Source organism: Girardinichthys multiradiatus, chromosome 1, assembly GCF_021462225.1.
Source record: "Girardinichthys multiradiatus isolate DD_20200921_A chromosome 1, DD_fGirMul_XY1, whole genome shotgun sequence".
In the NCBI taxonomy this organism is placed as follows: domain Eukaryota; kingdom Metazoa; phylum Chordata; class Actinopteri; order Cyprinodontiformes; family Goodeidae; genus Girardinichthys; species Girardinichthys multiradiatus.
In genome coordinates this window covers 26,651,312-26,707,454 of record NC_061794.1, presented here as the reverse complement: position 1 = coordinate 26,707,454, position 56,143 = coordinate 26,651,312, and the positions used below count along the sequence as shown (strand labels likewise).

The 56,143-nt window shown below is 37.7% G+C and overlaps 6 protein-coding genes and 2 non-coding genes across 12 annotated transcripts; 3 read left to right on the top strand and 5 right to left on the bottom strand.

Annotated features, from left to right (window-relative positions):
* Window positions 1-5,722: 5,722 nt before the first annotated feature.
* On the top strand, window positions 5,723-22,807 carry LOC124865483 (hemicentin-1-like). 2 transcript variants are annotated; one of them, XM_047360610.1, is made up of 19 exons: window positions 5,723-5,835; window positions 5,964-5,996; window positions 6,692-6,748; window positions 7,247-7,537; window positions 7,651-7,914; window positions 9,463-9,729; window positions 9,877-10,137; window positions 13,806-14,066; window positions 14,223-14,507; window positions 14,761-15,027; window positions 16,554-16,841; window positions 18,305-18,577; window positions 18,658-18,769; window positions 18,859-19,010; window positions 19,108-19,209; window positions 21,578-21,646; window positions 21,856-21,915; window positions 22,054-22,122; window positions 22,210-22,807. In XM_047360610.1, the coding sequence occupies exons 1-19, from the start codon at window positions 5,757-5,759 to the stop codon at window positions 22,272-22,274; spliced, it is 3,255 nt and encodes a 1,084-aa protein (XP_047216566.1). In that variant the 5' UTR covers window positions 5,723-5,756; the 3' UTR covers window positions 22,275-22,807. The 2 variants fall into 2 exon arrangements, with proteins under 2 accessions (XP_047216566.1, XP_047216558.1); XM_047360602.1 differs by having other exon boundaries at window positions 5,724-5,835; window positions 22,054-22,807.
* Window positions 22,541-27,016, bottom strand: apobec2b (apolipoprotein B mRNA editing enzyme, catalytic polypeptide-like 2b). Its single transcript, XM_047361125.1, has 4 exons — window positions 26,645-27,016; window positions 25,962-26,145; window positions 23,036-23,379; window positions 22,541-22,932 (listed from the first exon to the last, which is right to left on the bottom strand). The coding sequence occupies exons 1-3, from the start codon at window positions 26,914-26,916 to the stop codon at window positions 23,038-23,040; spliced, it is 798 nt and encodes a 265-aa protein (XP_047217081.1). The 5' UTR covers window positions 26,917-27,016; the 3' UTR covers window positions 22,541-22,932; window positions 23,036-23,037.
* Window positions 27,017-28,519: 1,503 nt separating this feature from the next.
* Window positions 28,520-33,686, bottom strand: si:dkey-109j17.5 (zinc finger BED domain-containing protein 4). Its single transcript, XM_047360727.1, has 5 exons — window positions 32,721-33,686; window positions 32,249-32,491; window positions 31,845-32,104; window positions 31,157-31,754; window positions 28,520-30,435 (listed from the first exon to the last, which is right to left on the bottom strand). The coding sequence occupies exons 1-5, from the start codon at window positions 32,868-32,870 to the stop codon at window positions 29,593-29,595; spliced, it is 2,094 nt and encodes a 697-aa protein (XP_047216683.1). The 5' UTR covers window positions 32,871-33,686; the 3' UTR covers window positions 28,520-29,592.
* A 791-nt stretch (window positions 33,687-34,477) lies between these two features.
* ccdc115 (coiled-coil domain containing 115) lies at window positions 34,478-43,312 on the bottom strand. 3 transcript variants are annotated; one of them, XM_047361171.1, is made up of 6 exons: window positions 43,226-43,254; window positions 37,710-37,816; window positions 35,671-35,774; window positions 35,469-35,581; window positions 35,192-35,383; window positions 34,478-34,899 (listed from the first exon to the last, which is right to left on the bottom strand). In XM_047361171.1, the coding sequence occupies exons 2-6, from the start codon at window positions 37,767-37,769 to the stop codon at window positions 34,730-34,732; spliced, it is 639 nt and encodes a 212-aa protein (XP_047217127.1). In that variant the 5' UTR covers window positions 37,770-37,816; window positions 43,226-43,254; the 3' UTR covers window positions 34,478-34,729. The 3 variants fall into 3 exon arrangements, with proteins under 3 accessions (XP_047217127.1, XP_047217136.1, XP_047217119.1); XM_047361180.1 differs by lacking the exon at window positions 37,710-37,816 and having other exon boundaries at window positions 43,226-43,312; XM_047361163.1 differs by lacking the exon at window positions 43,226-43,254 and having other exon boundaries at window positions 37,710-37,957.
* On the bottom strand, window positions 38,541-38,612 carry trnae-uuc. The gene has a single exon. It is a non-coding gene; the product is annotated as a tRNA-Glu (tRNA).
* trnah-gug lies at window positions 38,980-39,051 on the top strand. Its single transcript has one exon. It is a non-coding gene; the product is annotated as a tRNA-His (tRNA).
* Window positions 39,277-41,847, top strand: LOC124865778 (EBP cholestenol delta-isomerase). Of its 2 annotated transcripts, none has more exons than XM_047361200.1 (5): window positions 39,277-39,810; window positions 39,978-40,301; window positions 40,379-40,415; window positions 40,518-40,648; window positions 40,745-41,847. In XM_047361200.1, the coding sequence occupies exons 2-5, from the start codon at window positions 40,001-40,003 to the stop codon at window positions 40,963-40,965; spliced, it is 690 nt and encodes a 229-aa protein (XP_047217156.1). In that variant the 5' UTR covers window positions 39,277-39,810; window positions 39,978-40,000; the 3' UTR covers window positions 40,966-41,847. The 2 variants fall into 2 exon arrangements, with proteins under 2 accessions (XP_047217156.1, XP_047217147.1); XM_047361191.1 differs by having other exon boundaries at window positions 39,288-39,810; window positions 39,998-40,301.
* Window positions 43,313-43,445: 133 nt separating the features above from the next.
* fkbpl (FKBP prolyl isomerase like) lies at window positions 43,446-48,350 on the bottom strand. The gene is made up of 4 exons (XM_047361029.1): window positions 48,193-48,350; window positions 45,529-45,690; window positions 44,400-44,662; window positions 43,446-44,188 (listed from the first exon to the last, which is right to left on the bottom strand). Exons 2-4 carry the CDS (start codon window positions 45,686-45,688, stop codon window positions 43,559-43,561), a joined length of 1,053 nt encoding a protein of 350 aa, XP_047216985.1. The 5' UTR covers window positions 45,689-45,690; window positions 48,193-48,350; the 3' UTR covers window positions 43,446-43,558.
* Window positions 48,351-56,143: the final 7,793 nt, after the last annotated feature.

Below are 56,143 nucleotides of genomic sequence, written 5' to 3'. Positions count from 1 at the left end.
CAGACCTTGGGGGACCTGCGGAAGCAGTGGACTGAGTCTGGAGTAGAAACATCCAGAGCCACCGTGCACAGGCGTGTGCAGGAAATGGGCTACAGGTGCCGCATTCCCCAGACCTGGGCTACAGAGAAGCAGCACTGGACTGTTGCTCAGTGGTCCAAAGTACTTTTTTCGGATGAAAGCAAATTCTGCATGTCATTCGGAAATCAAGGTGCCAGAGTCTGGAGGAAGACTGGGGAGAAGGAAATGCCAAAATGCCAGAAGTCCAGTGTCAAGTACCCACAGTCAGTGATGGTCTGGGGTGCCGTGTCAGCTGCTGGTGTTGGTCCATTGTGTTTTATCAAGGGCAGGGTCAATGCAGCCAGCTATCAGGAGATTTTGGAGCACTTCATGCTTCCATCTGCTGAAAAGCTTTATGGAGATGAAGATTTCATTTTTCAGCACGACCTGGCACCTGCTCACAGTGCCAAAACCACTGGTAAATGGTTTACTGACCATGGTATCACTGTGCTCAATTGGCCTGCCAACTCTCCTGACCTGAACCCCATAGAGAATCTGTGGGATATTGTGAAGAGAACGTTGAGAGACTCAAGACCCAACACTCTGGATGAGCTAAAGGCCGCTATCGAAGCATCCTGGGCCTCCATAAGACCTCAGCAGTGCCACAGGCTGATTGCCTCCATGCCACGCCGCATTGAAGCAGTCATTTCTGCAAAAGGATTCCCGACCAAGTATTGAGTGCATAACTGTACATGATTATTTGAAGGTTGACGTTTTTTGTATTAAAAACACTTTTTCTTTATTGGTCGGATGAAATATGCTAATTTTGTGAGATAGGAATTTTGGGTTTTCATGAGCTGTATGCCACAATCATCTGTATTAAGACAATAAAAGACCTGAAATATTTCAGTTAGTGTGCAATGAATCTAAAATATATGAATGTAAAATTTTCATCATTACATTATAGAAAATAATGAACTTTATCACAATATGCTAATTTTTTGAGAAGGACCTGTATATCAGTGAGTTAATTCAAAACCTGAAACTCATGTAGATTCATTAAACACAGGATGACTTTTTCCAGATTTAATTTTAGTTTATTTATCTGATTCTGGGTTCAAGGTAATGAAAACCCCACTATTCTGTTTTCATAAAATTTGAATGTATATAGGACCAATTAAAATGACTTTTTTTTTTTATGAAGAAATGTTTTGTCATGGCCATGTTATGGTCTAAACAATCGTGGAAAAGACTACTGACTTGATAGTTGTCCAGCAGACAGTCTCTCCACAATAACGATAAGTCACAGACCGCGGTGAAGTTAGTTTGAAGTTGGATATTGGATATTCAAGCTCCGCGGAGTTAGCGGCATCTAGCTCATGGTTGATCCGATTCAGGCACTCAGATTTCGGCCAGCTGCTCTCTGTTGCTCCCTCTTCTGACGCGCGGTGGTTAATTTAGGGACCGTCAATAAGTTTCCAAACCAAACAATCGTGGAAAATAAAAATAAATAAATTCCTTGTCATGTGACCAGTGGAAACAAAAACAATGGTAAATCATGCTACTAGATTACATCAATAAGGCACACTCATTTCTATTCCATTTTAAGTCTTTTTACATTTTTTAAAAAGGCTTAAAATGGAATAAAAAACGGTGTGCCTCATCTATCCAGTGTAGCAGAAATATTTCAGACAGATTTTGTGTCAGTGGGTCACATGACCTGGAAGCTATTGAAGAAAAATGCTAATTTTGGACAAAGAAAAAATCCCAAAAATATAAAAATGCTTAAAATGGAATTAAAAAGGGTGTTCCTCATCTATCCAGTGTAGCAGAAATATTTCAGACAGATTTTGTGTGAATTGATCACATGACCTGGAAGCTATTGAAGAAAAATGCTAATTTTGAACAAAAAATAATCCTAAAAAAATATAAAAATGCTTAAAATGGAATAAAAAACGGTGTTCCTCATCTATCCAGTCTAGTAGAACAATTTCAGACAGATTTTGTGTCCGTGGGTCACATGACCTGGAAGCTATTGAAGAAAAATGCTAATTTTGAAATAAAAATATTACATAAAAAATGCAAAAAGGCTTAAAATGGAATAAAAAAGGGTGTTCCTCATCTATCCAGTGTAGCAGAAATATTTCAGACAGATTTTGTGTGAATTGATCACATGACCTGGAAGCTATTGAAGAAAATTGCTAATTTTGAACAAAAAATAATCCTAAGAAAATATAAAAATGCTTAAAATGGAATAAAAAAAGGGTGTTCCTCATCTATCCAGTCTAGTAGAACAATTTCAGACAGATTTTGTGTCAGTGGGTCACATGACCTGAAAGTTATTGAAGAAAAACCGTGAATTTTAATGTAAATAATTCATTAAAAATATGAAAGCGTTTAAATTAGAAAATAATGGGTGTGCCTCATCTATCCAGTGTAGTACAACAATTTCATACATATTTTGTGTGAATTGGTCACATGACCTGGAAGGTATTGAAGAAAAACGGTGAATTTTAATGTACAAAATTCATAAAAAATAGAAAATCCATCTAAATGAGAAAATAATGGGTGTGCCTCCTTCTCCCAGTCTAGTAGGATGATTTAAGAGTAATTTTGTGTGAATTGGTCACATAATCTCAAAACTATTGAAGAAAAATGGCGAATTGTAATATTAAAAATTCATAAAAAAATAGAAAATGCACTTAAATTCAAAATAAATTAGTGTGCCACATCTTTCTCGTCTAATATGATGATTTGACATGAATTTTGTGTCACTGGGTTTCAAGACATGAAAGTTGTTCATTTTCGTTTCTCCCAAGTGTTTGGTTCGGACATTTATCGACGGCCCCTAAGCGAACCACCGTGCGTAGGAGAAGCGAGACAACAGAGAACAGTTGCCCGGAATCAGCCTGCTTTTGCTGGCCGAAACGGGAGGCTTGAATATCCAATATCCAACTTCATACTAACTTCACCGCGGTAAGTCACCCGAAGGTCATTATTAAAGAAGCTGGCCGCTCACCTAGTGCTGTATCTAAACATACAATGGAAAGTAAAGTGGTAAGAAACTTTGTGGTAAAAATATGTGCCATGACAACAGAAATAATCTCACCCTTAAAATGGCTGTAAAGCGAAGCATGTTCAAGAATTTGAGGGATTCACAAAGGCGTGGACTGCAGCTGGAGTCAATGTTTCAACCACACCCAGACTTGGATACAGGTTACAAGATAGCATTCCTTGTGTTAAACCACTACTGCACCAGAGACAATGTAAGACAAATCTTACTTGGAGGGGAAATTAATGCATTACTGCATTGTGGTTGAAACTTCTCTTTTCATGTGGAAATAAATTTTGCATTGGATGCGTAAAATCAAGCTCCCAGGGTCTGTAAGAACAATGATGAGGCACATAATCCTACCTGGTCTGTTTCCACACTAGTGATGATTTGGGGAGCCGTGTCATCTGCTCATATTGGCTCAGTGTGTTTTATTAAATCCAAAGTCAGCTGAACAATTTACCACGACATTTTAGAGCACCTTATGCTTCCTTCTGCTGACAAGCTTTATGGAGATGCTGATTTCCTTTTCCAGCAGGGCTTGGCACCTGTTTACACTTCCAAAATATACTAATACCTGGTTTAAAGAACATGGTATCACTGTGCTTGAATATCCAGAAAAGACCCCGATATCTAAACTCCATTTATAATCAATGAAGAAGATTAGAGACCCACAAAGGGCAACAAGCTGAAGGCCGCTATCAAAGCAACCTGGGCTTCCTTAAAACTCCTCAGCAACCACAGGTTGACTTCCTTCATGCCAAGTATTGACTGCAATAACAGTACAGTACAAGGGCATACTTTTCAATAGGCTGACATTTCTGTAATAAAAATCTTGTTTTTATTGGTCTTATTTATTATTCAATTGTTCATTGGCTGTAAGCTATAATTATCAAAATGAACAGAAATGAATGCTTGAAGTATATCATTCTGTTTATAATGATTATATCAAATATATGAAATTTACTTTTTGAAAAAAATAACTATAAAAATTACATTATTACTAAAACAGTCTAATTGACTGAGATGCAACAGTACATCGTTTAATCTGTTGGCTTTAGAGACCGGTCTAAAAACTCCAAAATGCATTATTGAGAAAATGGAGCAGACAGATTTGGACATTTGTGCTGAGGCCTAAACTGAAGCATCTGCTGCCGTTAATTGTTCTGCACAGACAAAACACACGTGAATTGATAAAATGCTTTTTCAGAAACTGTTCATCAAATAAGTTGTTTTTTTTTTTTTTTCAAAATTGCCTCTTCCATATATTAAAAAAAAAGATGACTAGAAAAATAAAAGAAAGGAAGAAGAAACAGATGTGAACTTCAAGATTAAGCTTTCAACTGATATGTTTAGTCATTTTGTTTGAAGGAATTCTGTCCCATTAAAATCATTTTGTGGCAATAAAACAAAGCCAAACTATACTGTACAAAGTCGGCGTGCCATGCACCAATGTGTCACAACTGAGTGGATGCGCTGTTTACTGAAACTCTTTAAATAAAACGTGTTCCGCTATTTTTTAAAACGTTTCTCTATAATCATTGGACTTCTAGGAATAGCTTTTGATTAAACAGAAGTTGAGGTTTTGTCAGTTCATGTCAAGTTTTAAAATGCAGGACTTAAAATATAACTGTGATGCTTTTAAAATTATGCAAAAACTTTTTATAAAACAAATCAGGCAAAGATTATCCCGGTATGTGTGATGATGCAAGTAATGTCAACAGACTATGACATTATTCACCATCATTGTATTTGCACCACAATGTTTAAGGTGTGAAGTATGATTGTGAATTAATTCATTTATGAAGCCAAAACCTCCACATCACCAGCTGTTTTAGACTGAAAGATCTAATTTGAAAGAGTAACATGCTGTATAATTTTCTGTGCGATAGTGACACCTAGTGGTTGATTTGATAAAAATGACGGGAGTAGAAACCTGCGCATCTCAGACAGGAAGGAAGTTGTTCTTGGTGACAAAGGTCAACAACCTCGCCAGCAATCAAACCCTCACAACCCAGCAGTATTACAGCTTATTGCAGTATATAGGTACATTACAAATTATTGAAATGTATTTAAAATAAGAAGTAAACAGATGTTTTCTTTCCAATTGAACTTATGGGTACTACTTTCTGGTGAAGACAAAAAGAAGAGTAGTTTGTGGTTTTCAGAAGAGTCTTAAAAAAGCATTAGTTTTCACTCGTACACCTACTGTAAATCAGTTTGCAGGTACCATTATTAAAAGATCTTTAAAACTGTACTCAGTTTGGTTTTTGAAAATATTATGTTTTGCTCATCTTATATTTGTAACCACTATGGATGCTACCCGTTTTCTTCAACAGGAATGAATAATGCAGCTCATATTTTAGATCTGACTTCAGCAAACCCTTTAGAGCCTGCTTCTCTAACAGCGAAAAAAGGTGAATTCAGCATCAAAATCACCCATTATCAATTCTTTCAATTCCTCACACTCTCTGTCAGTTTTCGGCACAAATCAGCATGCAAAACACTCAACCTTCTGAGTGTGGTTCACCAACAGGAAACGTTGCGAAAGCAACAGGAAACGGACCAAAAAAAAAAAAAAAGCAGATGCCAAAGTGACATGAAAGCTGCTTTACTAAGGTGAGATCAGAAGTTTTTCTTTTTTTTGCCACACCCTTCTTGGCTGCAGGCTTATTTCCTCTTCTGCACTTCATTGCATGAGAGTTAAATGACTCAGCTCAGCAACACAACCTCCTCATGTGAGGCTCAATGGAAAATGTGGCTTCTACAGGTCTTCGTGCTTATATGTAAGTTTTTCAACGTTTAAATCACAATCATTTATATTTATAAAGACTTTTATTATATTTATAAAGACTTAAACTATGATTGCATATTTTATTTCTTACTGATTGTTTATTCTTGTGTGATTTAATAGATTTGACCACTGTCTGTGCAGCTCAGGAAAGCGGTAGGAATACACATCTTAAACAATCTTACACTCTGTCTAACAAGATAGCTAGTTCGAAGTTAGTTTAGCATTTTTTTACTTAAAACCACTTCCTTATTTGTTTTTGTTTCTGTTTATCTAAAATGTACACAAAATATGTTTGCATGTTCCTGTGAACAACTTTATTGAATGTGCATTGTACATGTGTTATATTTAGGTTAGAATCTGACCAAAGTTATGCTTAGGAACTAAACATGAGGAACATGAAGTACTTTTTTGTCATGGGTTTGGTGACAATATAGTGTCCGTACACCCAGTGCCCTCTCCTGAAAATCCCAATAGTTATGCTGTAGAAGATTTTGGCTCAGTTTGTTAACCCTTGTCTAACTTTATATCTTACTGTATTACAATCAAAAATGTTTATTTAACTGGATTCAAATTTTCCTGGGGTGTGCAACATTGGATCTCATCGAGAACTCCGAGAAAGAAAGGAACACTTCTTTCTCAGCATGGTTCATTCACATGGCATATAAAACTATAACATTCAGATAAAACTGATTAAATAATTGCTACTAACCCTCAGTCCATTAGTTGTCGATTAAAGTCTGAATTTCCACCATTTACAGGATTTCTTTTGTAAATCCACCATCGACATGTAGATAGAACCAGAATCCTGTTCTAACCTAAACTTTGATGTATCCTCTCTTTTCTACCAGTTAGCCCAACTCCTCCAGTTGAAACGGATGCAACTTTTATGGCCACAACTGCCTATGGTGGGATTTGTTTTTACCTATTCTTGTAATCTTGCAACTTGTATGAAAGAGGTGGTGATCTTTCTAGTTTTAAATAATTACATTTTAAAAAAGAAAATAGATTACTGCCTTAAATATGTTCGTCAAAGGGGCAGTTGGAGTCTGGGATAAGAAAATGTGCCATTATGGTGTTATTGTTTGACTGTTTTAGAGACATATGAAAAAATGAGAAATGACACACAGGAATTTACATATTATAATAGGGCATCAAACCTGTGTATCAGTCCCCATGTTTTTTATTAACATTTTATATAATTTATGTTACTGTCTGGTTGCTATACCAAAGTCAATGTAGTTTGATTGTCTGTAAATTATTAATTATTAACAAATATGATTTGACTCAGGAAGGGGCAAAAAATTATTGTAAGGACACATTCTGGATCAGTTGAATACATTTAAGGGTACTTTTTGTTTTTTACCATCATTGAACTTATTTTAATACTTTTCATTCATTTTCAGATCCTCCTGTGCCTAGCCTGCACCTAGCGTCCGGTTCCTCAGATGTCTTCACGTCAGAGAAAGTGATATTAAGTTGTAATGTCAGCGGCAGCTCTGGCTGGACCTTCACCTGGCAGAAAGATGGTCAACCGCTGAATCAAAATGCAGATTTTTCTTTTCCAGGTGATGGTTCAGTGCTTACAATAACTGCAAATAAAAAAGATCTTACTGGTAAATATGCCTGCAAAGGACATGACCAGAGAAAGGGCGATGATACTAAAACTAGTCAACTGGTTGAGGTCAAAGTTGCTGGTGAGTTTTATTAAGTCTATTTACCACTATTTGTGTTCAGGATATCATTTTTGATGTTCGTTCTTTCCTTTCAGTGTCTTAAAGCTCATTATGACTCTGATGTATTTTTTTAGAGCTACCCACACTCACTCTGAAACGGGATACTCCCTGGGCAGATGTGTTCGAAGGTGAAGCAGTGAGTTTTAGATGTGAACCGCCCAGCTCTCACTGGAATATCATCTGGCACAAAGACCAAAAACCTATGAATGAAAAAGGATCATCATTCATCATCAAGACAGTTACTAAAAGTGATGAAGGAAAATATACATGCCAAGCCCAGTTTAAATCAAGATCAGTCATCTCCGGATTCAGCAACACAGAAAGTCTAAATGTTAATCGTGAGTTTTTAACCATCTATCTTTTTATATATTAAATATGCATTAGTACAAGAAAATGTGTCCACTTTTTAAAAAAGTTTCTTCACCTAAACTGTGGACACACGATGTATAAAGCCGTTTTTTTATGGAGAACCCCAAAGCTCAGTTTTAGGCTTTTGATCACTTTTACTTCATACAGCTACCATCATGTGGTGTCATCAAGAGAGGCAACATCAATATTCATAGCTATGCTGGTCACACTATGTTGCCCACTAATGACCCATGGTACTAAATTATAGTTAGCAGATCATTTTCTTCAGCTCTATAAATACAAAATTTAAGTTTGACCATATAGTTATTGGCACTGACAGTGAGAGAGAAAAACTCACAGCACAACTATGGAGATTGGCAATTAAGACAGATCGGGTAAAAAAAACATTGCTACCATGTTGTTTGAAATATATAATTTCTGAATCATGTTAAAAATGTCACAAATTTCATTTTATCTTAGGGGAATTTCCAGGGTTAGATAATTTCTTTCTCTGTCCAGTGCAGAGACCTTAGTACATGCCAACATGTGGTATTGTTTTTTTTGCTGTTAGCTGTTTTCTGGTCTGCCAAAACAAAACAATAGCTCCATTAGAGCTACTTCAGAATTAAGTTACAAGTATGCTGAGAAACAAGAACACATCGGGCCAATTTTAAGATCTTTGCATTGCCTACTAGTGCATTTTAGAATAGATTTCAAAGTGCTCTTATTAGTATTTAAATCACTTAAATGTTCTTGGTCCACCCAACATGTCTGATTTGATTTTATCGTTCAGGGTCTCCAAGCCCTTTAGGTATTCTTGTAAGGGTCTACTGTTGCTACCTATAGTGAGAATTAAATTCACATTGAGGCATTATTTTCCTAATATGTCTCTTAGTTGTGGAAAAGCCTTCCTGAAGATCTCAGGGAAGATGAAAGTGTTTTTTTGTTTTTTTTTTAAAGCAAGCTAAAAACCTTTTAGTTTAATTTAATAGTCATGTATTATGTACTTGTGAAAAATTATTTTATTCCCTTTTAAGTGAATAGCAATTTTAGCAAGTATTAAAATGTCTATTTAATTGTATTTAGATGTGTTTAGATTTTACTACGCATTTCGATCACTGTATTTCTGTTTACTATTTATGTTACATTAGTAGAATTTTAGCGTTTTCATATTTTTTTATATTTATCTCCCATGTTTACTCAGGTCCTCATTCTCTAAAATTGTTTTGTTTATTTAGCTATTTTTGTGTGTGCTTGTTTACTTGTTTTGATCATTTGTGGGCCTTTAAGATGTTGGTCTGTCTGTAGCCTCTGCGATGCACATTACGTTACACTTGACTAAATGAAAAGAGCTCTACAACAAAGTTTGTTTTTAATGACTGATTGATGACCTTTAAAATTGGTTTGCATTACTTACAGGATTGATTATATTCCCTTACCCCCGATTTAAAAAGCTACATTTTTGTCCATCTCTTTGAGCACTCTTATATTTAGAGCCTATTCTAAAATGCTTCCTTTTCTTTCTTCTTTTCAAATAGCAAACAACCCAAAGGTCTCTCTAATCCGAAAACTAGACTATGACAAATTGTACCCTGAAGAATCGATCGAATTCACATGCAATGTCAACTTAATCTCTGAATGGAAATATGAGTGGTATCACAATGGGACGAAAATCGAAGGCTCCAGCAATAAGAACTATATCATAGTCTCTGTGACTTATGACAACAACGGAGAGTACGAATGCAAAGTCAAGAGAGGCGAAGGACCAGTATACATTAGTAATAACATATCAGTACAAGTCGCTGGTAAGTTCTGGTGCATGAATCTGTTGCGGGTTTAGACTTCATTACAAGCAGTATGAAGATTTCACAAGTATTCTTCTAAATGCTGGTGATTTCATGAGTTTGTTTAGTTTTTAATTTGAAAACATTTTTGTGGATGCATACTTTCAGACAGACCTACCCCAACTCTAAAGCTGGAGACCCCCTGGTCAGATGTGTTTGAAACTGAAGTGTTGAAATTTAGCTGTGAAGTACCCAGCACCGAATGGACAGTTACCTGGTACAGGGACCAACATAATCTGAAAGAAGGACCATCTCTCGAGATCACTTCTGTCAGAGACGAAGATGGAGGAAAATATACCTGCAAAGCTCAGCTGACATCCAGAAAAGTCTGGTCTGGTCCGAGTAATCCAGTAGTTATCAATGTGCGGGGTGAGTTTTCATGTTTTTGTCTAGCATTAGTTTTACGGTATTCCAAAAAATCATGAACACACTACAATTTGTAAGTTTTAAAAGAATCCTAAAACTACTTAGAGTCCAGTTAAGAACACAACAATGTGAATTTCACTAATAGAGAGTATCTAGGAGATGCCTAAATAAGTCCCACTGAGGTTTAGAGTCTTCTTAAAGAATCAAACAAAATGACAATAATGATCATTTTGAAAACATATATGAAATAAATCCTACAAGGGAAAGAACCAATGTCTTAAAATGGAAGAAAACTACATACTGGTAACCTGAAAGGTTTAAAAACAGCTGTCTAAAATATAGTATTACGACAGCCCCTAGGAATACTTATCCGAAAAGGTCACGATTTAATGTGCTTTTCTACCTTAACTAGTACACACAGCTAAATCATTGTTTTGGAGTACCTGTAAAAAAGCCCCGATGTCAGGTCCAATGAAAACTAGAAAAGGTGTGTTGGAGCAAGGTGGCCTATAAACCTGACTAAGTTACACTAGATCTGTCAAGAGGAATGGGCCAACATTTCAGCCAACTATTGTGAGAAGCTTATGGAAGAAAACCAAAAACGTGATCCTAGTCATATAGTTTAATGGCAATTCCACCAAAAATAAAGCAAAGTATGTAAACCTCTAAATTTAAAGAGAGTTAATGAAAATTCTCAAAACAAAATTATCTCTCTCATTATTCTGACATTATTCTGCTAGCATATTGACATATTTTTGGTAATCCTAGTTGACCATAAACAGAGTTGAGTCTGATTTAATGTCAGTAAACAAATATGAGCATTTTTAAATCATCAGGTTTCAATTACCTATTTATGAGTACTAAGTAAGGGAAAGCTGTATAATATGTGCACGCATAACATACTATGGTCTGACACAATGCTCCCTGAGCTGATGACAAGATCCCAGAGTTAAATTGTACCCATATAAAATGAGATCATGCACAGTAAAGACCCCCAAAAAAAACAAAGAACACGACAGTTGAACCATGCTACTACCAGATTACATTGTGCTCTGTGACTGTTTCTAAAAATACTTCTGGCAGTAGTGTTTATTGTTGCTGTGACAGGATCCAAACAGTTACAGCTAGCTGAGAATGTTTTTTGCAGCTAGGTAGAACCCACAACGTCACTTCCTTAATCAAATGTGTGAAATAGATTCTTAATGTCTATCAGCAGTCCAATTTTAGCACAACTTTATGTTATAAGCATATGTCCAAAACAAAGCACACACAATATACACGTCCAAACAGCAATGATATAAAGAAGTGCGTGTTTAAGACTTTGTAGCTTTGTAGACATGTAAATGATCCGAAAAAGGTTATGGACACTACATTGCCAAAAGTATTCGGTCACACCACCCAATACTGGAGTAAATTCACTGGCCCGCACAGAGTCCTAACCTCAACCTTCTTGAACACCTTTAGGATGGATTATAACGGAGGCTGCAATTCTGGTTTTCTCATCTATCTATGCACACACTCCTAAACATTGTGGGAGATGTTTACAGAATAGTTAAAGTTGTTATTGCTGGCAATGGAAGGTACAACAGCAAATTGGACCTTATAGATTAAGAACAGGATGTCATCAAAGTTCATGGACATGTTAAAGTAGACAAATATACTTTTGGCTAAACAGTGTTTGTACACAATGCAGAAAAGGGACATATTTCAAGCCTTAATATGACCTCTATTGAAATCTTGCACAATTAATTAATGCAATTAATGCATTTAATGTCCCCCGGCATTGTTTGGTCCAAACAGTAGTCCGGCACACATAATATAATGCAAAATGTGGTAAAACACTAAACAAAAACTTATTATCCACACTTTAAAGTAGAATTGTAAAAAGAGATATACATTAGACATGAGAAAGAGTCCATATAAATGCTGCTTATAGTGAAAAAACGGACTCGGTGAAGAAGAATAAATCAATTGCAAAAAGTAAATTGTCCTTACTCAAAGAATGTGTATTTGCAAGAGTATTTTTTAAGACTTTAATAAAGAAGTGGTAATTATTTTTCCAAAGTTAAGTTGTGGAGTGAAAACCTGTCGCATATCCACTCTACAATCTATATTACTGAAAGCTCTAGAAACATCTCTAAAATGTGAATATAACTGAAACTTAGTTTTTCAATTTTAAAAATGAAAGTCATATACAACATAGATCAAATATATACAGAGGGCAAGATATTACAAGCATTTATTTCAGCTTTTGATGATTATGTGCTTACGGCTGATGACATTTTTATTTCCCTGACAATTGGAATATTATATAAGACCTCTTTTAATACAAGTGTTGTGTTATGCCCATGTTATACCTGTACCAGTGGTGTCCAAACATTTTACCCTGCTGGCCAAATTCACTGAGTTGAAGATACACCACATATGTATCTTTAAAAGTGCAAAAAACAATTTGGGACTCAACAATAAATATCTGAACAGAACTAACAAAGTAGTCTGTTTTGATTTAAAATATCCCAGTTGTAAGAATAGATTAGTACTTTCTGTTATATTTAACTTTTTCAATTTAATAAGACTTGAATCTGGAGCCTCAAATGGCCTGTGGGCCGCACTTTGCACACTGTTAGCCTACACAGTCATGGGGAAGACAGCTGACTCAACAGCTGTGCAGCACGGGGAGGGGAAGTCACAAAATGTAATTTTCAAAGAAGGTGACTCGTCACAGAGTGCTGAATCCAAGCATATGAATGGGCAGTTGAATGCAAAGAGGGCAAGCACTGGGAGTAACTCCAGTCTTGCAATGATTATAAAGCAAAGCCTATTCAAAAACTTAGAGGAGATTTACAATGAGTTTATTGCAGAAGAGTCAGAGATTGAAGGACCACCACACACCGACATATCCAGGAAGGGCTACAATAGCTGCATTCCTTGTGTTACGCCACTCTTAAACCAGACACAATGTTGGAAGGGCTAAGGAAAATACTTTTGCTTAGTGGTTCAAAGGTCATGTTTAACTTGAAAGTGAATTTAGCCTTTTTTTGGAAGTCAGTGTATGAGATTCTAAAGGAAGAGTGGTGAGGCACAAAATCCAAGATGCTTTACCTCCAGCTGTGTTTTGTCAAGTTCAAAGTCTGTGCAACAGTCTACATTTTAGAGCATGCATGCCTCTGCTGACAAGCTTTATGGAGATGCTAATTTGATTTTCCAACGGGACTTGTCACCTGCCCACCCTGCCAAAAAGTACCAGTGCCTACTTTAATTACCAAAGTATCACAGTGCTTGACTGGCCAGCAAACTAGTCTGATCTAAACTGTCAAGAAGAGGATGAGACGCATAAGACCCAAAAATTTAGATGACCTAAAGGCCACTATTAAAGCAACCTGGGCCACGGGTTGATTACCTCCATGCCACACTACATTGGTGCAGTAATTCATGCAGAAGAATTCCCGACCAAGTATTGAGTGCGTAAACTGTACAGCACATGAACATGATATCTTTGTTTACTATTTACTATCTAAACCTCCATTCAAGCAACTTAAACAGTGAATGCTGTATTTTATAGCAAAATAATAAGTCACCATATTGGCAAATGGGTGTTTGTTGTGTTTGCTGAGAGTGTGAGGTACATTGTGTTGATTAAATTTTGCTTTTTCTTTCTTCCTTCTGAATAGAAAAGCCCATGCCCGTGTTGACCAAAAGCCCAAGCTTCCCTATGATGTACCCTGGAGAATCTATCAATTTCACATGTACTGTTGGTGTGTTCTCTGGATGGGAATATGAGTGGTATCATAATGGGAACAAAGTCCTATTTCCCAGCAGTAGTACCAATAGTATAGGAAATCTGTCTCATGACAACAGTGGAGAGTATCGATGCGTGGCTAAGAGAGGCGCGCTGAGAACAAACAGTCGCTCTGTTTCCCTGCAAGTTTCTAGTAAGCACATATTTATATATATACTCTGTGTTAACAAATATACTGTGTACACCTCATAAATGTTTGGTACCTAGGGAAGTTATCAGGTAAAAACGTTATAATAAAACCATAAAAATTAATCTAAGTTAGAGATGTTTGTGCAACACATTCTTACAGATCCACCTAAGCCGATTCTGAAGCTGCTAAGTCCCTGGCAGAATGTTTTTGAAAATGAGACCTTGAAGTTCAGCTGTGACGTGAGCAGTTCTGAGTGGATCTTTACCTGGTACAGAGGTCAAGCTAAACTCCAAAATAACTCACGTCTGATACAAAATGAAAAAGGGTCAATGCTCAACATCTCAGCTGTCAGATCAAGTGATCAAGGGCAGTACACCTGCAAAGCTCACCTTAAACAAAGAGTAGTCATCTCTGAATCCAGCTACATATCTGTGTCAGTTTATGGTAAGTTTTCATGCATTTATGAAATCACACAGATCTAACTTTACATTAAAAAGATAAATTGTAAGTATTTGACTGCATTGGATCTGTTTTAAGCTCTTCTTTCATTTTTCAAAAAATGAAAGTAGAAAAAAGAAAGGTACTCGATTGAATCAAATTGCTTAGGTGCACCAAATAAAAGGCCACCGATTCTGCCTCACTGCCCTTTTTGTGCAAACTGTCAGTAACACATTCTGAATTGTCTTTCTTTTTTCAGACAGAATACCAACACCCACATTAAACATAAAACCATTGTTTACCCCAATGTATATTGGAGAAACTGTGAAATTAAATTGCGCAGTAAGTGTTTCCTCTGACTGGAGTTATGAATGGTACAAAGATGGAACCCCCGATCCCCACAAAACTGGCAAAGAGATCAGCATAAAAGTGAATCTTTCTGATAAAGGAGGATATTCTTGCAAAGCCAAAAGAGGTGAAAAAACATTAACAGGACATAGTAATACAGTACAACTAGACGTTCAAGGTAGGTCAAAAGAGGTGAAGATTTTGCTGTTACTTTTTAACCAAATGTGGAATGGTTGTCAAGTTAAACAAGCTGTCATTTTAAGTTTTCTTTTACTATCATTAAGGACAATAAACGATGTTTCAGCTTCAGTGAACTGCAGAGCTTCCGCTTTTCATGCGTTGTTAATATGTTGAAACAGGATGTTGTGGTGTGAGCATAATTCTTGGCGGAACGCCTCTCTACGGGCAGTGCACAGATGTAGGTGGAGTTCTTTAGGAAAGATGAGGTGATGTGTCTTCAGCCCGGAAGTGACAGAAGTTGAATCATAGAAACTGAAATAGTGAAAATGCATGCTAGTTAAGATAACAGGAGTGAAAATGGTTGAGGAATTAACAATAAGGTTTCTACAGGTTTCAGTGAGTTAGATTTAATAGTTTTTTAAGTCCCCAATTATTTGTGAATTAGGACCTCCAGCTGAAATCAAATTTTAGCAGTATAAAAAGACACAACCTTTTCTTTGTACTGTCTGAGATTAATTCAGACTATACTTTTAGGTGAGTTAGAATTGCCAAAATGATTTATTTTTGCTAAATGCCAGAATAATTGAGAAGCTTACATACATTTCCTGAATTGCCTTTTAAATCCAAAACCACAAAACATTGACTTTGTTGTCCTTAAGTCACTCCAACTAATTTGGAGGTATGTTTACGGTCATTAGGGTCAAATGGAAGATCCACTTGTGTCCAAGTTTTAATTTCCTGGCTGATGTATTGAGATGCTGCTTTAATATATCCTTTCCTCATAAGGCCATAAATTCAGTGAAATGCACAAGTACAACACATTTTGGTTTTGTCCAACTTGTTTAAAGGAATAATAGTGTATGTGAATGGCTGATGTTAAAGAAAGTTGATCCTAACTGAAGTAAAATAGGAAATGTTGATTCTGATTTAATGTCAAACAGTGAGAAAACAGGGTATTAGCCTTTTGTAGTAACTATAAATAAATTACTTATCTCAGCCACTTTATAAATCATATTTACCTGACTTAAACCACCTAAATATATGTTTTTTCAGCTCTGGCATGTAAGTCCAGTCCTTTTACACATATATGACCAAGCTTAAACTTAAATTATACTATAAGGTTCAAAAGATTTATTGAACAGGTTTTAGCAAAGTATTGGAATACTTGTATTTAAGCAAAAGCTCATTAAACATTCACAGATTGTTTGAGCAAGTAGAGTATAACATTAGAGTGTTTCATCGTAATTTCCTAAGCATGCAATCAATAAACCCAGTAAATCAGACAATAGCTTTTTCTTAAAAAAAAGGATATAAGAACCCACAAATGAACAAATGTACAAATTTACTTACAACTAAATATAATTTAAAACCTTAGAGAGAGAGAATTGAGACATTTCTGCCCAAGTCAGGAGCCTGTATTATTATTTACATTAGGTTACTGAAACAGAATAGTTACACTATTTTTTGAGCTGGACCACCACAAACAGGATGTCAAAAATGGTTACTCTATCTCTTTCTCTCTAGAAATTCCTGTTCCCTTACTGAAGCCAAAAACCCAGTGGCTGGATGTGTTCCCCTCTGAGGGAGTGGAGCTGAGCTGTAGTATGCCAGGAAGCTCTGGCTGGACATTCACGTGGTACAAAAATCCAGCAGATGATGCTAAAGACACTACCACTATGAGTAATGAGGGAGAAAGTCTTTCCATCACTAATGCTAAAGCCATGCACAGAGGAAAGTACACGTGCTCGGGAAAACTGAAGGAGAGGTTTGTTAGCAGCAAGAACAGCTCTGAAGTCACACTTCATGTCTATGGTGAGATGTTTGCTCTTGTATCCACTTGTAATGTCATTATATGATAAGTTAGTAAAAGGGACTTTGGCAAGCAAAAACAGCAATTTTATAGAAATAGATTAACAATTTTTTTAAATATCTATTTTTGTCATAAAGCAGTACAATTATCAGCATCTAACCTCGTAAAAACGGTGTCAGATGAATGTTTTCCACTAATAAAAGACAGTCCTTTGTATTAATATTAACATCCCATGAACTTGTTTACATTTTGGCTCATTACACAACAAACCTCTGTGTATTTTATTTGGTTTCATTGTAACAGATCTACTCCAATATTACAATGTCCATATTTACAAATGTAAGCAAAAACAATTCTGAAATTTTTGGCATATGTATTGTATAGAGCCCTCTTTTCTCTGATACCCCTAAATAAAATCACATGCAACCATTAACATTCAGAAGGCACCTCATTAGTAAACAGAATTAACAGTGATTTAATCTCAGAATAAATGCTGATTTTCTGTGTAGCTCTCATAAACTTGTCAGAGAACCTTGGTGAACATCAACATGAAAGCCAAAGAACACAGCAGACAGGTCTGGATTACATTTGTGGAAAAATTTAAAGCAGTGCGGGGTTATAAACGTACATCCAATACTTATTAATGTCTCATGGTGCACTGTTCAATCTTTCATCTGCAAATGGAAAGGCATAAGAATATGCTCTGGTCAGATGACACCGAAAGCTGAAATAGTTGACATAGATGTAAAACACTTTGTGTGGTGGAAAACTAACAATAAACCTACCATGGTGAAGTATGGTGGAAGCAGTATGATAGTGTGGGAATGCCTTTCTTTAGCAAAGGGAGGAAAAGTGTTTAGAGTTAATGGGAAGATGGATGGAGCTACATACAGGGACATAATGACAGAAAATCTGTTAGATGCTGTAAAAGAGTTGAACCTGGGCCAGAGGACATACAGCCAAAGCGACAAAGTGATGAATGATTTATATCCATTTACCTTAATGCACCAGAAAGACTCAAAGTCTTCAATTTCAACTGAGAATCTCTGGCAAGATTTGAAAGTTGATGTTCATAGATGCTTCAATCCACTCTGACTGAGCTTGAATTATTTTGCCAAGAAGAACTGGCAGAAATGTAATTCTCTAGATGTGCAAAGTTGATGGATATGAGCAGACATACCTCAAAAGCCTTGCAACTGTATTGCACTGATTGTAGATTCTAGAAATTCTGATTCTGGAAAACATTTACTCAGATGTAATGAATACAATTACGTGCCATGTTTTTCAAAGCTTTACTTTTAAATGTTTTTAAAACCATTTATCATTTTGCTTCCACTTACCAATTGTATACTACTTTGTTTTGTAAACTACTACAAATTTAGCACTGTAAAGTACTAAAACTTCTATCCAGGTTATTCTTCCTGATATTTTACATCTTTTTTTTGCTATTATTGTCCACTTTCAGATGAAAAACCAACAGTCACACTGCAGCAGAATCCCGAGGATAATTTGATGCACACCAGCGATTATATCTCCTTCACCTGTCATGTCAATGTCTCCTCTGGATGGAATTATGTATGGTACAAAGATAAAAACCCTATTGACACATCTGGAATTGTTCACAACATCAGTTCTGCTAAGACATCACAGAGTGGATCATATCAATGCCAAGTTAAAAGAGGAGCAAAAACAATGTTTTGGTCAGAAAACAGTCAAGCTGTAAAACTTACAATTGCAGGTTTGTTTTATACTGAATTTTTTTTAGCTTACTGAGTTTTTAAGTATGTTAGGTCACAGTTATGACTGTATTTATTGCAGAGCGCCCAAAGGCAGGAATAACCCTGTTAACTGGCTGGTCTGAGGTCTTTTCCACTGACAGCTTAGTTCTACAATGTGATGTGGATGAATCGAACAAATGGAACTACACATGGTAATGAAACAAAAAAAAAAAAAAACAATTTTGTATTTATTGTTACTATTTAGAAATGTATTTCCTTTGTAATAAATTCTCTAAAACAGGTTTAAAGAGGACAAAGAACTCTATTCCTCATTGAAATATACAGTCACACCTCAGGATGACCCTGAGCAGAGCCTATACACCTGCCAGGGCTTTAGCGACAAGAGACCACTGTATTCAAAACCCAGTGACTCCTACAGAACCAAGAACCTCCGTGAGTAAAGCTGAGTCATCAGTTTTTACCTTGTAAATACTTGATCCCTTATTCTCTCATTAACTGTTTGTGTGTTTTTTATGCTTATAATTTGTAGTTTTAAAGAGGAGGATCCTTCTTTCTATCTCTGGCTGTCTTTTCTTTGGTATCATAGCAGTTTTCATTGGATGCATTGCCCTAAGAATCTTCCGCAAACCAGGTTTGAGATTTTTAAGTGTACAATTTCTTAATGTCCTGTATATCAGCCTAGAATGTCTAGTTATCAATAGTTCCCTTAAGCTTAAAGTGCACATATTATCATATTTTAGAGCCAGAAAACGTAAAAACAAATTTACTACAAAACATAAATAAATCGGGCATTTTGTTGTTTTCAAAGAAAAGAAGTGATTTTAAAACACACCTTTTTGAAAAAAAAAAGCCTTTTAAGTGACACTCACTTAAACAGGAGGGTACCACAACATATGGATGATGACGTTGCATATATATTGGTGACAGCTGTTTGAAGAAATAGGAGTGCAGACACCTGTGCACATAAGAGTAATATTGCTGGTCAGAACCGGAGCAGAAGCCTTAACGTGTAACTTAAATGCTGTCAAAATTTTTGTGTTTGGAATTAAAGTTTTTTTGGTCCTTTCGCCACTAAGGTGAATTACAGCCTGACTGGGCTCATGACAGTGTGTTTTTAAGTCCCTCCATAGGTTGCTGGTTTATTATGTACCCAAGTTGCTGCTCTTAGACAACATTTTGTGTGACTTTCTCCAATCAACTGGATAAATCTTCAGTTTATAAAGTCAAGCTGGATATTTCAGACTTTTATCATCACTTTTATCCTGGGTGGACATTATTAGCCCCTTTTCCACCGAAAGCCCCAGGATTTGTTTTACTCGGGTAATAGGAATGCTAGGGAATCTCGTAGGTTCCTTTTCCATTGCCAAGGACCATTGACAATCAACATATTGACGTATGGGGAAGTTGTGAAGAAAACTGCAATACACCTTCATTCATGCAGATGGAATTACTCCTTTACTCAGTTTAAAAGTTAATAAATAATTTTTTGTGTCAACTGATAAATTATAGATGATGAGCACCTTTAGCATTATACAGTTGATTAATTCCTTCCATTATTCCTTAAGTTGCATTGAATCCATAAGCAGGGAAAGTTTAAATCATTATTTTACATTTAATTTTTTACCACCCTGCATCAGCCCAGAATTGTTACTTTACAACTGCATAATGTATTTACAAAAACTACTAAACATTGATTAACACACTTATTTTTCTTTTGTTATGATCAGGTAAACTTGGTTGACTTCAGAACATGTTCATCATCAGCACTGCATTAAAATATTTGTCTTACAGGAATGTGGCGAAATAGTTTATAAATAATGCCAACAATAACTTAAAAAGTCACAAATTTCCGGCAAAAAATATTCCGTTATATTTTCTGGTACTTGTGGTTAATCACCATATATCTACTAAACGCCTTATATGCGCTTTCAGAAGCCACAAACCGATAACATGTAGCAGGAAATCCCAGAGTGCTAAGCCAAGATCAGGCAGCGATTAGTGGGGAAGTCCCAGTCCAACCGTCTGGTTAGCATAGCTTAGCATCCAGACCAGCCTGTAAGCAGAGATCCGCTCCTCCGAAAACTCAGAAAAATCCTTTAAATGTTGGCTCATTCTTGATAAACTGACTGTACAGATGAAGTTTTGAGGTGTACTTTCTTGCTTAAAAACATCTTACATCTACTTTTTGTGACAAATTAATGGTGTAAAAATTATTCATTTGTATGGTAACCTGCACCATTACTAAAGCTACTTGCTGCACACAACACCTCGCCTTTAACAAAGCCCAGGGAAAGCTAAAAAGACCATTTCCAGAGTAGGACCATTTACCTGTGAAAGCAAAGCCCCGGAAAAGTGAAATTACCCAGGTAAATTTGTATCAAATCGCGACCTGGGCTTTACAAAGCCTGAGGCTTTCTACAGGGCTGAGTAGGGACCACATGTAATGTGAACAGACTGCTGTTCACTGATTGGCCATGGGATGAGGAGAACTGAGAAGGTTTACGCCAAGGTAGTGCAGGAAAAAGTTAATAAAACTTAAGTGCGACTACAATAATATAGAGGACCACAATGACCAGAGCAGGTCAAACAGGTCATACGTTTTGTGTGTATGTGAGTCTGGCATTCCAAATACAATGTCATCCCTCTCCAGCAACTTTGGGTTTCATTCTCATTTGCACTGGGTTTGCATTTTTTATTTCATTTTATATGCATAGTTCTAAATTTTCATAATAAAACAGTTAAAATTAGCATCATGAACTTCAAGCTGAAATACAACTGAATAGAAGACGTTTTATATTTAGATTTACTGTCACCTTTTTTTAGCAATGCATCGCTGCAATAAATGCTCAACATTACTAACAAAGCCAAAAAAGTAGGAAGTAGCTGATGGTGAAGTCCAAGGTTTATATGTGGCACCCGATTTTGTTCAAATTTGTCAAACAAAAGCCACCAGGATTTATTTTTTTTTAATCTGTTACTTTTTTGTTATTGTCACTCAGTTGCTGTGGGTGACAAGCAACAGGAGCCCAATCTGTTTCTCACCATGGCTCAGTTAAAGGATCGAAACGGTAGGTAGAACACCACCTTACATGGTTTCGTGGGTTTGGGGCTATTTTCTGAGTAGGTTAAGCTGCACACAGCCTAACCTGTGATTTGGTTTAAGGTTATTTTTGACATGTTTTATTTAAACTACAAGCTCACACATTAGAGTTTCAGTTATCTTGCAATGAGTGCTTGAAACTTTTAGGTTTAAAACCCTTCCCATTTTCTGCTGCAGATGCACCCAGTCCTCTGATTGAGTACATCACTGAAGCAGATCTGAATCCACCTGACAAAGGTAAAAAATACAAAATTAAGAACTGATGTTTCAGCGACCAATCAAATCTATGAAAACAAGTAAATACTGAACACAAGGCTTCTGATTTGTAAAACAAGCTTTTAATCTCATTATAAATGTTTTTTATTTGTTGTGCAGAGGGAGAAGAGAATGGCACGAGTTGCAATGAAACAACACCACTCCCAATATCTTCACCGGAAGAGCAAGGTATTCTTTTCAGACTACAATGTAATTCTCTAATAAGGATGATTATGCTGTACCAAACAGAAAACAATTCCGCATCTTTGTTTTCAGCTGTGACCACCAACGGCAAGGACACAACAGAAAACGGTGGCGGAATGGTTTCCTTTCTACACTGAATTATCTGAAAATGACCCCAATGTTGTTGTGGTTGCCACAACCCTAAAATGTTGTTCACTGGTGGTTACATATATTTGAGAGACAAATGCGCCATCGCCAGGGCCCAACGTAAAGTCCTCTGTCATGGCTTTCGAGTCAGCAAACTTGTGACTTGTCTGCATTACATGAAAAAGTGTTAGTTGTTCAAGCAAATAGGTGCTTTTTTTAATAGTCAACATTTTCAGATTCAACTCATTAAAATGTGTGTAGATCTGCTTTGTATAAATAACCTGGTAAAACACATTTATTTTAGAGTTGTGAATATTTTTAGTGCATCTTTGTTTATCATTTGGTTCGTGCTTCAGTTCTCCAAACAGACACCGGATGTCAGCATAACTTCTTCCAGTTTTGTTTTTCATATTGTAAATGGTTCATAACTGAATTTAATTGATTTGTTCTTAAAAAAGTGACTGGTTGCATATTGTTTGATATATTCATCTCAAAATTTTGCACCTTCATGTATTAATTTTTAAAAATAAAAGTATAAAATGTTGTCACAAGTGCTCATTCAGTTAAAAAATGATCTGCCGCATGAGACGTGACAGCAAAAAAGAAAAAGAAAAAACCAAACAGTGATAATGTCAAAAGCTGGCTGTTTGTGGTTCAGTCAGGCTGGACCTGCAACAATAACAACAAACAGAAAAGACAGAAAAGCCGCATGGAGTTAATATCCAAGTTGCCCTTTAATACAATATAATTTCATGACCTTACGATGACTCACATCTACTTGAGGATATCAGTCAGTCTCTCCACGTAGTACTCGTAGTTCTCCTGGCAATCCTCCCACGGTGTAAAGGTCTCACCCTCCTGTTCCACATATATTTCCCAAACATGAAGGAAGTCAATGGGCTTCATCATCCTCAGCTTGCAGCCGGCCTGCACCAGAGCCTTCAGGCCTTCCACTATCTCTGGCTCTTCCCACTCGAAGAGACGGGAGCAGAATATGGAAAGGCGAAGCTTCTTGCGCTGCTGGAGGATGTTGGCCAGCTTGACTGCACAAGCTGCACAGGGACTGGATGATACGTACCATGTCACGTCATATTCCTTGGAGGAGTTTGGGAGAACCTAAAAAAGATATACAGATGTGATTTTTTTAAAGGGCATAAAGAATGAAGGAAATTGATAGTATTTCAGATACGGGTAAGGTTTTTGTTTTGTATAACAGTAAGAAAAAAAAAGGATTGACCAGCTACACTATCTAGTGTGACAACCACTAACTTTGTTTCCATTAATATTTTATTTTCCAGCTGTGATGGAAGGGGTTTAACATCAGGTCCCCTGTGGAAACACCTGGGCTCAAGTTTACCAGTATATAGATGCATCGCAATAAATTACAGTATGACCAGGAGGTCAATTTATTACATTAATTTACAGTAAGTGTAAAAAAATACATTTATGTTTTATATAGATTCATTACACACAGAGTGCTATGGTTATGCCAAAATATTTATACATTTGAAAGATTTTTTTCATTCAACCAAGAATTTTGGCCCTAATGGAGTTATTGTTAGACTAACGCTAAAAGATAACTTTTCTGTTTTCATTTAAGTTAAAATGTAGAGTTATTATTATTTAAACCCTACTCAATAATCAGTGTAAAAATCTTTATTGGCATTAAAGCAATCTAACCTGTCTTAAAATTGATGAACAGCTATTTGTACGTTTTTTTTTTTGCTGATTTATCTTTGATGAGCTACAAGTCTTTGACATAGAAAAACCTGATGGTATCACTCCAGTCTTTAGTTCTCTCTATAGATTCTCCATCAGATCCAAGTCAGGATTACAGTGGGATGGCTCCAAATGAATAAGACTTAACTTTAGGTACTAGAAAAATGACCAGACCACTGAAGTGCCCTAAGGAAGTGCCCTTCTTGTTATATGACTCTGCTGACTTTGGACCAACATCATCAGATGACTTGGCTTCTGGGATCATTACTGACTGTGGAAACTGCAAGCTGGACTTTGAGCAAATGGATTCTGGATATATTTATACATGCCTTTTGAAATCAACAACCTTTAAGCTGTGACTAAACATTTCATTAAGCCCACATTTCATTATGAAATGGTTGTGTTTCTTTGTCTGAAGTAATATTGTCATCTTAAATGTCTTGTTTTCATTCGCTGTAAGTGGAAAATCATCATAATTAACAGAAATAAAGGCTTGGACACAACAGTCTGTGTGTAATTCATCTATATAATGTGATTCACCCTGTGAATCTGGCTACTGAAATAAATGAACTTTTCAATAATATTCAAATTTACTGGATATGATTGTATATGCCACAGTAGTGTTTTGTATGTATTTACCTAAATATTTTTTAATCTAAGTTCTAAAAGGTACTGTGGCCTAGTAAAGTGTCCAGCCTGCAGTTAGCTAGGAGATGTTCAGAGAAAAAAGTATGCTGAATGTCACAAAAAGAGATCTACTGTAAATGTTCTGTGCAGGTGTGGGCAGCTCATTTTATGGTCTTACATTACAGTTTCCTAAATTAGAATAGGAGGCAGACCATTCAGCTATCAGATTCCCATTTTTGTGATACTTACTCACATCTTGACTTTAGGAGGTACCTTTAAACTTAGTCTCACAACTATCCCAGTTGAAAATGCAACATTTGGGCTAGTTCAGATGTCATTTAGTAATGCTGCTTCGTGTATTTGGCATTACTGTCGGAAATGAATCAATTTGTGTGTCTTGGTGTGTTTTGTGTTTATGTTGTGGTGTCAAATGATCAACCAGTTGACCAAACATCCTGAGTCTGGTTTTGTTCGAAGTATTCTTCTATTAAATGGAGATTATTTCCCTCCCTGTGTACTGTGAAGACAGAGAATCACACAAAATGTAGATTGGATTTAAATTGCTTGAAGTGTGTTTATTTTGTCAGCATTACTGAAGTAACAATTTAAAAAATATATTAATACAAGATGATTACACTGAAATGGACTGAACTAAACTAAACTTTAAACCGAACTAGACTGAATTGAAGGAGGAGATTGAATTAGGCAAAATTTAGTCAAATTAAATTTTATTACTCGTTTGTAATATGTATTCATATTTGTTTTCACTCTTAAGACTCCGGAGCTGACTTCATCTGTAAAATGGTGTGTTAAGAACATAACTGAACCGAATTATTTTCCACTTTAAGGCAAGGAATGTCTTGATATAAGGAAAAATGGATTAAAATAAAAAAATTCAGATAAAGATTTGAGAATTATTGAAAAAAATACAAAGCTTAAAATGAGAAGATATTTTCTTCAACAGCTGCATATTATTGTGAACAAATGTCAGCCACATATGTTATACTGATGGGTGCAAAGGGTTGAGAAAGGGTTTCCCCAGATTATTATTAAATTATGACTGAACAAAATGCATCACCATACTGAAATTTGTCTACAGGGTTGTTCAGCAGCAAAACAGCTTTTGGATTTTGGACGCTTTTGAAACTTTTGGATTTTTTGCTATTAAAAACCCGACTTGAATTAAGAAAAGTCATAAAAATAAGACAAAATATTTTTCCTTAACATACCAAAGACATTTGTCTTTTTTTTTTTTCCACCTACTGGTAATTGGGTCATGCTGCTCCCAAAGCAGCATTTTGATACTGCAAACTACTGTAGGGCTAAAGGTCTATATGAGAGATTTTTATCACCTGTTGAAAGAAGGCCTCCTCAGCGTGGGCTGTGGCATGTTCATCCTCCATGTAGCCTTTCAGGGGCTCTGTGCTGCTGCCTTCTGCTGTGTCCACTCTGAAACACAGGAACGTTTTGTTCCTGCCCGATGAATACTCCACATTCCTGAATTGAAACTTAAAGTAGAACGGGCTCATCCGCTCCCTGGTGGATAAAGACAGTCAGAGTTTTCACCATATCAATCAAAGAGCAATCAATGTTTGCTCACAATCATGCAAGTTCCTTCTAACAATCAGTGACACATCACTCTTTATATTGTCTCATGGCTACACAAGTTAATCTCAAGTTTCTATCAATATAAAAAGTATCTGACCTGATTGGTGTGTGTCACATTCTCCCTTCGCTTTGCTTCATTAATCTTTTATTATGATGCACACAAAGAGGCAGATGGCTCACACATAGATTTCCTACAGCTTTGTTGATAAAATGCCTCAAACACGAGAGACTTGGGTAACAGATGCTAGGAACAATAATAACCTGGTGTTTGTATGACTCATCTCTATTTTTAGACTTGGAAGTTTACAGACAAAAAGTGCAAACCGGTCGTGTCCCTCCTCCAAAAATTGTATTTCTAAACTATAGTTAACAAAATACAGGCTGGAAAAAAACTAGCTGCATTTTTAGGTTCCCCAATAAATCTTACCCAGTGACAATCTCAAAAGGAGGCAGCTCTATGGGCTGAAACTCTCCATTATCCTCACTGTTATTTGCTGCCGCTCCTGTTGCCCCTTCACTTTCACCATTTGTCTTCTTCTCATCTGTCTTCTGCGGCTCTGGGGTCTTCTCTTGCTTTTTACCAGGTTTGTCTGGGTTTTTTACAGTTTTCTCCTTGGCCTTATCCTTCTCCTCGTTTGCTTTGGTTTCTGGAGTTTTCTCCTTCCTACGAACACCTAACCGGCTGGTTCTGTCGGCCATGATGGTGTGGAAGTAGGTTAGAGTGTTGGCAAAAGAGACGGGATGACAGAAATAGACAGAGGGAGAGAGTCAGTGCAAGTGGGGTGATAACCCTAGAGCGTTTACAGAAATAGACCCCATTGTGTGCTGAGCTAGGAGTCGAGTATGTTCATGTCTGACTTGGTGCTGGGGCAGGCAGCTCGGTTAACTGAGCCCCCTCCACCCCCTTTCCCATGACCTGGCTGTGGAAAGGCCAAAGGACAGATCATGACTGAGTGTAAATGTGCATAGGGCAGAAAAAAGATGGTTTTATTTCGGCCACCTTTTGCCAAACCAGTTGCCAAAACAAAAAGAGAAGCACGCACAAACACTGCTCTTTCTTTAATCTGTCAGACTCTCTATCTGTCAACAGGCAGGCAACAGGCATGTTATTAATAACGCTGTCTGGCTACATGCATGGAGAAACTGGGGCTATTTTCACACTGGGCACCACTATTTTCTTTGTGCCAACTCTGAAGTCCTGCAGTGCATCAAGCATTATGGAGGCCATCTAAAGGATACTGAAAACAGGAGAGTATTTGGAGCAAGCTAGTCTGAACAAACACAATGCTTAAGAGAGCATTAGTCCCTCTGTGCTTTAAATATAATGAATGAGTGCAGAGTGGCCTTGTGTGTATGTGCCTGTGAGCAATCAATCTCTGAAATCACCCTGCATCAATATGGTACGGTGCCGAGGCTATTATGTGGAGGGGAGGGGAGAAATCGGTTTTGTGAGGGTGTATGTATTTGTGCAGATGGAAAATGTCTCCCTGCACTGCAGATGTAATAACTTGAAGCAAGAGGGAGAGGCAGGAGGGATAAAGCGAGGCGGGGGCAGTTCAATTACAATTTCCTTCCCTCCCTCTGTCTCGCTCTTTGCCAAGTAATTCATTTCTGAGGCAATTACCAACAGGGCCGCATCCCAGCCCAGTCGTCCAACTCAAATGGATGAGCTGTCACAGCCGAGGGGAGGGAGGGAGCGAGCAGGGTAGATGCTTTAAGCTGCTCCAGATACGTTCAAAAAGAACAACACGCCCATAGAGCAAGCATAAAACACATCTTCAAGATGAACACCATGGCACATCCACGGAGATATCTTGGCAGCCACATCTTAATCTGCAGAGGCATGTGGTGATAATCATTAAGATCACAGCAACCTCTGATAATAATTATCTATGAAGGAATTCACTATGAAGTGGTTTCTCAGCAGAAACAAAAACAGCTGCAAGTGGTCACTTTTAAACTTGCTGATTTAAATCCTTGCTGTAAAACCCTTGTCTTAGCAGTGCCGATTTGTGAGTCTACCTAATGGTGAGAAGAAAGCCGATCTGCCAGTCCCCGACGAACATTGCCTGAATAAAGGCTACACACACTGCTACAGTCAGTGTTCTTTAAAGCTGACATGAGTCAAAGCGATGCCTAGCCCAATTTAATTCTTTAAAAGCAGAATTAGAAGAAAAATTTGCTAATAGTGAAAATGAAATGGAAAATCCCAGCATTCTTAGGAAATAACAGAAGAAAATGAGTTCAAATATTTAAAGCCTTGAATTCAGCTTTTCATAGATATGTTCCAACAAGACACATCTCAGTGTTAAAAACTGAAATTTATTTATTCTGATGTCCCGGCGACAGTCACTGAGGGAAAGAATTAGGGAATGAATGTATTGGTTTGCCATAGATGTCATCCTTCTCAGGTGACAATGTGTGAATTACTGGCATCGCGTAAAGTAATTGTGCATAAATTCATGGGAAAAAGAAACTTTTTACTATTGTCAATATAATAATAGGGAACAAATTAAGTACATTCTTTCTCCTTTTCTTTCAAGGATTCAAGAAGTAAAGCAGCAGTCATTTACTGGTAATCACAACAATATATATATATATATATATTTGATTTTAAGCTATTTTGATTACACACATAAAAGCAGCTTTGGGAGTAAGCAAAAATTTTAAAGAAGCAATTGTTGCTGCTTATCATTCTGAGAAGGGTTGTCCGACTATTTACAAATACATTAAAGTCCATCAATCATCAAGATAATTCACATGTCGAATACATTTAAGATATTTGGGACCTTATTAAAACAAAACAAAAAGTTCACAAATCTCAATGAACTACAGCAATGTTGTAAAGCAGAGTCGGTCATAATTCCTCCACAATTATATCAGAAACAAATACAATTTTATAGAAAACGACTACTGCAATGTATAACTGTTAAAGTTGGTTCTACAAGCTATTGGATCACAGTGTGCACTTATTTTTATCATGACTGTATTGACAGTGAATAAACTTTCTTTTTCCCATGAAGTAAAGATACAACAGATGCTTTCCTAAGCAAAGGTTGAAAAGAAAGATTTGGAGCTTATTGGTAATCTGGAGACTGTAGTTTGAAAAGAGCAAAATAATGTCGTGATGTTTCAAGCCGCTTTGTAAACAGCTGACAGTGTGAAAACCCATATGCAGAATATCCACATCTAAAACAAAAGTCAAGAAAGGAAACTGTAGTTCATTTCATTCAGCCTCATAATAACAGGTCTGTAATATGTTATGCTGTTAGTTCAAGTTTCTTAACGGCAACAGAGGTTTTCAATCCAGGTCACCTTACTTAAACTGGAAAGCCCCTGGTTGCTGTTTAGATAAAAGATGTCTCACTCATAGCTTTAAGTCCACAATAATTTGTAGTTGGCTTTGAGGTAGATGAGTGTCTCCAAGTTCTTTGGCAGGATGTGACCTCTCTCTGGCAACAGGAGGTGCCTAGCTGTGGAGAAAATATTCTCCACCACAGTGTCACAAGCAGGTATGGTAAATGCTCTTTTGGCAACTTCAGCTAGCAGAGGAAAGTCAATGGCTTTACGGCGCCAGTAATGTAAAGCCTCTTCATCTGTGGGCTCCTCACGAAGATAGACAGATAACTCCTGTTCCAGGCTTTTAGCCTGTGTTGCAGGTCTCTGCTTGATAAAAGAGAACAATTTGCAGGGCCGAGAAAGTGAAGAGACCGGAGACGGGGCTGGAGTAGGAAGAGTTTGGGACTGAGGGTGAAAGTCTGTGTTGAGATCGGCGGGTTGGGAGGCTGTGGAATGTTTGGATAGCTCCTCTATGAGGACTTGCTTGTGCCAGTCAGGGTTGCTGCTCCATGTAAGTTTAAACTGGGGGTCCAGAGTGGTTGCGGTAATGTAGAGGGGGTTTTCCAGGATTGGAGCCAGCAGGTGCTCCAGTGACTGACTCAGGCTGAGCAGTAGGGCAGGGCAGTGGGGGGTGGATGTCTCAGAGAGGTGCTTACGCAGCCCAAGAACACAAGGCAGAGCCAAACTGATAGACACATGTCTGCCTGGCTGCATGTTTCTCTGTAGTTCCCCATGCACCATGTCCCAGGCCTCAGTAAAAGGCTCTAAAATGTCAGTAAGCTCCCTCAGCAGGGCTCTTTCGGAGCTACTCAAAGCTACCTCCCCTGGACCGCTCATCTCCTCCAGGAACTCCACTGAGTCCAGCAGTCGCCGAAGGACCTGCAGTAAAAAAGTGCAGAAAGGAAACAGCTATCGATAAATTTGTTTTCTTAATAGATATCTACATATATTAATTGAACTCTTCCTGTTAAATTTGTGCACTACTACTCATGTCAAATGAAAGGGTGAATGTGTGCCAATTATTGACTTTATAAACTCTTTTAAATCACTTTATCTCTACATACAAATATATTCTGGTGTATTAAGCCTGCATAAAGAACATAATGGCAAATCAACTCTTCTTTTAAGGTTAAGCTTGAAGATTTCACTGTCTGAGATGGTTCTGCTAGCGTCTCATTCTGCCAGGAGGTTTTAACTCTCCACTGCTGCCTACTACTCTGTGATGCCTAAGGATGGAAGGTTAAATCAAATTAAAGATTCAATCCACTTGTTTTCTTTATTTAGACTGTTGACGACTTGTCATTTTATAAATGTAATTACATTGAATTTGATTACAGTTAAAGACTGATCTTAATTGGACTGGATGGGGTTGGATTTAACTGGACTAGATTCGACAGGATCGGATTGTGGTTTAATTGGATTGTCTATAATTTCACTTGAATTTAGGCCAGTTTGTATCTTTAATAAAGTACTCTGAGAAATGTTTTGTTGGTGTATATTAAAATTTGCCTGCATTAAATTGAATAAAAGCAAAAATATGGGAATATATATATGTATATATAAAAAGTCCTTTTTTTATGACCTTAATATTATTACTTGCCTTAAGTTGAGCAGCCCAATCCGTAGCACTATCGTGAATGTTTCGGGTCCCCCCAGGCAACCCCCTATCAAACACCTGGATGAGTTTCTCAGGAGGTACAGCAGAGGTAATGTAGTTATAGAAACGTGCAACCTTGGTCAGAGTAGAGGAGATCTGTGGGGAGGAGCACAGCCCCTTTCTGACACATTGTTCCAGAGATCGAGAGAAACAGTCTACCCGACAAACACCCAAACCCTGCTCCCATGACTCGCCCCAGTCTTCATCCTCTCCATTACACCCATGGCCATTACTGATCCATTGCTCTGCATTGTTACCGTTGTCCAGCCCTTGATCTGAAGGATCATCCTCTTGCCCATTTGTAGGAAGAGGGGGAACCAGGAAACCAGGAAGACAACATGGCCTCACTGTTGTTGCTGCTGGGAAGGTGTCTGCAACGACACAAAATGCTCTCCCTGACACACTGTGCGAATGACACACTTCATCAAAATCTGCAAGCACACGGCTCACAGAGCTGCTGCAAGTCAGTGGGAGGCAGGCCAGGAGAGCTGAACGTATCTGCCAGTCAGATGCAAGATAATGGCAGGTGACACCGAGGTAACTGCAAAGAAAGAGAGAGTAGTGGACTAATCAGTTAGGAAATCTAACCATGCTGCTGTTTTGCTGTTTAGGGTTTGTTTTACCACCTCACCCTGAAGCAGTTTGAGTTTGGCTCCTCCATAGGTCCAAGCTGAGGCTGAGGGCGTGTGCTGATGCTACGGCCTGACGTGTGGCCAGCTGAGCCTGGTAAGCGTAGGCAGGAAGAAGCTGTCCCTGGATGTAGTGCTGGGGCTCGGGAGTGTAACGGGGCTCCAGGAGCTGCAGTAAATCTCTGAAGCCTTGATTTTCCACTATGGACACTGGCTGCAGATCATGCACGATCATCTTAGCTATCGCCTCAGAGATCAGAACCTATTGTGACCGCAAAAGATGAAAATAGCAAAACATTACGTTGGATTGTCTGTGGATTTCATTGCACTGTTCCAATGTGCTGTGTAACATTTGAGGGATTTCACAGGGAGCACTATTTCAAGGGTGATAGACAGTAACACATACCTGACGGGGGTCATGTCTGTCAAACTTAGTCTCCCCTGTTCCTGGGCCTCGTCCTCCCTCAAGGGTGCCAACTCCTCCAACACCTCCTAAGGTTCCTCCTCCTCCTGCTCCAGTTGTTACAGGAAGTGTGAAGCGGGGGTTTCCTCCATTGGTGGTGAAACTGTGCAGGCAAGCAGAGGAATAACCCTCCCTCTTCATATCCTTCCTTTTCACGAAGTCATCATACATAGCTGGGTGTTTCCGCTAAAAGAGAGAGACGGATGAGCTTCAGATATGTTAAATGACATGTTTAATATGTCATATGTGTGACAGATTACATGATGCATGTGTAAACTCAAAAACACAGATGCGTCTGTCTTTGCCGATCCAGCAATTGGATAAATGCAGAGATGCTGTAGGGTCAGTAGATCACAATAGGACTTAAACATAATTTATTTTTTTCTCATATACCATTGTGTTTTTGAAACAGTACCTTGAGATGTGTTACGAAGTTAGACGTAACGCTCCGCTTCGCCTGGATTCTGGTGCCACAAGCCTTACAGTTGGACTCAATCTTACCATTTTCCCCCTCAAACACAATATTGAAGTAATCCAGGATAGACACTTTAGAAACTGACGCCATTGGAGCAAACCGCTGCTCCGCTCCAGAGTGAAATCAGCTGGCGATCTGAATCCGTGAAATCAGCCTCACCTCGCCTCCGATCATGAGCACAGACAGGCCAGCGTGTTTACATCCAACCACCCCCTGGTATCACGCATGTAAAAATGATCGCTCCACACACAGAAACAAAAAGCTAATTGGAACTTGAGGGGCTCCCCGTCGCTTGCGCATCCAAAAATGGGCTACGGTCGGGCTACATCAGCAGCAGCGGCGGATGTCTGAAAACATCAATAACACAACCGTGAGGCCACATCCGTGCTCCCTGCGCTCCCATCCGCCGCTTGGACGCAAATGAAGCGCAGGCAGAGCGCAGACCTTCATGGAGGAGGCAACACGCAGCACTGAAACACTGAGGCTGTTAGCCTATCTGGGTCAGGATGTGCAGTGCAGGTCATACGTTTTCATACGTTCATCAAATTGTCATAAAAATGATTTTTATTATTTAATTTGAATGTTTTTTTGTTTTTTTTTTAGGGCTAATAAAAAAAAATGTATGCACAAGTAGCTATGAGATTGGTATGTTTTTAGTCCACATGGAATCGAAATGATAGGCCTACGTATATGGATATAGCCCAACTTATTTGATAATTGTTGTTAACGAGTTGTGGAGAAACCAAACATGTTTTGCAGCCATCAACGAGGTCCTGCTATAATCTTGGCTGACCTTTTGACCACTGTTCTAGGCTAAATTCAGAGGTAATTAAATCTCTTGGACGTGTCCAGAATGCAGCATATTGTCTAAGTAGGAACACATACCTTCAGTTCTGGCCTCTCTCCTTTGGTTCCCAGTCTGTTGTAGAGCTGATTTTAAGCTTTTGTTGCTGGACCACCGTCAGAACACACCAGACACTAAACTTGTTTCTCTTAAACTCTCAGAGATGTAATCTAAAATATAAAGGCAAACGAGCTTCTGCAGGGGCTCTACCACAACTGAAAGTTTACCACTCAACATCAGTGCTTAAAATACATTTTTAATCTTTGACTTTTAATTCCATGAGAAACGCTTTTAAATTATAAAAATAAGGTATCTGTTTTTTAAAGGGATTCCAAATCCTTTTTAGAACAGATGGTGTTTGCATACTTTGATCATATTTACTATTTGCAATTATTGCCATTTGATTGATTCATATAACAACTTGGTCAACTTTTATTGTTTTAATGTGCTATAAGACTGGCTGCTACCATCTCCCGATCCCACACTTTCAGGGGTCTCCTGGAGTCTATACTTTGATGGATCAAGGCTGTTTTGACAGCAAAAAGGAAACATGCTTTTAGGAAGATGGCGATCGTGCTTTATGTAATCGGTGAACAAAACTGGAAAAAGAACACCATGTTTAAATTAAAAGAGAATGTGTCACAAATGGTGATGCATTTACTGAAATGTTTAATTTAGCTTCACTAATTTACCTACAAAGAAATGTTTGCGAACAGTGAAGAAACAGTACAAGACATTAAACGAGCAAGCCAATCTTTAACATAATTTGTTGAGGTCCTTGAATGCAAGACATTTTAGTGCTCCATGATTTATTTACTTTGTGACTAAAGGGAAGTAAAGATCTAGACAAAGGTTTAGTTGATTCTACATTTATTAAAGTTGTGATAATTTTTTGGACTGTTCACAAATCTTCCTAACATTCAGAATTTTTTTTCTGTTACAAACTCATACATTTATTTACGAACAGAAATAAGTTACATATTTAGCAGCAAAAACAGGGAAAAGTGGAGAAAATTGACTAACAATAATTCATGAAGCAGGAACTGTTCCACCTTTAATTCCAGCAAGAACCTTTCTGATAATCTGATTCTGACAGTCTGACCTCCTAACTCTCATTTGCTGAAGGAACGTCTGCTTCCTTCTGCTTTGATCCAGCAGACCCATTTAGGTTAGCACCAGCAGAGCGGTCGTGGTTTCTCAAGTCATCCTTCAGCTCCTTTCTGGTGTTTAACACCGCAATCTGGAGTCCTGCAATCTCAGCTGAAAGGTCTACGACTGCAATGAAAAAAACAGGAGGACCACAATTAACAACAATAAATGATTCATTTGAAGTTATATTTATATTATACAATGAAACTCAGATTTTCTTAGTCACATCTGCATTTAATAATTTGTACATTCATTTAGATGTTTGAAAAACATTTCTCAAATAATAGACTTCTAATAGTGTTGCATGTAAGTTGTGGGATTAGCGTGTTGTTTTCACATTTTATACGCATTTTCTTTAGCTATAGTACATGCAGTGCTATGCTTTGGAAAATATTTTCTCATATATTTATAACCATACCTTGTTTGAATGATGACTGTGCTTGTTTCAGAGACTGTGGCACCAAAATCCCAAACCACTTTAGTGGGTCCTGCTGAGGATTATGGTCTCTTTTCCCAACTGGGTTTACCTCGGGAACTTTCTCACTGCCTTTATCCTCACTTGTTTTTTTTCCTGTGTTATTGTGTTTTGGTTTTTTTCTTTGCCTGATACCTGTAAAATCAAATCAAATAGAATGATGTTTTTTTTTTGTTTTTTTTTTATATATTGCCAGAATACATTTCTATTAATGCATCACCTTTTTCTTGAGGTCCAATATCCTCTATTGATGTTGGGTCTTTGATAGATTTATCGTTGCACTTTTGTGAAGATCTTTCAGTGCAAAATTCCACCTCATCGTCCTCCAAGGTTCTGTAAGACAGAAACGCACTTAGCAGAAGGTCCGAAGAAACAAAAAAGGCAACATTTGTCTTGAAAGCATTTATCACATTATTCCACACCTCACATGCACAGAAACCAGTGGCTTCATCTCGTTTGCAAATTGAAGAGTTGAAACCTGTTTGTTTCCCATAGAATAGCGCGCCTTGCTAATGGAAAACCATCCCTAAATACAAGAAAAGAACAAAAGTTAAAATACAAAAACTATCAAAGAGTAAGCAGAAACCGTCATAATATGTAAACAATCAGTGTAACTGATCATCAGTTGCTTATAACATGTCTGCATTTTGATGGAGCATCTGAAGTCACTTTCAGATTCATGATAAAATTCTGGTAAATGTTAAAGAATGTTGATCCAAACACTGACCAAACCTTACAATGATGAGAAATTGACCCAGCTGGCTGGATGATACAGAAACACACGTGCATATCAGGAATAAATTTGACAATACATTACCATTCCCCAGCCCACAGAGTACCAGCTTTGGTAGAATTATTTATAATTTTATGACCATCTACTGTTCTACTAATCATGCAAGAAAATATGTTATTATCAGTAGGTCCATCGCTGCCGTTTGCGCTCCAATTCCACGATTTGCCATTGCTCAAATTGTTTTGACATGGTTTTAAAAACAGCCTTTTAATTTCCATTTTCAAATTCCTGTCTAATTTTCATATTCCTGCCAGGGCCTTTTGCTAAAGGTTTGGCTAAAAAAATCTGATTTTCCTAAAAACAAAAACATTTTTGTTAAATCAACCAAATACTCTGCTAGTAAATGTTTTCTAGAACATATATAATCATTGACATGTTAGCAACTTATTTTATACGCGGGCGCATGCTTAACTTGTCCAAACATGGACCAGATCCCATCAAAACTGAGCAGTTTTTACAATTACAGGATTTTATTAAGGACAAAAAACAAAAAACGTGTAAAAGAAAATCAGATTAAATTTGTTGCATTGATATACATTCATAAAATGTTAAATTTTCTGATTAAATTGTTTGCTTTCAACATTTTGCTACCATACTAGTAACAAAACCGCTTTGGTTAGCAGTTTAGTTCATTACACAAACTAATTGATGAAACAAACTCAGTACAATAACTGTCTTTCTCTGGTTTATCTTTAAATTTTGCTGGATAGCTCTTTATGGAGTTAAATTTGTCTCAATATTATTCAATCAAACAAAAAACTAATCTCAATCAAAAAAAAATATTCAATCAAAAAAAACTAAACTCAATCAAAAAAAAATATTCAATCAAAAAAAACTAAACTCAATCAGAAAATATTAAGTTGTGATCAAAACTTTCAGAGTTGTAACGATTTTTATTTTTTTAAATGGAATATTTTATTTTGGGGAGAAAAAAAAATTGTTTGATAAAACTTTTTTTGATTAAAATGACTCATTTTTTCTCACAAAGAGAAAACAGAAAAGGAACCTACAGAACATTTATATTAATTACATTTTTACAACTTTCACATTCATGTTTTATGTAAAAGAATAAATATTTAATATTTTACTGTACAGTTTTGGAGAAATATCTTGTCAAAATACCTCAAAATGCTCAACCATTATATGCATTTGTCCCACTTTCAAGAATGTATTTCTCCAAAACCATGCGAGGTCACAACACAATCTCTTCAGATTATATTAGAGGGTCATCTATATTATAATCAAAATTAGTATTTCATAATTTCACTGTAGGTTTCTGGAGAAATACACAACTACCCAAAGTGTTGTATAAAACAGAGTCCATGTCGGGCAAACGGCATGGACTCTTGTTTTGCAAATAACTTTTTTCTCTTCGTGAGAAAAAATGTCATTTTAATCAAAAAAAGTTTTATCAAACAATTTTTTTCCCCCAAAATAAAATATTCCATAAAAAAAAAAATCGTTACAACTCTGAAAGTTTTGATCACAACTTAATATTTTTTGATTGAGATTAGTTTTTTTTTTTTATTGAGATTAGTTTTTTTGTTTGATTGAATAATATTCAGACAAATTTAACTCCATAGCTTGGATAGCTCTTAAAGATAGCTATCCAAGCTGAAAGACTGCGCTTTAAAGAGAATTTGGTCGCAGATTCTATTATTTCTCTACCTGCTCGATGAGTGAGTTCAGAGCGTTTCGTTTCTCCTCCAGTAACTCGAGCTGGTCCATAAAACGAAGCAGCTTTTCATCCAGTGAAAGGCAAGACTCGTCTCCTTCTGAAACAACCATGTCGGCTGTTTAGAAATAAATATGTTCCGTACAGTTTTAATGCAGTTACAAACAACACCAGACAAACTCAAGACGACGCGAACAGCTTCCGCACAGCTTCGTAACTTCCGATAGTCACATGACACTACTTCTTCTTCTACTACCAATTCTTCTTCTTCGGTATTTGGGGGTTTGCAGTCAGATTTTGGTGCGCATTGTCGCCACCTTCTGGAATGTAGAGGGAGCCGCAATGGGCACCCTATTAGTTCTGACACAGAGTCCTGTAGGGCGTTTTCCTATTCTGCAAACTCATTCACCTACCACACTTAATTGAGCCAGACTAGACTTACTAAAACTAATTTTGTATTCTGAACATTGTCTGTAAAATTTTTATAATGACATCTTGTCTTGACTGGGAGTGAGCAAGCTTTATGCTGGAGATCTGCATTTCTTCGTCTGCCATTAAGCAATATGAAATCAAACAGACCAGCCTTATAATTGATTAGGCATTTGTAGAACCGAAATATTTTCTATGTTACTTCATGAGAAACAGTAATTGTCAGTAATGAATATTGCATGAAAATTCATAAAGTTTACCATCGTATTAAATTGGTTGGATTTCGATTTTTGAGTTCATAATGACGTAAGTAATAGATATACATAGAGGTATTATGTGTGGAATTTAAACAATCGAATTATTTAAACATAAAAAAAAAAAAATCTAAAACGTAGTTCCCATACCGGGAGTCGAACCCGGGCCGCCTGGGTGAAAACCAGGAATCCTAACCGCTAGACCATATGGGACTGGCAACAAAAAATCGGAGAACAGGTCTACACAAACTAACTAATGCCACGTCTGTGGCGTGGTTGACATTTTTGAATTATTCCCGCTATCTGACTATCTAACTACGCGGCTCGTTGTAAGCTTTCTGTACTACAAGTTGCTTTCTGTACTACAAGTTGACTTAGTTCAAAAAATAAGAGCTTTAGGTGCATCTCTCAAAACATATTTGTCAAGTTGAAAACTTTTTCAGCCACCTAACTTTAATTGGCACTACAATGGCTTGGTGACAAACCCACCTAGTGTATTGAAACAGATGAAGCGGATCACATGGCCTGCGCAGATCCATATAGCCAGCTGGTGGCAGTGCTACCAGTCCCCCGGTAGCTCGCCGTGATCGTATAGTGGTTAGTACTCTGCGTTGTGGCCGCAGCAACCCCGGTTCGAATCCGGGTCACGGCAGGGTTAAAACCCTGACACGGCTTGGGTGGTATTTTTGGGGGGTGGAAATTACATTGTATGTATGAGGTCAATTATATTTCTACCAAGAGAATGCGATTAATATAGATGTCTGTTAAATTATATCTTAGTCGCTATTTAGGAAGAGTTAAGGCTTTTGTACAGTTGTTTCGCCTTTTCTGTCTTCTTTAAAATCAAATCTTGCTGTTTATTTGGGTTATTATGCGATTCACTTCATTATAATGTTTAGATGTTTTGCGCATAGAGATCAATTGCAATATTTTAAGGTTACTGGTAGGTATGATGTACTTATTAATGATTCAACGTTTTAGTCTTGCAGTCTGCGAACTATCCTGTAGCCTCATCTGTTAATAAAAAATGTCCTTCAGTTTCACAGCTCGCAATGTTCGCTTGGAGTCTGCGCTTGCTTCATTCAAAAAGAGGAGTGTATTTGACAAGTGAGCTCTGTTCATTGGTTGTTTTCAAGAGCAAAGTCAATGTTCCGAGAGGAGGAGCCAATCACCCCAGTCGTAAGATCGGATGTAGCTTTTTATGCGCTCGACTTCATTGACTACAGGGTTTTCATTGGTGTTTGCTATCACAAGTAACCGCCCCCCGACTAAGCAGACTTCCGTGTTTGAGTTTGAGCTGCACAGTTGCATGTGAATCTGCAATCTGCTAGAAATTACTTTTGATTTTGTCCAATCCTCAGACGTTATAGTAAAACAGTGTGGCTGGTCCCCAACACCGATTGCATCTCTGGTGAGTTGAACATATATTGATATCTGTTCTTATTTTTTTATTCTTTAATTTGGTCTCTTGAGCTCTGATTCTGAAAGATGTGAGATTTGCAGTAACTGCTCAGTAAGAGTAACTTGTGTATTTAATTTTTAATGTCATCATTAATATCACATCTATGTCTGTTAAAGATTGTCCCATCTTCAAACAGATAATGGGTGCCTCCTCAGCAAACAAACATCTTCATCCTTTCTGGCCCCGGGACCTTGTGATTCCCTCCTATGTGGCCAATGATCGGTCCATGTCAGAGATTCTGGTGTTTCTCTTCTCTGTCTCTGGAGTGTTTCTGATTGTGACCTGGGTAATCACTGGGATCAGCGGCAAGCTGGGAACATGGAGGCGTCTGGCTGTCTGCTGGTTTGCAGTTTGCGGATTCATCCATAGCGTTATTGAGGGCTGGTTTTCTCTTTATTATGACATTCTACCAGGGGATCAGAGCTTGCTGTCACAACTGTGTAAGTACCATCAGAAAGATAAGAACGTTACACCTGTATTTTGACTTTTAAGGTAACATTGTGTTTTCCTCTCTCAGGGAAAGAGTACTCCAAAGGAGACAGTAGATATATTATGTGAGTTACAATCATTTTCAAAACATTGATTTATAAACATACAGAAGTGAAATATCAAACTGAGCTCATACTGTAAGCTATTACTGTTTTTTCTCTATCTAGAGCTGATAACTTTACTGTTTGTATGGAGACCGTGACTGCTTTTCTATGGGGCCCATTCAGTTTTTGGGCTATTTATTCCTTTTTAGCTACTAAGTCCTACAGATTTGTTCTGCAGCTCATCATTTCACTTGGTACGAAGCAATAATAACAATGTCAAACAAATTTTACATTATCCTTATAGTTTCACATATTTCTTTGTTGCGTCTTAATATATATTCTGTCCTCAGGTCAGCTCTATGGTGCAGTGCTTTACTTTTTCACAGAGCACAGAGACGGTTATATCCACAGTGAGTTCGGACATCCAATCTACTTCTGGTTCTACTTTATCTTCATGAATTTTCTGTGGATCATCATCCCACTGGTGCTCATTGTGGATGCATGGAGACAGCTATTGGCAGCCCAGACATATGTAGACACCTCTGAGACACAAAAGACCAAAAGGAAGTAATCATCAGCAGGCACAGCAAAATGGGACCAAGGAGAAAAAAAAAAAAAAAAAAAAAGTTGGTTCATGTTGCAATAATAAGTTGATTGCCCTATGTGTGCCAGAAAACTAAGAGTTTTTTTTTTTTTTTACAATAATAAAAAAAAAATCACATGCTTTTTTATACAATTGTTTGTTCCTAATCTTAAATTTGTGATTAGTCTGAACATTATCTTATGATTTACAGGGGTGATCTTTTTTAAATTGCTTAGCCAATTAAAAATACAGCTTGTGATAAGTTAATTCAAAACACTAAAGGTATGGCACTGTCCTATAAAATGTGGCCTTTTACAAACTTTACTGTTTCAATGTTGGTATCTTTTTGTCAGATGTTTCTATGGTATACTGAAGTTCAGTATTCTGGATATCAGCTTCTGGGGCAAAATCCTGACTGATCGTAACCCATTCTTGCTCGGTACTTGGAAGAATGCAGCATTGTTTTTTCCTGCAGAATGTCAAAGTCTCCTTGATGTTTTTCTTGGAGAGACGTGGCTTCTGAACCTCCTTCCTTCAAGTTCTTGGTGAACTGATACATGGATGATTTGGTGCAATCTTTTAGGGGCAACGCCCTTGTCTGGGAAGCCTTTTTGATGCAACCCGAGGACGACAGCACATGTTTCCTTGTAGGAAACAATGTTTCAAAAATGAGTTAAAGCACCAGCTTTCTTTTAAAGCAACCATACTGCTCTTCTGATTCAATCAGAATGACAATGCAAAAGAGTTTTTTGTGATTAAGATAATTTTCAATAACTTTGCAATTAATTGCATTTCATCTGATCATCTGAAGGTAGACTCAATGAAAATTGCATTCATAACAATGTACAAAGTAAAATTTGAGAAAAGCAAGCTTTCTGTCACTGTCAAAACCTTAGTCCACCGCTGTACTCTCTACCACAGTGAGTTTAAAAACTGTCTCTGTCACATGTATCCAATGATGCAGTTTTAGAACTAGTTTTGGTTGCATATTTAGCAAACACAATGAACCATTTTCTTTCAGACAAAGTAGCCAATGCAAATAATCATTAAAACTAATCTTTGAATGAGTATGACTTGAATACAAAAATGCTCATATAAACACTAAATTATTTAGTTTTTTTTTCCAAGTAACATTAAAATATACTTGGGGGGGGGGGGGGATGTTTAATGGCAATGATGCATGCATTATTAAGCCACTGCACCGATCTGGTTTGTGAAATTGTATGTTAAAATAAAACGCCTTTTCTTGCTTCTCAGACTATGGTATCAATACCAGTGGTGGTACTCAGAGGAAATGTTGGTATCAGTCACTAAAAAGGTGAATACAGAGATAATAATTGTGATGTCGCATAAACACACAAAAATAGCTAAAGGATGAGTAATTAGATAAACAAGTTAAAGGAAACAAAACAAAAAAACACATGAGTTTGGAAGAAAAAAAAACACACGTCTAATTGCATTAAAATCACAAACAAAGTAGTGCCAATTATTAGTCATATTATGAAAGGTGAAGTTAAAAGTAGAGAGGCAGCGAGATATCAGTTGTTGAACAAAATCGGCCAGTTTTCCACTTGGTCTACCCTGAACAGTGACTAACAAATCGAAAAAATAAAAAATCTGGTCTTTTTCTGGTCAGTAAACACACCATACATACGTGTTCCCAGCTTTTGCTCAAAACAAAACAAAAAAATGACAGCCTTCAGTGTGGAAGTTATTCACAAAAGGCGAAGAACTCTCTTAAAAAAAGAATCAGTCTGCAAGAGAGACCAAGACATTCAGCAGATAGCAAGAAATTGGATCCTATTCCAGAAAAGTTCAAGCCCATTGATCTTTACTTGAACAGAACTTGGTCAAAACAGAAGCGCACTGAAGAAAATGCAAATACACCGGTTATGAACTGAAGTGGATGGCAGTGACCCAGGACTACATGCTGGTGGCTGCTAAAGCTGCATTCAGGTTAATTGTGACGTTGGAAGTGGAGTCTGGAAATGACATTACTCACAACTTCACCATGTTCTGGTTGCAAATCGGAAAAAAAAGATTGTATTTACCAAACGGTGCATGGTGCGCTAGCTAACTACCATCACCCATAGAGAAGTTACAACATATCTGCTTTTTCATATCGTTCTATGTTTCTGAAACTTTTATCGAGATATAAATTGTAAAAAGATGCAAATGTTATTACAACTGTTTGATCGGCAGTTATAGATAGGCTTGCATAGTAGCAATGTGTTAGTAAATAACTTACAACCGGATTCCTTCGAAGAACCGTCATCACCACGTCCGCCGTCGCCATATTTCATCGTCACCTCCGCTGTGCCTTACGCCGAAATGGAGATCTAAAGGTCCCTGGTTCGATCCCGGGTTTCGGCATTTTGTTCTTACTCGTATGAATTTGGTGCGATACTTCGCGGAAAGGTGACGCCCCTTGAACGACTCAATTCCCGACATTATAATTCAAACCTCCATTCAAGCAATTCACACGTATTTATTGTTATAAGGCTTTACTTGTAGAGACAGGCAGTGTTCTAATTGCACTTAGATCCAATGATGACAAAAACAATTTTAGAATACTCCATCTTCAGCTAAACATTTTGCTGAGTCTCAATCCCAGCTGCACATTTCTTTCTTTTTCTCTACTTGTTATCTCTTTGAGCGCCTTGACAGCAGCAGGCAGATCCGGCTGGAGCTCCAGGAGTTTCTTAAACGCCTCTTTGGCCTCATCCAGCTCATTCAGCTTTTGGCACGCCTGGCCCAGTCGGTACCAGGCTTTGTAAGCGCTAGGTTCTAACTGAGTGGCTTTAGCAGCACTGTCCTTGGCTCGTTGTGGTTGGTTTAATTTCAGCTGGCACAAAGACAAGTTGGAGTGAAGCTCAGCTTTCTTGATTTTCAGCTGATCAGACGAAGGAAGCTGCTGTGTTTCTTCCAAGCAGTCTTCCACCTCCCTAACCAGGCCACAAAGAGGGATAAGGAGTTTGAGGGCCCGGCTGTAGCTGTCGGCTGCTCCCCATACGTCCCCGCTCCTGAATCTACCTCCACCCCTCTCTTTGTGTGATTTCACCCACTCCCATCTTTCAATGGGGGACATCTCCCAGGATTCCTTTCCTGGAGTGAAAGCTTGAAGCTCAACAGTGGCACAGAGAGGAAGATCTCCATCTGAAGGCTGGCGAACAGAGGCTTCCAGTCCAGTTCCAGTAGGAGTAAGTTGTATCTGAGGAGCAAAACACACTAATAAAACTGACTGCATTAACAATAGTATTTGAGTAAAAAGGGTTTAGAAGGCAAACTCTGCCAAGCCACTATTCTCAAATATCTGATGCAGACTTTACAAAGGTAGATTATGCAAGTTTTTTATAATCCCTCTATCAATAAAAAACGTCCTAACATCAAGAACACCAGACTTTACTGCGGGAAAATCTTACCTCACATTTCTCTCCTGCTCTCATCCCCTCCAAACATGCCTCTGTGATATCGCACTGACCCTCCCCCAGGCTCAACGTTGTCCAGTCACCCAGCGGGACCTGGAGCAAGGCATCCTGGCGTCTGAGAATTGGCGTTGGCACTAATTCTGTAACAGTAACGGCTAACTTCTCATTTCCTTTTGTAGACAAACAATCGGCATCATCTGTTTGGGCTTTGAGTTGAACTCTGACTCGACACAGTGAGCCCAGCTTTGGGCACCAAGCTAAAGGAAACAAAAAAAAAACATGAGTTTGGAAGTAAAAAACACACGTCTAATTGCATTAAAATCGCAAACAAAGTAGTGCCAATTATTAATCATATTATGAAAGGTGAAGTTAAAAGTAGAGATGCGGCAAGATATCAGTTGTTGAACAAAATCGGCCAGTTTTCCACTTGGTCTACCCTGAACAGTGACTAACAAATCGAAAAAATAAAAAATCTGGTCTTTTTCTGGTCAGTAAACACACCATACATAAGTGTTCCCAGATTTTGTTCAAAACAAAACAAAAAAATGACAGCCTTCAGTGTGGAAGTTATTACTGCAAAAAGAAGAGTCAGAGTTAGCCATTTTCACTATGAGTTTATGTCAGAGAAAGCACAAAAGGTGAAGAACTCTCTTAAAAAAAGAATCAGTCTGCAAAGAGAGACCAAGACTTTCAGCAAACAGCAAGAAATTGGATCCTGTTGCAGAAAAGTTACTCTGATTTATACTTTAGTGAAAGTGGATGGCGGCCTTTTGGAAATTTCAAACTTAGGGTAAGGATGTACCAACTCAACAATAGACGCCTGGAGACTCCTGTTTCTGTAATGATAGCCATGGTCCACTATGCTAATTGTTAACATGAGACAACTGAGACATTCTGTAATTACTTTCTCTGCTTTAAAATAAAAGTAAAAATGCAACAGGATGTTGCATCTGCTCCTAATATAAGCAATTCCTAACTGCTCGTTGCAGGAAGGCTAGAAGAAAATATTTCCAAAACGTTTCACACATCTTCTAAGGTTGGAATTAACAGGTCACAGCACTACAAAAACTAGAGAAAGGGACATTTCTGATCAGTGCATCTCTAAATTATAGGAGTATCCTACATGCATCATCTCCAGTATTAGAAGAGCTTTGTTGAGTCCACTTATGCTTCCATTTTCGCTGAACCTTCCAGAGACCTCCGGGACACACAGACACCCACGAGGTGACATCAACAGCATCTTGCATATCACGCTGCATTTCTACAAGGTGAACAGGCTCCATCACTGGGTGCAAAAAATATACAGACATGAATTACAGAGAAAATACAACTGCAACGTTAGAAACTGATGCATTTTATTAGATAATGCCATAAAAAATGTTTTTAGTTCTGCTTAATGTAAACTATCTTAAGGGATAAAATAAGATTGATGGGACTTAAAAAATCATCTGAAGGGAGTGCATCAACCAGATTAACTTTTATTACAAATTTGGCCGGAAATAACCACTGCAATTCTTTGATCAGGAAATCTTGCCATTCCAGCCAGTCCTGATCCTCTTACCAAACTGTTTTCATGGGTTATTCTGTTGCCAAATTTTCAAAATATCCATGCAGTGTTCTTACATACAGCGCCGACAGTTTGTGCAACTTTGCGCAATACAAAGAGGAATTTGATTACAAATGTGTAAACAAAAAGAAGAGAAATACTATCCGATGTACTTAAAAGAGCACTGATCAGATGCATGCTTGTGTGGAAGCTTGTTTTTTGGAAGAGTAGATTTTGTAATAGGAAGACCAATAAAATAATAATAATTTAAATTTAAAAAATCTACCTTGGCACATTTTATAAATTGAAAAATATATTTAAAGTGAGTTTGATCGGTTTACTGACAAATACATTTAAATCGGTGATAAAAGTTAGTGATATGCTGGTTTTTCTAATCCATACTGACGGAAAAAGTGTTTCAACAACACAGAAAATAATTTTTAAAAACCCATTAACAGTTAATATAATTGTATACTTAGCCAGCTAAAGTTGCCCTTTATTTCCATGACTAAAATATTATGGAAGCAAATCGTTACCATATTTCATATGAAAAAGCATTTTCAGAAATGCTTTTTCATTTTAAGAATGTGGCTGCATTGTTTGACTCATAAATGAAATTAGTAATCAATAATCCTATTTGCATTTTTAATTTTCTTCTTCAAGACTGCTCATTCTTTCACTTAATTAAAATGAAAAAGACATTTGAGATTTATTTTTCAAAATGTACCCCGGCAAATAGATACCAAAATTCAATTTGAAATGTAAAATTTGAAAATGAAAAAGCATTTCCAGAAATGCTTTTTCATTTTAAGAATGTGGCTGCGTTATTTGACCCATAAATAAAATTAGTAATCAATCATCCTATTTGCATTTTCTTCTTCATGACTGCACATTTTATGCCAAAATCAAAAAGAAAACAAAGCAGACATTGCTGTTTCGTTTTCATGGTCTGCCCGCAAAGTACTGCCCAGAACTCAAAAATGAAAAAGCATTCCGAGCGGCGGGCGCAGCAGAGTGACGTCAGCAGCCGCTCTTCCTCAGCTCCCTGCTGACCGAGCTACCCATCTTGTTCGGTAGGGGGCGCTGTGCACGTCTGCATTGCATTACATTGCAAACGTGCCGAGAAATTGATTGAATTGCTGCAGGGCCGAGCTCAATTTATGGCAGTGGCAGGCAGAACTGGTAGTTCCGGTGGCATCCTCATGGCCTGGGACATCCAGCGTGTTTTTAAGCATTTATTTATAATTTTCTGTGAGTGACAATTCAGAATAGCTGCTCTATAATAAACCGGCTGTTTGTGCAATAAATCTTCGTCATCCTTTCAACACGTCACACATACACATAGTGCTATTTATTTTCCATGTCAAGTAAATACAATCACCTTATGTTATGGGTCTAAAGCTGTTTATTAAATAATAATCAATAATGAAATCATTATTTAAAGGTAACAGGCTATAACAACAATGACATCCCGTTTGCCGATAATCAGCATTAGCTTCCACAAAAACAGCGGCAACCGCATTGGCAAGTTTTTCCGGCCGGTCTGGCACCTTCTGGCATCCTCGCGGAATCCCCTGCCACCCTGCGGCAGGCTGTGGCAGTTCCGGTGGCAGGCTGTGGCGAAACTGCCAGTTCTGCCTGCCATTGCCACAAATTGAGCTCAGCCCTGCTGCAATTCAATCAATTTCTCTTGCAATGTAATACAATGCAGACGTGCACAGCGCCCCCTACCGAACAAGATGGGTAGCTCGGTCAGCAGGGAGCTGAGGAAGAGCGGCTGCTGACGTCACTCTGCTGCGCCCGCAGCTCGGAATGCTTTTTCGTTTTCGAGATCTGGGCAGTACTTTGCGGGCAGACCATTAAAACGAAAAAGCATTGTCTGCTTTGTTTTCTTTTTGATTATGGCATAAAATGTGCAGTCGTGAAGAAGAAAATGCAAATAGGATGATTGATTACTAATTTTATTTATGAGTCAAACAATGCAGCCACATAAAATGAAAAAGCATTTCTGAAAATGCTTTTTCATTTGAAATATGGTAACGATTTGCTTCCATAAAAATATAAGGTTATGTAACAAGTTATCGCTGGGGCTTTTGCGAATTTTTTTAAACCGTGGATTATTTTACACGATGAATATTATGCAGCTTTTCTCAGAGCTACATGAGAATTGAGCAGCGTATCCAACGAGCTGCATATCATTAGTCTGGAAACTAGCCAGACGTCAGGACTCCAAATACTCACCTTATCCCACACACAGGTGTCAGTTCCCCCGTGCTTCACACAGTGGCACGCCTGCAACTGCTACTGGACAACCGTAAAAAACAAAAGCTTCTCTCCGTCTTCTGGCTGCCCTCTTCTCTTTGTGTTAGGGGATGATGGCCAGCTAAACACCGTGTAGTACACAGTGTGGTAAGGAGCATTACTGCCACCTATCGAGCTGGAGTCTCTTCTACATTATACTGAACGGACCCAGTGACATTCACAACATATCTTGCTCCTAACAGAGTTAAACGCTTGGTGTCATGTAAAAACAAACAATGGCCGTCCTTAATCAAAACTGGCTCACCTCGAATGGTTAAGGGCAACAAAATGTATAAAAACCTTTTACAGTCAACCAAACAGAGTAGAAAATGTTTAACTGCCTTCCAACCATCAAACATATGTTGGTTTCTGAACATTTTCTTTTTAAATTTACACTTGATGTATTATTATTAGCACCTCTGTGTTATTCTTATATGTCAGTAATTAGTGGTTCTACAGTTTAACCAGTTCAAAGGGGGTCCATATTCATGAAGCAACAATGTTATGTGTTGCAGAAATGGCAAGATGCCAACCTCCCTCCAGAATGGTCTGTTAGCCATTTATGGAGCACTTTGAACTCATGAGACTCTACATCAAGAGAAGAAAAAACATCCATGTTTTAGATTTCCTTCAAGACTTCCTGAGATTTCAGGTGTTTATGAAGATCTTTAATTATTAAGATATTTAATTATTTAATTCATTAGCATTAGAGTAGTGTGTAATAGTAAACCTACATAGTTATGCATTGATTCTGAAATATCTTACATTACTATACTCAGTAAATTTAGGTACAGCTCAATACATTAGAATGTCGTTGAAAAGTTAATTTATTTCAGTAATTAAACCAGGGGAACTCATACATAGATGTATTACACACAGAGCGATGTATTTCAAGATTTTATGTAGTAAAGATAAATAAATCATTGTTCACATGCCCATGTTTGTTAGTTTTGATAATTATGGCTTACAGCTAATAAAAGTTTCTTAGACATTTAGAATATCACATGACACCAATGAAAAATTACTTTTAAAGCAGAAATGTCAGCCTACTGAAAATTATGTCCATCTGCTAAACATTACTATACTCTTGTATGGTTTCTGCTTCATAATCCTGTCAAAGTTACAGTTATCCCTGTTGTTAGTGCATCGTTTTCAAATACACTTTTTCCTTCCACTCAACTTTCCATTACATGCTTGAAGAGCCAGTTTCTTTTGCAAGGAATTTTTGCTGCTTACCCTCCTTGAATTGGTTGTCATTAACTGATGGGCAAATATCGAGTCATCACTCCTTCCCATGACTGTGGGCCATAACATAACACTTCTTTGTTAATAATATGTTTTTAAATTGGTCTTATGTTGAATTCTAATTTTATGAGAAACTGTAATTTGGATTTTCATAGAATGTACACTTGGAATATAAAATTACTCTATATATGAGTTTGTCTTTGTGAATTCGATTAAATCAACCTTTTGATGTCTTTCTTTTAACTCTTTGTGCTGTATGCATTTAGTGGTTTCTGAGACCCAAAGATCAGAATTATTTTCTTTGCGTATAAAGCTCCTAATTCATAATTCAAAAATTGTATTATTTAACAAGGTATAAACAGTTTTTTATTTACTGTAAATGTAATGAAGACATTAAAGCAAAATGAAGTAGCAAACAGCACATGACATAAAAAAAACGTCTCTCAACCCATTTGTTAAAAACATAAATTTCCACTAGGGGTCACTCTCTCCCCATCCATGTGAAAACATGACGCTACAGTAAGACCCTCACAGAGCATTACACGTACATTGAAAACATAGGCTGTTAAATGTCTTATTATTGACATAAGGACGTTTTCAAAAGCAACTTTGTCTGATCCAACTTCTCACACATGCACCTCTCAACCAAGTAAATGGAAAATGAGGCAAAATATGCTTTATTTAGAGAGAATGACTGAACGAATAAGAGGAATGCAGGAATATTATAACATTACTTTAGCAAAATTGAAAGCAAAAAGTCAGCTAAATACTTGCTTGACAGATATATCAAAAATATATGTTGTATTCATAGAAAAGATAGTTCCTCCCAGTTTAACTACAAACAGGAATGTTTATGTTGTTTATCATAAAAAATAAAGTACTCTTTTAGCGGTTTACAAATATGTACATATACATAATACGTATGGATTCTACATCCCAGCTGTCATCAGCTTTTTAATTCAGCCTGCAGAATAGAGATGAGTAAAATGGATATGTCAGTTAGTTCAAATGAAATTTTTATTTTAAAATTCATAAGCTTCTTCTTTCATCCACATACAAATCAACTCTAGACATTACACTGTTTTCTCAAAACAACCTCTGAAAAATGAGGAATAGGGCATCTGGAACTTAATATTAGAAATATATATTATTTTGTTTTTTTATGGATTGAGTTTTATTACTAAATACTTTTGGGTTGTATGGTGGCAATCTTAATTGGATTTAAAAATATTATTTTTAACACAGTGCAACATTTTTTATTTCAGGCAAAAAGTAGTATTTCTGTTTTGTTTAAATTCAATCAATCTAAAGATAGAACAATTACTACATACAATGTTTTAGGGTATTCTGTAAATTGAAGTCAAGAAGAAACATTGCTTTGCATTGAGGATCCACTGATGGCAGCAAAGGTCCTTTCAACTACAGGACATAGGTGGGATAAACTGCCTCTGATATTTGGACAGCCATCTGGTTCAATGATGAAGATGAGGTGAAAGAAGATGCATAGTGAGACAAAAAAACTCACTGGGGCAGTAGCCAATGAACAAAACGAGCTGCTAGGGAATTAGAGATTTCGGAAGAACGCTATATCGGAGAGAAAAGGAATCTACCAAGAAGCAGCAAAAAAAAACACTAGACAAAAGAATCAGGAGCTAATAACAAAGGAGATGCGGTGTATCATGAGATGTCACCAGATACCTTTGGACTAAAGCAGCAAAAACCTGTTTTAGCACCATCTGAGCCAGCAATTACTCAAAATTACTTCAAAACTTTACTTGCTAAGTATGGTTTGAAAGGTTAGGAGGGAAACTGGGAGATATGTTCTCAGGAGAAGAGCCAGTTGAAGGCTCTGTCCACTGTCCAACTTTTAAAAGAATCCTCGAGAAGAAACGTACGTGCACCGACTTTCACTCAAACAATGAATGAAAATATGTTACAGAATTACCTTGATTAAAAGGAGGCAATTAAGGCATAATACATTTGTGGTGATACTAAGCTCCCAGAATGTGACTGTGGCACAGTGGGAGAGTAGACGTCTTGCAATCGGAAAGTTGTGGGTTTGATTTTAGCTTCCTCCTGCCACATGTTGATGTGTCCCTGGGCACAAATGTGAGGGTAGTATAGAAGGAGTTGGCTAAATGTTAATGGGACTTTGACTGGAACCATAGGATCTGGTCAGATGAGATGAAGATTCAGCTTTTCTGCTACAAACAATCCGATGGTTCTGGAACGACACAAAGGATGCCTGTAATAAAGTGCCTTATTACCACTTTTATGTAAGGTAGAGGGTCTGTGATGTTATGGGCCAAGAATGCAAAGTCTAATGAACTCTTTGTCAACTCCAGTCATATCTGCTAGAAAACTGAAAATGGGTCGTCACTGGATCTTTTAGGAGGATAATTATTCAAAAATGTTGTAATCAATACACAAATGGTTCATTTGACACAAAATCAGCCTTTTCGCTGGCCTTCTGAGTCTTTACACCTAAACTTGTTGGATGAGAGGAGATGAAAGGAGGACCCAGAAATCTGGATGATATAGAGAGATTATGCAAAGAAAAAATTAACAGATTTAAGATCCCTCACTCTGTATGCTCTACGCTTCAAAAATGTTACGGGAGACTAATTGTCTTATAATAGCATGGTATTTCTAACTGAACCTAGGATTTTCTACCTCATCAAATAAATGTACTTAAATTAAAGGTGGGGTATTTTGCTATTGCAGTGTAAGACAAACTGATGATGATATTTGATTGTTTAATTTGAATGCTTTTTACACATCTTCACCAGGGATGCAAATTAATGTGAAATGGAAAACATCTTACCTCTCAATAATTTCCATTATCACATGTTTCTTTTTGATGTCTTCAGCCTCCCCTCTCTTTTAGCCAACTCAGGTTTCACTTGGCCACCAGTGACTTCCCAGATGGGCTATTGTGAAATATCCCAGCAGAATCAGATGAGCCTATACCTGGTTTTGGGAAGAACTTGATGGTCGCCAAGAGGCCACTGCAGTCTTCCAGTTTTTGCATCCAGAGAACTGCAACTTCAGGAGCCAGGACTTAAGATTGCTGGGAGGGTCGGTACAGCCTCTTGCTGGTTTCTCTGAGGGATTCAGCATGCATCATTCCAGAAAAGATGGTAGAAATTGATTGATATTGACAGGCAGATAGGTGGAAATGCAAACCAAAGTGTGTCAACTATTCTGCTGGTGTTTGTTTTCTCCACATGAAAGTGACACTCTGTGACAGACACTCACACACACACAAACACACACACATATCCAAGACCCAGGCCAGGCTGAGACCAAGTTATAAACAGATCTGGCTTTGAGAATGTTGATTCCTCACAGTGTAAGCAGCACATTCTACTGTTGCTGCATGTGTGTGCTGGACTGTGTCGGGGCACTTTAACTGCAGATAGCATTAACCCCCCACCCCCGGGCTGTTTGTTGTTGATGAGCAACCAGAAGAGAGCATCAGACTTTAAAACATCAACTCAGTGTGAAGCAAGAAAGTTTATCTTGGAATCAGCACTTTCTACAGTTTACACAATCTATCATCAAATCAATTTCTTCTCCAAGTTTTATTTGCTAAGGTTTCCAGGTTAAGTGAAGATCAAGGCTGATCGATTAATGAAAAGCTCTGAAATTATGGAGAATAGTGACAGATCTAAGACAAAGCTACAATTGAAGTGCAATTATGTTTCTATAGCTGCTTTACTACTACAAATTTTCTAAAGAGAAAATCACAACTTGATGCAAAGCCTTCTAATTCAGAGCGATCGCTTGCAGGGTTGCACAAGAACTGAAATATTTCTTTGCCCCTTCTGGTAGCAGTGATGGTCCTGTGAGATTTATTTATCTACATAAAAATGTCATGATGAGACGGCAAGTGGAAAAGACAGCCTCCTAAATTCCCAGGGTGATAAGACATCATAGTATTGCATCTTTGTATAACAGATGCAGTGTCATCGTAGACCGAGGCTGTGCACTCTAGCCAGATTCATCTCAATATCTGATGTTTTGACAGCTGCAATAAGTGCCCCAGCTGCAGTTAAAATGTGAATGTGAATTTATACTGTTTTTAAATCAAAAATGTTATTTTGTGTTTTCATAGTCTGTACCGTTCAGTGTGGAAGGTGAAAATTGGTGATGAGGTACTATTGGACTATAAAGTCAAGATCTGCAAAGACTGAAAAGTTTCCTGACCAGTGCACATACCCCGAGGGATATAGAGAGAGAGTTAGATCACTGGTTTGACTAAAGGTTTCTCAAGAGACAGAGACCAAGCAGTAGAATTTACATTATGTCTGAACTGTGATCAGTACTTGAAGGAATTAAATAAATATTAGCTACCCAGTTTTAAAAGCGGAAGTTAGGGAGCATCAGTTCACTGTTCCCTGGCTGGGTAAGTGATTCTAGAGGGTGTTTAATTTTCTAATTGTAAACTAAAATTATTGACCTTTCGACGGTCAAAAAAGGATCCTAGGAATAATACAGGTAAGAATAAAACTATGAATAATTTCACTGATTTTGTGCTGCCCGCCAAAGGTATGAATGGTCATAGTAATAGGCTCTGTTTGACATGTAATTATTTAAAATAAAAATAAAAAACTGTCTTGCAGTAGTCTGTATATTTTTGCCACTGTGCATTCCCAGATAAGTCAAAACAGAATAGTTGTAAAACTTCTCATTCCCAGAGATACCATGGCATTTGTTATTTCTGTGCTGCCTCAACAGAGCACCTAACACGCTCAGCATTCTAATCTGTACATGTCTGCTAACAATATGGGAATCTGACATTAAGTGTGGGTACATTTGTTTCATTTGTAGCATAAAGATGATGTTAAAGTCCATTAAACTGTTTCTCTGGTCTCTTGGGGGCAGTTCTAGATCTGGACTTGTAACTTTTTGGACAGAAACCCACTGAGGGGAGGAGATAGCTATCTGGACCCACAGGGCAAACTGTGGATGGTAGAAGTTTTTTTGTTTGATTTTTAATAAAATGTGGCAAAACTGTTTTTCTATGAGAAAACCAGTGGAGATACTAGGGACAGTGTTTCCATGTATTTGTTTCTGTGTGTGGGTTTAGTTTGATGTGTGATTAGAAATAGTCTCCATTAGGCCGCTGCATGCATGTTAGCACACATCTGGATGTACTTTTGCCTCTACAGTTATACCTTGGTCTTATGTCTGACCCTTTAATGCTTTCCAAGACTTTGAGATAAAATCAGTTATTGACTGCCATATCTGCACACCAGTGCCATCTGTTCTCATCCTTCAAGATTTTTTTTAAAATATGTTACTTATTTGTTGGTTTGTTTGGTTGATAATGATGTTGGTATCTGTACCAGTTTTAGCTTAACAGTGTAAGCTCAGACAAAACACCCATTTGGATTTCAGTGCTTTGTTAAGGTGAGGACCTGTCTGTGTGAGGTTCAGACAGTTAAAACTGTACAGCTGGGACGCTTGCATCTCTACTTAAAAGAGCAGCTCAACTTAACATGGTCAGAAATCCCCAGGTCAGCTCCAATTTGTTCAGGTTTAAGGTTTAGATCAGGGTATGAGGTCCATAGAAGGGGCCAGCAGCTCTAATTGAGACCAGCCGAGAGTCAAAGTAACACTTAGCATCAGTACTCCTGGCAGGTCCAGCTGTATGTATGGCAAGCTAATTTATCATGTTATAGTTTAACAAGATTTTGGAACAGATATCTATATTTGAGTTTGTCTTCGTCTTCTGTCATGCACAAACACAGTAAATGAGTGCATACCTAAACCTTTTACATGATGAACTTGAAGATTAAACAGTTCTTTTCAGGAGTGTGGTAGCAGTCCAAGCTGTTGCAAACACATATCTGTCTCTTTGGGGACCTACTGTTGCCTCTCGCCTCACTTTAAACGTAATATAAACTACAGGTTCATGTCCTAACTAGAAAAACTGGCAAATTGTGTTTCTGCATCCTGTTTTTGTTGTTAATGTACAAGAGCCTGCTGCAGCCAGGGAGTGAGTCCAGCTGTGGGTTTGCAGGTCCAATACAGACAACCAGAGGGATAAACCCATACCTTAATGCCTTCTGTCACTTCTAACTTCACTCACTTGCAATAAAGAGTTGATTAAATAACAGTAGATATATAGGATAGACATGAGGAAGACCAACCTCGTAGTGCTTTAAAAGTGGCCTCAATTAAAAACATAGTCCATCCATCCATCCATCCATTCATCCATCCATCCATCCATCCATCCATCCATCCATCCATCCACCCAGACTTCCCTCTCCCAAGCCACTTGGACCAGCTCGTCCAGGGGAATCCCAAGGTGTTCCCAGGCCAGCCGAGAAACATAGTCCCTCCAGCATATCCTGGGTCTTCCTCTGGGCCTCATCGAAGTGGGACGAAGTGGGACACCAATCCATTGCAGGGCAACACAGAGACATACAGAACAAAAAAACCATGCACACACCCATTCACACCAAAGGGCAACTTAGAGAGACCAGTTAACCTAACAGTCATGGTTTTGGATGGACAGGGTGTACCCTGCCTCTCGCCTGTAGAACTAGCTTCCCTGCGACCCTGTACAGAAGAAGTGGATATAGAAAATGGAAGGATGGATGAATGTGTAATGAGCTATCAATTATAGATATCCAGT

Coding starts and splice junctions, on each gene's coding strand:
- LOC124865483 (XM_047360602.1), top strand. CDS start 5,757: ATGACTCAGCTCAGCAACACAACCTCCTCATGTGAGGCTCAATGGAAA. Junction 5,997..6,691: donor CTGTGCAGCTCAGGAAAGCG/GTAGGAATACAC, acceptor CTTTTCTACCAG/TTAGCCCAACTCCTCCAGTT. Junction 19,011..19,107: donor CTACAGAACCAAGAACCTCC/GTGAGTAAAGCT, acceptor TATAATTTGTAG/TTTTAAAGAGGAGGATCCTT.
- apobec2b (XM_047361125.1), bottom strand. CDS start 26,916: ATGGCCGACAGAACCAGCCGGTTAGGTGTTCGTAGGAAGGAGAAAACT. Junction 26,146..26,644: donor CCTTTTGAGATTGTCACTGG/GTAAGATTTATT, acceptor TTTATCCACCAG/GGAGCGGATGAGCCCGTTCT. Junction 23,380..25,961: donor AGGAGGCCTTCTTTCAACAG/GTGATAAAAATC, acceptor TATCTTTTTTAG/GTTCTCCCAAACTCCTCCAA.
- si:dkey-109j17.5 (XM_047360727.1), bottom strand. CDS start 32,870: ATGGCGTCAGTTTCTAAAGTGTCTATCCTGGATTACTTCAATATTGTG. Junction 32,492..32,720: donor ACTTCGTAACACATCTCAAG/GTACTGTTTCAA, acceptor TCTCTCTTTTAG/CGGAAACACCCAGCTATGTA. Junction 32,105..32,248: donor ACAGACATGACCCCCGTCAG/GTATGTGTTACT, acceptor CGGTCACAATAG/GTTCTGATCTCTGAGGCGAT.
- ccdc115 (XM_047361163.1), bottom strand. CDS start 37,829: ATGGTTGTTTCAGAAGGAGACGAGTCTTGCCTTTCACTGGATGAAAAG. Junction 35,582..35,670: donor CTGGTTTCTGTGCATGTGAG/GTGTGGAATAAT, acceptor TCTGTCTTACAG/AACCTTGGAGGACGATGAGG. Junction 34,900..35,191: donor ACAGTCATCATTCAAACAAG/GTATGGTTATAA, acceptor TTTTCATTGCAG/TCGTAGACCTTTCAGCTGAG.
- LOC124865778 (XM_047361200.1), top strand. CDS start 40,001: ATGGGTGCCTCCTCAGCAAACAAACATCTTCATCCTTTCTGGCCCCGG. Junction 40,302..40,378: donor GAGCTTGCTGTCACAACTGT/GTAAGTACCATC, acceptor TTCCTCTCTCAG/GGAAAGAGTACTCCAAAGGA. Junction 40,416..40,517: donor GGAGACAGTAGATATATTAT/GTGAGTTACAAT, acceptor TTCTCTATCTAG/AGCTGATAACTTTACTGTTT.
- fkbpl (XM_047361029.1), bottom strand. CDS start 45,688: ATGGAGCCTGTTCACCTTGTAGAAATGCAGCGTGATATGCAAGATGCT. Junction 44,663..45,528: donor TAATACTGGAGATGATGCAT/GTAGGATACTCC, acceptor TGTTTCCTTTAG/CTTGGTGCCCAAAGCTGGGC. Junction 44,189..44,399: donor GAGCAGGAGAGAAATGTGAG/GTAAGATTTTCC, acceptor TTTGCTCCTCAG/ATACAACTTACTCCTACTGG.